This window comes from Cibotium barometz, chromosome 7, assembly GCF_041138505.1.
Source record: "Cibotium barometz isolate CiBa-2024 chromosome 7, ASM4113850v1, whole genome shotgun sequence".
NCBI classification, from domain to species: Eukaryota; Viridiplantae; Streptophyta; class Polypodiopsida; order Cyatheales; family Cibotiaceae; genus Cibotium; species Cibotium barometz.
The window spans coordinates 18,030,908-18,102,996 of record NC_141052.1 but is presented as its reverse complement, the minus strand read 5'-3'; positions in this window follow the sequence as shown (position 1 = coordinate 18,102,996).

Sequence of the window (72,089 nt, the reverse complement as noted above, 5' to 3'; positions counted from 1 at the left end):
TATTAAAGCTTGGAATAAAAGGTTTTGATTTTCACACTCATTGTCTTATGTGTATTAAACTGCCTAAGTGACATGATTCTAAATTTAGCTTCATATTGATAACCAGGATCGTCAACTTCTTGCTCCCAATGCATTATATACAGATACATAGGAGAAGAAGCTTCTCCTCAAACAAATGCAACCTCTCTCATTTAATGGGGCAGGTTCAAAGATTGAAAGGGATGCAGAAGTTTGGATAGAAGCCATGGACGATTACTTTTTAGCTGCTGGTACAGGAATTGGGAATCAATCCATGCTTGCCAGATTCCGTCTTACCGGGGACGCCAAACTTTGGTGGAAGCAATGGTGCCGAGATAAGGGCGTCACTGAAGATACCCAAACCTGGAGTGACATTAAGCAAGCTGTGAAGGGCCGTTATCTTCCCCCATCTCATGAATCTATTAAGATTAACGAGTTCTTCAGCCTCAAGTAGCTTAGCTTAACCTTGGAGGAATACTACTCAAAATTTGTCACACTTGGCAAATATGCTCCACCTATGTCGATCACTCAACAAGTGGCCCGATTTTGCCAACAAGGGCTGAATGAACCTTTGGATTCTCGCCTTGAAGCAATGAGGCCAACTACCTTGCAATATGCTCTTACCCGAGCCAAACCTCTGGCTAAAGAAGTAAAGAGTGGTCAATTGAAGGGGGCGCCTTTAGAGGAATTACCAATCGAATTTCCGCCACCACTCTATTGGTCAGTACCCCAATAATTTTATCCCTTCAGAGGAATTACCAATCGAATTTCTGCCTCAACTCTATTGGTCAGTACCCCAATAATTTTATCCCCCGCAGTTATGCTAATTCCACTTTAGAATCCTATGGGGACCAAAGGTGCTTTTATTGCAATGAAGTTGGCCACTTCCGGAATGAATGCCCCAAACTTGCAAGACCCTCTCTCAATCCTAGTGTCATTCTTGCTCCACAAGGCGGCCGGGGAGTTCAAGGTCGTGGGACTCCTAATAACCGCCAGGCTGGACGAGGTAGTGGTGGACGTGGTAGAGGTCGTGGAGTGACTGCCCGTGTCTGCTCTATGATTGGTGAACCGACTTTAGAGATGGAAGAAGAAGAGCAAGCCACCATTCATGCAGCTGTAGAACATCAAGGACCTAATCAGCAATTTTTTGTTATCCAAGCTCCGGCTACTTATCAAGGTAGATCTTTCCAGCTCTTGATTGATTGTGGTAGTATGCGTTCATTTCTTTCTCCAAAATGCTTGCGTAAGTTACGGTTAGATCAAAAACCAGCCCAAGCAATGATTGTTGAGTTAGCTAGTGGAAAAGAAGAAGTATCCCGACATTGTGTGGGAGATCTTGAATTTGAATTGGATGGTGAATCAACCCATGGGTATTTCAGAAGCTTACCATTAGGGATTTATGATGGAATCCTTGGTATGGACTGGTTAATTGCAAACAATGATGACATTCACTGTGCTGAAGGAAGCATCACCTTTAAGAATAGTCAAGGGCAGGTAGTATCAACCTAGGGAAAAACAGGTAAACCAAATTTCATTTGGTCAAAGCTAATCGCCTTCTTAAGGGAGTGCGCAAGGGCCAACAGATTTTCCTTGTCAAACTCAACAAAGTATAAGAAAGCAACCTAGATTTAAAACCCTCTTCGCTCCAGGAGTTTTCAGATATCTTTCCAGAGAAACTTACAAAACTACCCCCATCTCGAGAAGTAGATCATGGGATTGAGTTAATCCCTGGGGCTGAATCAGTTTCAAGGAGACCTTACAAAATGTCTCTTCCTGAAGCCATAGAGCTCAAGGAACAACTTAGGCAGCTCATTGAGCAAGGATTCATTCGCCCTAGTAATTCCCCATGGGGAGCGCCTGTTCTTTTCCAAAGAAAGAAGGATGGCACGCTTCGTCTTTGTATTGACTACCGAGGCCTAAACAAGGTCATTGTCAAAAACAAATACCCCATTCCTCGCATCAACGAACTTCTTGACAAACTTTATGGATCCAAAGTTTTCTCCAAGATGGATTTAAGGTCTGGCTACTATCAAATTAGGATCAAGGAATCAGATATCTCCAAAACCGCTTTCAATACCCGCTATGGCCACTATGAATTTACAGTCATGCCATTTCGGATTAACCAATGCTCCCGCCACCTTCAACCGCCTGATGCAGGATATCTTCCGACCCTACCTGGATGAATTTGTCCTTGTCTTCTTTGATGACATCTTGGTCTATTCTCAGTCAAAAGAGGAACGAGAGAGGAACATGAGGAGCATGTACGAAAAGTATTGCAAATACTGCGCGAACATAAGCTCTATGCCAAGAAAAGCAAATGTACCTTCTTCACTTTCCAAATTGAATATCTAGGGTTCATTGTCTCCTCAAAGGGCATCTCAGTAGACCCTGCGAAAGTCAAGGATATATTGGAATGGCCACCCCCTAGGACAGTCAAAGAAATCCGTGGGTTTCTAGGCATCACAGGATGGTATAGGATCTTCATCAAGGATTATGCCAAGATAGCCGCACCCTTAATTGATCTCCTCAAGAAGGAATGTAAGATAGTATGGTTACCAATCCACCAAATCAGTTTTAGCCAACTTAAGAGTATCCTCACCTCAGCACCAGTTCTGAAGCTCCCTGACTTCACCAAAGAGTTTGAGGTTGTCACACTGATGCTAGTGGCCTTGCACTTGGTGGTGTCAAGAAGGAAGGCCTGTGGCTTACACTTCTCGTAAGCTTAAATCCTATGAAGTCAATTATGCCACCCATGATTTGGAACTCCTTGCAGTTGTTCATTGTTTCAAGTTATGGAGACACTATCTCCTAGGCCGTAAGTTTCTGCTTGTAAGTGACCACCAGAGCTTAAAGTGGATCTTCACCCAGCCCAATCTCAACATGAGGCAAAGGAGGTGGATTGAGATTCTGCAAGAGTTTGATTTTGATATCAAATTTCATCCTGGAAAGGATAATGGTTGTAGCAGATGCCCTCGCAAGTCCTTGAAAAGGATAATGGTTGTAGCAGATGCCCTCAGTCTCGCAAGTCCTTCCTAAGTGCAATCTCTATGCCAAATAACCCCATCCTAGAGAAGGTAAAGGAGGTTTCACCTCATGACCCTGATCACCAAAAGCTGGTAAGCCTAGTTCACAAGGAGGCACCCACAGAAAAGGGATACACCCTCGATGATGAATGCCTCTACTTCATGCATAGGTTATGTATTCCCAAAGATCTTACACTAAAGAACATGATCTTGTATGAAGCTCATGATAGCCCCGTAGATAGCAAGACACCCAGGTTATGCAAAAACCTTGAATGCCTTAAGGAGAAGTTATTTTTGGCCTGGAATGAAGAGAGATATCCTTCAATACATCAGACAATGCCTTTCATGTCAAAGGATCAAAGCTCAAAGAATCAAAATGCCCGGGAAACTCCAACCTCTGGACATTATGAAGTGGGAATGTATCAGTATGGATTTTGTCACAAGTCTTCCCACAACACAAGGAGGATATGATTCTATTTTAGTAGTTGTGGATATGCTTACCAAAGTGACCCATATTATCCTAGTAAAGAAGACATTTAAATCTTCTGATATTGCCCACCTTTTCATCAAGGAAATCTTTAAGCTTCATGGATTGCCAAAAAGAATAGTCAGTGTGACCGGGACTCTGACTTCCCTTCAAAGTTCTGGACATCATTATTCCAGGCTATTGGAACACAACTTTGTTTCAGTACAGCTTACCACCTAGAAACAGATGGTCAACTGAGAGAGTTAATCAGGTTATAGAAGACATCCTGAAAGCCTATTGTGGGCGTGAACCAAAGAAGTGGATTCAGTATCTCCCTCTAGTGGAATTCTCTTACAATACATCCTATCACCAAAGCATAGGGGTGTCACCATTCAAAGCTCTTTATGGTCAGGAATGTTTATCCCCCTTAAATTTCTTTGACCCCACACTAAAGATTGAAGCCTCTAGGATGATGCTTGAAGAAATGGAAGAACAAACCAAAGCTATTCGTAAGGATATTAAAGCCGCCCAGGATCGACAAAAGCATTGTGCTGATACCAAAAGATCTGAAAGAATTTTCCAGCAAGGCTTCGAGTGCGGCCAAAGAGAAGTTCTTTATCTCTTGGAAAATTTAGGAAGCTGAGTCCAAGGTATTGTGGGCCTTATGAAGTCATCAAATGTTTGGAAAAACATGCCTACAAACTTCGCCTCCAAAATCCATGATGTATTCCATGTAAGCTTACTAAAGCCATATGTGCCTCATCCTGACAATGTTCTTGATGATGAACAAGTTGTAATGCCAGCTCAGGGAGTCCTTGAAATGAGACCTAATAGAATCATCGACTCTAGAGAAAGAGTGCTTCGCAATAGAATCCCTAGGGAACATTTAGTGGAATAGAAAGATTACCCTGAGGACGATGCCACTTGGGAGGAAGAGTCAACCCTCCAAAAGAATTACCCAGAGTTCGTGCCGAGATGAGGACATCTCGAGTTCTTTTAGTAGGGAAGGATGTAACATACCCATTGTAAATAACAATGTACTTCCTTCAGAGTTGAAAAATATAACTTAGTTTGTCATTTTTACGATCAAAAAACTTCTATTTTTGGAAAATGAGCCATTTTTGCTTAGAAATTTGTAATTTTGAATCCAAATTTGGAATCTACGGGTAATTTTACGCTTAAAATAGTTTTTTTCTGAACTAAAAATGGGTACCCGGAATGGGTTTAATTAAGCTTTTAAGCCTTTAAATCTGCAAACTTCCGACCTAAAATAGTAACTATCCAGGCGTCTAATCAACGAACGGAACACGCCCCCATGGTCACGGGCAAGGTCGGACATTTTTGTCAAAAAAAAAATTTTTGACCCCCCAGGACGACGGCGGGCGGCTGGCATGGGCCCCACCACGGGCGCCGCCCGTGAAAAAACCGACAATCCACCCGGGACACCCAAGCGTGTACACGACCTAGACGCACCCTCCAGCACACCCCTACACGTACCCCCTCCTCCCAGAACCCTCTATCCACAGGTGTCGCGCTCTCTCTCTCTTGGGGACACCTCCACCCCCATGTGTCACACTTTCTCTCTCCTCGAGACACCTCCACCCCCATGTGTCTCACGCCCACACTCTCTCCCGGACACCTACACCACCCAGGTGTCACCTTCCCGCACCCGGACGTCCACCCTCCAGCACCTATAAAAGGACCCTCCCAGCCCCCTTCTCCAAACAAGCCCCCAGCAAGGCCCTACGCGCAAGCCCTCCCTCAAGCTCTAGAACATGTCCTACACGCTTCTCCCCCCCGTGTGAATAGACTTAAAGTGTGCTTCTCCTCCAACCCTTGCCTTACTCTTCCCTAGGCCTCCCTAGACGTACAGTCTTCTCAAGAGCTCTCCAAGTTAAGGAAACCCTCTCAATTCCCCCCCCATATGCGGCGACTTAAACTTAGGCTAAGAGGTCGTTCCTACCCAAAATCCCAACAAGCTTTTCCTACCCCAAACGGACTCCGTTTTCGAATCCGTTTGAACCAGTAGAATTCTCTCTTTTCTCTCCAAGTTTCCAACCTCTTATATTCACCCCGTTCTCTCTCTATCCTCTTAAAACTCTAGTGCTCCTATGGCACCGAAACGCCGCCGAATTGAAGAACCACGCGCTGCCCAAGGAGGGAATGAAGCGAATCGCGTCCCTGCAATCGACTTCGCCCCTCGTGAAGCGAATATGCACGAAAACGATAACCAGGTTGGTCATTTAACAAGTTTAAGTAAAATTCTCTCTTATGAAGCTTAATGCAAAGATTCGAAATAATAGGAAAGGGACCAAGGTTAAACCCCTAGTATAGATGGCCTAAAGTACCTTATGGTTACTCTTAAGTAAAGTTATAAGAAAATAATCTTGCTTTTGAATCATTGTCTTTCCGAAACGATGATTTTTGTTAATGTGTGAATTCATTGAATAAAGGCTATGTCTCTTTTTATTGGATATACTGCTGGTTTATTGCTAACATGCAGGTACAGCTTCTCCCCCCCCTTAGCTAACTCCCTGCTTGCCTGTGTAGCCGGGCGGAGGATATAGCGAGGCCGGGAGTCGGCCCAGGGCAATCCCCTCCTATGCCACTGGGAATTGGATTTCACCACCAGGGTGATGTATATATGCTACCTAGTTCTGTGGGTCCAGGCTAGTGCGGTGACTTAACCCCCACCTCATGAGGAGACGTCCCCTCCGAAGGGCGAGAGGGTTTGGTGCAAGCAGCAGTACCTGAGGGGGTGACAAGACGGCTTGGCCCTCATCGGCTGGCTGAGGACGAGGGGAGACGGCGGTCCGTGAGGCTGGAAGATCGAATTCTAGATCATCGGTGTGGTTGTGGTTGTGGTTGTGATTGGATTGTGGTTATGGTTATGGTTAGGGTTTGGACATGAAGTTTGGATTGGAATATCGGCCCGGTTCCAGGGTCTTTGTAAATATTTTTCACTGTAAGTATGTTTGTTGATTTCAATGTTGTGCTAAGGAAGATTTCTTTTAAGGAATCAAGTGTGATTAATTAACAAAGGAATTTGTTTTTAAGTGTTTACAGTGTGGTAGGACGTAATTAGAAAATAATTGAATGGGTGAGTGTATGGAAAGTGGGAGAATGGATGCCCTGACGGTACCATTCTCAGGATGGGTGGACCCGATCAGTCGGGTAGCTTTCTACTAGTCGTAACTTACGATACTTAGGGAATAGTAGAGTCACGAACAAGACTTGTTTTAGGGGACCGAGCCAGCAGCCGTGCCTCATGAAATACGGGGGAGAAAAGGCGTTGGCTTCCTTGAACCAAGTGTGGGTCTTGTTCCATCTCCACGCACATTCCGTGCTGGGGATTAGAATTTCCTTTAGGATGACTACGCTTCCCCTGCGAGATAGAGTTAGGTCCGTCCGTTTTCTCGTAACCTCGTATTTCTACGAGATCGAGGTGTCGTCACACGGAAAATAACACGAGACTTAACCGCCTATCAAAAGGATTCCCCCGCCCCTACGGGTCGGGGTCCTTACATTATAAAAGTGTTATTTTCATTAGAATTAATTTCTATGCATAGAAAGATGGATATTGAGAATATTTTGACTATAAAAGTGTTACTTTCATCAAAATTGCATAAAAGATTTTTTTTATTATAAAAGTGTTACTTTCATTAAAATTGAATTTATGCATAAATAAATGCATAAAAGAAATTTTCTTATTATAAAAGCGTTACTTTCATCAAATTTTGATTTTATGCATAGAAAAATGCATAAAGAATTTATTTTTATTCCAAAAGTGTTATTCTCATCAATTTTGATTTTATGCATAGAAAGATACATAAAGAAATTTATTTTTATTCCAAAAGAGTTATTCTCATCAATTTTGATTTTATGCATAGAAAATGCATAAAGAATTTATTTTTATTCCAAAAGTGCTATTCTCATCAATTTTGATTTTATGCATAGAAAGATGCATAAAGAAATTTATTTTTATTACAAAAGTATTATTCTCATCAATTTTGATTTTATGCATAGAAGATTCATAAAAAATTTATTTTTATTCCAAAAGTGTTATTCTCATCAATTTTGATTTTATGCATAGAAAGATGCATAAAGAATTTTTTTTAATTCCAAAGTGTTATTCTCATCAATTTTGATTTTATGCATAGAAAGATGCATAAAGAAATTTATTTTTATTCCAAAAGAGTTATTCTCATCAATTTTGATTTTATGCAAAGAAAGATGCATAAAGAAATTTATTTTTATTCCAAAAGAGTTACTCTCATGAATTTTGTTTTTATGCATAGAAAGATGCATAAAGAAATTTATTTTTATTTCAAAAGAGTTATTCTCATTAACTTTGATTTTATACATAGAAAGATACATAAAGAAATTTATTTTTATTTCAAATGAGTTTTTCTCATTAAAAATGAATTTATGCATACAAAGATGCATAAAAGATTTATTTTTATTTCAAAAGTGTTATTCTCCTGAAAATTAAATTTATGCATAAATAGATGCATAAACGGATTTTTATAAAAGTGTTATTTCTCACTGAAGTTGTTCTTATGCATAAATAGATGTGTAAAGAATCTTTATATCAAAAATAAGAATTCTCTTACATTCTATAAATAGATGTGATGATATGTGATGCGAATCAGATAGATGGGAATGAATGGATGGATGGATGCGATGAGAATAGGAGTGACGAGAATGTGAGGTGAATAGATGTGATGAGATGTAATGCAAATGAGATAGATTGGAAAGAATGGATGGATGGATGTGATGAGAATAGAAGTGATGAGAATTAGAGGTAAATAGATGTGATGAGATGTGATGTGAATCAGATAAATGTGAATGAATGGATGGGATGAGATGTGATGTCATGTGAATCAGGAATGTGAATGAATGATATAGGATGTGAATGAATGTGATAGCATGTGAATGAATGATATAGCATGTGAATGAATGATATAGGATGTGAATGAATGTGTTAGCATGTGAATCGGGATGCAAATGAATGATATAGGATGTTAATGAATGTGTTATCATGTGAATCAGGATGTCAATGAATGTGATAGCATGTGAATCGGGATGTGAATGAATGATATAGGATGTGAATGAATGTGATAGCATGTGGATCGGGATGTGAATGAATGATATAGGATGTGAATGAATGTGTTAGCATGTGAATCGGGTTGTGAATGAATGATATAGGATGTGAATGAATGTGATAGCATGTGAATCAATCAGGATGTGAATGAATGATAAGGGATGTAAATGCATGTGAATCGGGATGTGAATGAACAATAAGGGACGTGAATGAATGTGTTAGCATGTGAATCGGGATGTGAATGAATGAGATGTGATGTGAAATGGTGGATGTGATAAGATGCAATGTAAACTGGATAGATGTTAATGTATGTGAAGTGATGAGATGTATGGGTAGATGCAAGTGGATGAGATCTGATGAGGATAAACGAGGAAATAAGTGATGAAATAGAAAAAGATGTGATTAGATGAGAATGGGAATACTTATGAAATGAGTGTGGATTGATGTGTGGGTAATGTGGATGAATAAGTGGATAATGTGGATGGATGTGGATGATGTGGATGGATGTATGGATGATGTGGATTGATGTGATGGATGTATGGATGATGTGGATTGATGTGATGGATGTATGGAAGATGTGGATGGATGTGTGGATAATGTGGATTGATGTGGATGGATGTACGGATGATGTGGATTGATGTGTGGGTCATGAATGGATGTATGGATGATGTGGGTTGATGTGTGGATAATGTGGATTGACGTGAATGGATGTATGGATGATGTGGATTGATGTGTGGATAATGTGGATTGATGTGGTTGGATGTATGGATGATGTAGATTGACGTGTGGATTGATGTGGATAGATGTATCATGTATGGAAGATGTGGATGGATGTGTGGATAATGTGGATTGCTGTGTGGGTAATGTGGATTGACATGAATGGATGTATGGATGATGTGGGTTGATGTGTGGATAATGTGGATTGATGTGGATGGATGTATGGATGATGTGGATTGATGTGTGGATGATGCGATTGGATGTGATTTGATGTGGGAGTGATGTGATGTGATAGGGATCGATGAAGAAAAAAAATTTATGGGAAGATGGAAAAAGATGGGGACTAATGTGAAAGGATGTGGAGTGATGAGAAAAGATGAAAATATTATTGGAACTGTATTTGTATGTGAAATCTATTTTTAAATGACTGCTTTATGTCAAGAATGTTGGGAAAGCATATTGACTGTCTTGCGAATGAGGCCGTGGAGACCTATCTGTTAAAGTTGCAACTGCTGACGGAGAGTCAACGGAGGACGTCTCGCGTAGCAAGGTCGGTCGAGGTCCTAACGAGCCTCGGTTTGATTGAAATCGTGAGCTTCCGGTACAGTGGATGAGGGACCAAGGAAGCGGCCTATGAGTGAAGCACGAGGTGACCTTCGAAGGATCCTAGAGGGTGCCAACCATACGGTGCTCGGGCTCTGGGTCACCGAAGATACCCGCACGTATGTCGGGGAAGATATTGGAACAAGGAGTAAGATTTGTTTTCTGAATTCGGGCATGGATCTGGTTGATTGACCTTGCTGGTCCTCAACGGATGAGTCCATGGCTCTTTTATATGGATCTATTCAGGTTGATCTTGTTGATCTTCAACAGAGACTCCATTTTTGTTAAAGTCAATACTTGTCGGTTACTATGAGCTAGGAACTATCGAAAAGGTCCCTGAGTGGATAGGGGGTGAGCGTTCTGGTTGCCAATGATGGCATAGGTACACCAATGAAGGAAAGTTTGGAATAAGGATTCAACTGGATAATTAGAGGATTATGATCAGTGACACTATGGTTTCATTAAATGATTGTTTTAAAGAGTGTTGAATCTGTGAAAAAGGAAATTTCATATTGGGTGTGTAAGTGGTGTGACTAGTTTTAAGTTTCCATGAATATCCGAATAGGGGGCCTGGGAACTCTTTTCCCTGGTATCTCGGACAACCTAACCAAATTCTTAATTGGATCCCATCACTACAGTGGTTGGGCAGTTGGCTAACCCATGGGACTAGATGGGGTTAGGCTTGACTGATAGATCCCTAAATTCAGACTCAATTCTGTTCTGGTTCGATAGATGAAGTAAATCCCGAACAAAAATTGAGACCCAATTCTGTTCTGTTCTGGTTCGATAGATGAAGTAAATCCCGAACAAAAATTGTTCTCTGGAAAAGAATCAATGCATGTGCCTCTCAATGAGGAAAAAAGCCTTGGTCTCTATGATCCAAGTACAATCTTTTCCCTCATCTGACTATGGGACTTACGGGTTCGGTCAGATCAGTTCAGTTAGTTAAGGCTTTTGACTACGTTAGAGAAAAGTTATGCTGGAGGAATCGCCCGTGCTTTTTAGGCAAGGGAAGCTTTTTCAGGTTCGGTTTTTGGAGGAACCGATGGATTAGTCTCGTGTACGGATATCCGTGGGGCTAGGCCCCAAGTGTGGGACCCTGCCTCGCGCAAGAAGTGCTACTTCCGCTGCTAGGACCCCTGAATTCATTGTGCGGTGGGGATAGAGACCTCACAACTGGTATCATAGGCGAATTGGCTTATGATGATGATCAACCGAGAAGCCAAAAATATCAAAAATTTATGAAGTAGTAAAAGGTTGTAATTGTGTGATAAAATTCATACAAATTGATATTCAAGCTGAAATTCGTAAATTGGTAATTGGGTCTTCAGATGGAAGTACCGCAATTGTATGGAATCCCTGACTTGCTTGAGGCCTAGACATGATGGTAATTCCAAGGACCGTGACTACCGGTATATACCGAGGGTATAACTGCAGCTCTTTACTGACAGTATATACGAGTAAATCTAAGACTTGAAATTATAAGCATTAATACTTTCCACATGATGAATTCGAATGTGGTTGATATGATTTTAAATTCTGGTTGAAAACTGATGAGTTGATTTGGATTCTGATTGAAAAATGAAGATTCCTGAATTTTGGTTGAAATGTAATGTTGAAATGTAATAAACTAAGCAAAACCACAATGAGGATGAATGGGATGAGTCCCTGTGATGATGTTCGTAGCTGGAATGATGTTAATGACTTCAGCAAAACACTATGAGATTAGTGGATTGTGCTGGAAGATTGCTGCTGTCAACATCACTTGACCCAGTGGATGAAGTTAAGGGATGTCAAATTAAAAATCTGTATAATTGAAAATTTCCATAAAGGATTGTTCAGATAGAAATTTTGATCTAATGGACCATTATTGTGATAAGGTTTTGAATGTTACAATCTGAGTGAATTATTATCTGATGAGATGAGATTTTATGCATAGAAAGATGCATAAAGAAATTTATTTTTATTTCAAAAGAGTTATTCTCATTAATTTTGATTTTATGCATAGTAAAATGCATAAAGAATTTTTTTATTATTTCAAGAGTTATTCTCATTAAAATTGAATTTATGCATACAAAGATGCATAAAAGATTTATTTTTATTTCGAAAGTGTTATTCTCCTAAAATTGAATTTATGCATAAATAGATACATAAACGGATTTTTATAAAAGTGTTATTTCCCACTGAAGTTGTTCTTATAGGATGTGAATGTGAATCGGGATGTGAATGAATGATAAAGGATGTGAATGGATGTCATGTGATGTGAATCGAGATGTGAATGAACGATAAGTGACGTGAATGAATGTGTTAGCATGTGAATCGGGATGTGAATGAATGAGATGTGATGTGAAATGGATGTGATAAGATGCAATGTAAACTGGATAGATGTTAATGTATGTGAAGTGATGAGATGTATGGGTAAATGCAAGTGGATGAGATCTGATGAGGATAAATAAGGAAATAAGTGATGAGATAGAAAAAGATGTGATTAGATGAGGATGGGAATACTTATGAAATGAATGTGGATTGATGTGGATTGATGTTTGGGTAATGTGGATGATGTGGATGAATGAGTGGATAACGTGGATGGATGTGGATGATGTGGATGGATGTATGGATAATGTGGATTGATGTGTGGATTGATGTAGATGGATGTGTGGATTGATGTAGATGGATGTAGATGGATGTATGGAAGATGTGGATGGATGTGTGGATAATGTGGATGGATGTGGATGGATGTATGGATGATGTGGATTGATGTGTGGGTAATGTGGATTGATGTGAATGGATTTATGGATGATGTGGGTTGATGTGTGGATAATGTGGATTGATGTGGATGGATGTATGGGATGATGTGGATTGATGTATGGGATGATGTGGATTGATGTGTGGTTGATGCGATTGGGATGCGATTGGGATGCGATTGGACGGGGATGCGGTTGGGATGCGATTGGGATGCGATTGGATGCAATTGGGATGCGATTGGGACGCGATTGGATGCAATTGGGATGCGATTGGGACGCGATTGGATGCAATTGGGATGCGATTGGGACGCGATTGGATGCGATTGGGATGCGATTGGGATGCGACGCGATTGGGACACGATTGGGATGCGAATGGGATGCGACTGGGATGCGATGGGGATGCGATTTGGATGCGATTTGGATGCGATTTGATGCGATTTGGGATGCGATTGATGCGATTTGGATGCGATTGATGCGATTTGGATGCGATTGGATGCGATTGGATGCGATTGGGATGCGATTGGATGCGATTGGATGCGATTGGATGCGATTGGATGTGATTTGGATGTGATTTGGATGCGATTGGATGTGATTTGTATGCGATTGGATGTGATTTGGATGTGAATTGGATGTGATTTGTATGCGATTGGATGTGATTTGGATGTGATTTGTATGCGATTTGTATGCGATTGGATGCAATTGGATGTGATTTGGATGTGATTTGGATGTGATTTGGATGCGATTGGTCGATGTGATTTGTATGCGATTGGATGCGATTGTATGCGATTTGTATGCGATTGTATGTGATTTGTATGCGATTGGATGCGATTGTATGTGATTGGATGCGATTGGATGCGATTGGATGCGATTTGTATGCGATTGGATGCGATTGGATGCGATTTGTATGCGATTGGATGCGATTGGATGCGATTTGTATGCGATTGGATGCGATTGGATGCGATTGGATGCGATTGGATGCGATTGGATGAGATTGGATGAGATTTGGATGAGATTGGATGAGATTGGATGCGATTGGATGCGATTGGATGCGATTGGATGCGATTGGATGAGATTGGATGAGATTGGATGTGATTGGATGAGATTTGGATGCGATTGGATGAGATTTGATGCGATTTGGATGCGATTGGATGCGATTGGATGCGATTTGTGCGATTGGATGCGATTGGATGCGATTGGATGAGATTGGATGCGATTGGATGAGATTTGATGTGATTTGATGTTGGAATGATGTGATGTGACAGGGATCGATGAAGAAAAAAAATTTGTGGGAAGATGAGAAAAGATGGGGACTGAAAGGATGTGGAGTGATAAGAAAAGATGGAAATATTGTTGGAACTGTATTTGTATGTGAAATCTATTTTTAAATGACTATTTTATGTCAAGAATGCCAGGAAAGCATTTTGACTGTCTTGTGAATGAGGTCGTGGAGACCTATCTGTTAAAGTTGCAACCGCTTCGAGCGACGGAGAGTCAACGGAGGACGTCTCGCGTAGCAAGGTCGGCCGAGGTCTTGACCAGCCTCGGTTTGATTTAAATGGTGAGCTTTTGGTACAGTGGATGAGGGACCAAGGAAGCGCCTATGAGTGAAGTGCTAGGTGACCTGGGAAGGATCCTAGAGGGTGCTGACCATATGGTGCTCGCGCTCTAGGTCACCAAAGATACCCACACGTAGGTCGGGGAAGATATTGGAACAAGGAGTAAGAGTTGTTTTCTGAATTCGGGCATGGATCTAGTTGATTGACCTTGCTGGTCCTCAAAACGGATGAGTCCATGGCTCTTTTATATGGATCTGTTGTTTGGTTGATCTTGGTGATCTTCAACGAAGACTCCATTTTTGTTAAAGTGAATACTTGCCGGTTACTATGAGCTAGGAACGGTCAAAAAGGCCCCTGTGATGAGTGGACAGGGGGTGAGCGTTTTGGTTGCCAATGATGCCATAGGTACACCGATGAAGGAAAGTTTGGAAAAAAGGATTCAACTCGATAATTAAAGGATTATGATCAGTGACACTATGGTTTCATTAAATGATTGTTTTAAAGAGTGTTGAATCTGTGAAAAAGGAAATTTCATATTGTGTGTGTAAGTGGTGTGACTAGTTTTAAGTTTGCATGAATATCCACTTAGGGGGCCTGGGAATTCTTTTCCCTGGTACTCGGGACAACCTAACCAAATTCTTAATTGGATCCCATCACTACAGTGGTTGGGCGGTTGGCTAACCCATGGGACTGTAGGCTGGACTGATGGATCCCTAAATTGAGACTCAATTCTGTTATGGTTCGATAAATGAAGTAAATCCCGGACAAAAATTGTTCTATGGAAAAGAATCAACGGTTGTGCCTCTTAATGAGGAAAAAAGCGTTGGTCTCTATGATCCAAGTACAATCTTTTCCCTGATCTGACTATGGGACTTACGGGTTCGGTCAAATCAATTCAGTTAGTTAAGGCTTTTGACTACGTTAGAGAAAAGTTATCGTGGAGGAATCGCCCGTGCTTTCCCGGCAAGGGAATTTTTTTCGGGTTTTGTTTTTGGAAGAACTGATGGATTAGTCTCTTGTCCAGATATCCGTGGGCGAGGCCCCGAGTGTGAGACCCTACCCCGCACACGAAGTGCGGGGGGAGTGTGAGACCCTCCCCCCGCACACGAAGTGCTACTTCTGCTGCTGCTAGCACCCCTGAATTCGTTGCGCGGTGGGGATAGGGACCTCACAACTGGTATGAGACCAAATTGGCTAATGAGAATCAACCGAAAAGCCAAAAGTGTCAAAAATTTATGAAGAAGCAGTAAAAGGTTGTAATTGTGTGATAAAATTCACACAAATTGATATTCAAACTGAAATTTATAAATAGGTAATTGGGTCTTCCAGATGGAACTACCGCAATTGTATGGAATCCTTGACTTGCTTGAAGCCACAATGAGTAAATCTAAGACTTGAAATTATAAGCATTAATACTATCCAGATGATGAATTCGAATGTGGTTGATATGATTTTAAATTCTGGTTGAAAACTGATATTGAAATCAGGTAAAAAGGACCTTAGCCTAAGGGTCTAGATTTTTTGAAATTTTTGAATTAAGGTTCCTATGGACCAATTAGATTAATCCAAATTTAGGGAGGAGATCAATGAAAGAATAAAAGAAAATCCCCCAAAAATGAGTAAATGCTCACATAAGATAAAGAGTTGACTAAGGACAAGGTTATTAGTTAAAAAGAAGAGATATTTAGAAGAAATGATGCATTTTTTACACCTTAGTGTGGGGAATTTTCCTCATGAATGAGGCACCTATTTCACATGTGTGGTTGAGTTTTAAACTCACAAATAATGAGATATTTTCATCTCTCCTCTCTCGTGCTTCAACTAGATCCAAAAAGTAAGCTAAACTGACCTAAAAATGGTCAAAAATTGACCAAACTGATTCCGAAAATTCTAGAATAAGTTTGCTTGGTTAGAGGCTCACTTTTTCCTATAAATGAAGCCTCCCCCTTTATAAATGGTTAATAGTGTTTTGTGCACTGTTACTCTACTCCTCCCCAGAGCCAAAAACAATGAATTTATTGATAATTCATTTGTTTTTTACCATTTCCTCTTCAAAAGAACTGGTGGCCACTCTTGTTGCAAACAAGAGTAGATCCCTCAAACCATGAAGCCAAAGGAAAGCTCACAAAACTCCTAATAAGTTAGAAATTCTACTTTTCTTATTCTATTTTATGGTATTCTGATTTTTGCTTTCTTTAAAATGAAAATGGATGTTACGCCTTACTCGAAAGGCTTTCCCCCTTCTCTTCATTATTGAATTCAGCCTTTCTTTATCCTAGATGTGTAATCAAATTGATGGAATTAAACTTTTCATATTGTTTACTCTTAATAAAGTGGGAATTGATTAGATTAGAATGATTTGAAGCATCTTGGATAATTTCTAGTAAATTTTAGAGTGAAAAATTTGAGAAATGGTAAGCCACCATAGAAAGGAGGTTATGGCAAAATTTTCTTAAATTTGGTGAAATAAGTTTTATCTTTTTATTATTCAAAAAGAGTAATCCCCACCGCTTGTGTATTCTTAAAGTGTTATGCATAGAAAAATGCATATTAGAAATATTTTTATTATAAAGGTGTTTTTTTCAGTAGAATTAATTTCTATGCATAGAAAGATGCATATTGGAAATATTTTGATTATAAAAGTGTTACTTTCATCAAAATTGATTTTTATGCATAAATAGATGCATAAAAGAGTTTTTTATTATAAAAGTGTTAGTTTCATTTAAATTGAATTTATGCATAGATAAAAGTGTTAGTTTCATTTAAATTGAATTTTTATTATAAAAGTGTTAGTTTCATTTAAATTGAATTTATGCATAGATAAATGCATAAAAGAATTTTTTTTATTATAAAAGCGTTACTTTCATTAAATTTTGATTTTATGCATAGAAAGATGCATAAAGAATTTTTTTTATTCCAAAAGTGTTATTCTCATCAATTTTGATTTTATGCATAGAAAGATGCATAAAGAAATTTATTTTTATTCCAAAAGTGTTACTCTCATCAATTTTGATTTTATGCATAGAAAGATGCATAAAGAAATTTATTTTCATTCCAAAAGAGTTACTCTCATCAATTTTGATTTTATGCATAGAAAGATGCATAAAGAAATTTATTTTGATTTCAAAAGAGTTATTCTCATAAAAAATGAATTTATGCATAGAAAGATGCATAAAAGATTTATTTTTATTTCGAAAGTGTTATTCTCCTTAAAATTGAATTTATGCATAAATAGATGCATAAACGGATTTTTATAAAAGTGTTATTTTTCACTGAAGTTGTTCTTATGCATAAATAGATGCGTAAAGAATCTTTATATCAAAAATAAGAATTCTCTTACATTCTATAAATAGATGCGTAAAGAATCTTTATATCAAAAATAAGAATTCTCTTACATTCTATAAATAGATGTGATGATATGTGATGCGAATCAGATAGATTGGAATAAATGGATGGATGCGATGAGAATAGGAGTGACGAGAATGTGAGGTGAATAGATGCGATGAGAATAGGAGTGACGAGAATGTGAGGTGAATAGATGTGATGAGATGTAATGCAAATCAGATAGATAGATGGAAAAGAATGGATGGATGGATGTGATGAGAATAGAAGTGATGAGAATGAGAGATAAATAAATGTGATGTGAATCAGATAAATGTGAATGAATAGATGAGATGTGATGTCATGTGAATCGGGATGTGAATGAATAATATAGGATGTGAATGAATGTGATAGCATGTGAATCGAGATGTGATTGAATGATATAGGATGTGAATGAATGTGTTAGCATGTGAATCGGGATGTGAATGAATGATATAGGATGTGAATGAATGTGTTAGCATGTGAATCGGGATGTGAATGAATGATATAGGATGTGAATGAATGTGATAGCATGTGAATCGGGATGTGAATGAATGATATAGGATGTGAATGAATGTGTTAGCATGTGAATCAAGATGTGAATGAATGATATATGATGTGAATGGATGTATGGATGATGTGGATTGATGCGTGGATAATGAGGATTGATGTGGATGGATGTATGGATGATGTGGATTGACATGTGGATTGATGTGGATGGATGTATGGAAGATGTGGATGGATGTGTGGATAATGTGGATTGATGTGAATGGATGTATCAATGATGTGTGGGTAATGTGGATTGACGTGAATGGATGTATGGATGATGTGGGTTGATGTGTGGATAATGTGGATTGATGTATGGATGATGTGGATTGATGTATGGATAATGTGGATTGATGTGTGGATGATGCGATTGGATGTGATTTGATGTGGGAATTATGTGATGTGATAGGGATCGATGAAGAAAAAAAAATTTGTGGGAAGATGAGAAAAGATGGAGACTAATGTGAAAGGATGTGGAGTGATGAGAAAAGATGGAAATATTGTTGGAACTATATTTGTATGTGAAATCTGTTTTTAAATGACTGTTTTATGTCAAGAATGCTGGGAAAGCATTTTGACTATCTTGTGAATGAGGTCGTGGAGACCTATCTGTTAAAGTTGCAACTGCTGACGGTGGAGAGTCAACGGAGGATGTCTCTTGTAGCAAGGTTGGCCGAGGTCTTGATTTAAATGGTGAGCTTCCGGTACAGTGGACGAGGGACCAAGGAAGCAGCCTATGAGTGAAGCGCTAGGTGACCTACGAGAAGGATCCTAGAGGGTGCTGACCATACGGTGCTCAGGGCTCTGGGTCACCGGAGATACCCACATGTACGTCGGGGAAGATATTGGAACAAGGAGTAAGAGTTGTTTTCTGAATTCCGGCATGGATCTGGTTGATTGACCTTGCTGGTCCTCAACAGATGACATGGCTCTTTTATATGGATCTGTTGGTTATTCTTGGTGATCTTTAACGGAGACTCCATTTTTGTTAAAGTGAATACGGTTACTATGAGCTAGGATGCCAATGATGCCATAAGTACACCGATGAAGAAAAGTTTGGCAATAAGGATTCAACTGGATAATTAGAGGATTATGATCAGTGACACTATGGTTTCATTAAATGATTGTTTTAAAGAGTGTTGAATCTGTGAAAAAGGAAATTTCATATTGGATGTGTAAGTGGTGTGACTAGTTTTAAGTTTGCATGAATATCCGGTTAGGAGGCCTGGGAATTCTTTTCCCTGGTACTCGGGACAACCTAACCAAATTCTTAATTGGATCCCATCACTACAGTGGTTGGGCGGTTGGCTAACCCATGGGACTGATGGATCCCTAAATTGAGACTCAATTCTGTTTTGGTTTGATAGATGAAGTAAATCCAAGACAAAAATTGTTCTATGGAAAAGAATCAACGGCTTTGCCTCTCAATGAGGAAAAAAACGTTGGTCTCTACGATCCAAGTACAATCTTTTCCCTGATCTGACTACGGGACTTACGGGTTTGGTCAAATCGGTTCAGTTGGTTAAGGCTTTTGACTACGTTAGACAGAAGTTATGCTGGAGGAATCGCCCGTGCTTTCCAGGCAAGGGAAGTTTTTCCGGGTTTGGTTTTTGGAAGAACCAATGGATTAGTCTCTTCTCTGGATATCCGTGGGGCAAGAAGTGCTACTTTCGCTGCTAGCAACCCTAAATTCGTTGCGCGGTGGGGATAGGGACCTCACAAGAAGACTGACGAGAGGTGGGGGGACTTATAGAAGCCTAAGGGGCTGAGCGCATGGGAGAAGACATCAACACCACCGCGCAAAAGATGACAGTGCCAACTACGTTGGCTGACAATGAGGAGCCAATGGGAATAAGGCAACAAGTCTACTCGAACCGTCCAACACTGTAGCTAATTAGGTTGGCTGTGAGGAGCCGGTGTGGGAAGAAGGCGACAAGTTTACTCGAATCGTCTAGCGGCAGAAAGAAAAACAAATAATATATTGAGGCCCACCCTAAAAATAGTACAATGGGGGAGAGAGAAGAAATCAATGGAAGGCAGACGAGGGGGGGCCTGCATCAAGCACCGAGGAGAGAGAAAAAAAGGAGGCGAGGTGGTTGGCACTACATTAAGCATCCAGGAGAAAACATAATGGAGGGTAGGTGGTCAGCGCTGGGTTACCACCTCTTTTTTAATATTTTTTAAAATAAAAATACCCATGTTATTTTGAGTAAAATTTTACAGTTGCAAATTTTGTCGAGAGATTTGGTACTTGCATCGATTGCAAGGGCACAAGCGTTTCTCCTCTACGTTCGGGCGTGTTTGTAGTGTTCACACCATTAATGACCATAACTGACCATAAATTCTTGTTTTTAGTGTTCACACTATCAATGACCATAAAATTTGTGCTTTTAGTGTTTGTAGTGTTCACACCATCAATGACCATAAATCTCTATTTTTTGAAAGGGGGGGAGGGATGACCCTTTATATATTAGCCCATAGTCTAGTCGGCCAAAGTTTAAATTCTAATAGGAAAGGTGTTGGGGCGGGAAATTTCAAAGGTTGCATATATTTTTTGTATATAATATTTTTCGTCTTTGAAATAATCGTTGGAAAATAGGTCAAAAAATGCATAAAAAATTGGTATTTTTTACACTTTTTTCGATGCACTTTTCGATGTTTTCTCTGACACTCTTTCTGATACTAGAAAAAAATTAAAGTGCCAAATAGTGGAATCTATTTTCCTCATTTTGAAAGCTTTTGTTTGGGGAGGAAGTAAGTTCATCTCGACTCCCCTCACATGACCTATTGGTTGTCCTCTCTCTCTCTCTCTCTCTCTCTCTCTCTCTCTCTCTCCTACATCCCTACAGTCTCCTACACCACCATCTTTCTTGCTTTCATGATTTCTTACAACTAAATAGTGTTCTAGTCTATTTTGTAAGGGTTCCCCCTTATAGCTACTCTCACCACCCTTGATCACACACTCCCTCCTTTATTAGTCCTCGCTGTTGGTGCTATATATGTCACACCCTAACTTGACCTAGATCTCACCTATATATGCAAACTCATAATCAATATTCATGAACTAGTATTTTGGGAGCATATATAATGTAAATCTCTTCCTCTTGCTCTCTCTTTGAGTCACTTAGTCCCTATCTCTTCGTGTTCGTGTATTTTCAACATGGTATCAGGGCATCATTGATCTTGCTATTGTGAAGAGAAGAGAAAGGAAGTATCAATTGTATCTCGTAATCCGAGATGGCAGCTTCTATTCTAATTAATGGTTTTCCATCTGGTCAACGATCTGTTCTTCTGTTTCAAGGCCAAGGATTTCGCGGATGGAAGGCCAAGATGATGCTCATACATCTTTCTAATATTGTTTTGGGTAACCTTGTCTGTCCGTCTCAAAATATTGATGTACAACAAGATAACACTCTTATTACTGTTGGTCCTATTTTTGAGAAATGGCAAACTCATTACTCAAATTGGATTTGTCGTGATAAAGGTGCTCGTCGATATTTCTAATATTGTTTTGGGTAACCTTGTCTGTCCGTCTCAAAATATTGATGTACAACAAGATAACACTCTTATTACTATTGGTCCTATTTTTGAGAAATGGCAAACTCATTACTCAAATTGGATTTGTCGTGATAAAGCTGCTCGTCGATATATCTTATCTGCTCTCTTCATGATTCTCTTATGCTGGATGTATTCAATTGTCCTACTTCTCATGATATATGGCAATATCTGCTTACTACTTTTGAGAAGAAATCGGTTACAGAAATTCTTTATCTTCATAATATCCTGAACAATATACAATACAATATCGATACTCATATGACTTCCCATATTGAATCCTTCAAAGACATCATCAATCAACTTGCTGCTGGTGCTCCTATTACATGAAATCAGTTGGTTACACATGTTCTTCATACGGTCAAGGATCCTTCATATGATAATATTATCACTATTCTCTCTCACAAGGATGGCATTGATTTGGACACTGCTTGTATTTATCTCGTGAATATTCTCAACAACATGAATGTCGTACAAATAATTATGACACCATTTCGAATACACAAGGAGTTGCAGATCCAATGATGGATTGTATTACTCATAAGCATTTCTTTTCGCGTTTTACTCGTGGTGGTTGCTCTTATCAAGGTGGCAATTCTTCTCAACTTTCCTATCCCAATAAAAATTGTTCCTATTGTGATAAGAATGGTCATACTATCTGTAATTGTTGGGCACGTCAATATGATGAGGAACATGGCATTACCACCAAGCAACCTCGATCGAATTCCTCCAAAAATCATACTCCGTGTGACTATTGCGGTCATATAGATCATCCATCTCATCGTTGTTTCAAAAGGTAATATGATCAAGATCGCAATCACGCATATGCTGCTCAGCATACAAGTAGTGATGAACATAATCATTAGGAGGTAAACTGTGTTCATCATGATATTTCTCTTGGAAGAGTACTTGTTTGGGATGGTTCTCTTTTTATTGTTGATTCGGGTGCTACTGGTAATATGACTTACCAATCTCAATGGCTTCATAATTATCATGCTCTTCCAATTAAGAAATCAGTGTATCTTGCTGATGACACTACATATCAAGTCATGGGTGTTGGTGATCTATATCTTGGCAACCTTTCCTCTACCAAAATATTGCGAGAAGTCTGGCATGTTTCAGATCTTCAAAGAAATCTTCTTTTTGTTGCCTGGCTTGTTAATCTTGGTCTTTTTGTTGGTTTTGATCATACAAAGTGTCAAATTGAGAAGGATAGGGAGACTATTGCAATAGCTCCTTGACGTGGTAATTTGTTTGAGCTCTTTTTGAATGATGATGTTGCAAATGTTGTTACTACTCTACGAGATCTTCATTGTTTGCAAGTTATCGCATCACTGATTTGTCCATTCCGATTTTGCAAAGCTTCTTCATATTCATCGTCTCGTGAGGGCTGAAGCACTTTATATATCACTCTTTGTTCAAAATCATCTTCCCACAATTGCACCTGCTTGGTAAGATTCCCATTACAATTTGGACAGGGAAAACTTCTTCTGTATCACATTTTTGCACCTTTGGATACATTGCTTATATTCACGTGCCAAAAGAAACGCGAAAAAGTTGGATCCTCTTGGTTTGAAAGTTATATTTACTTGATATTTTGATAATTCTAAAAGATACAAATTTTATGATCTTACTTCTCAGAAAGTCATCATCAGTTGTGAATGCTCTATTCGATGAACATTCGCGATGGGAGGTACATGGTCTAGTAAGGATTCTGATGATACACAATCCGTACTCACTTCTTTTCCTTTTCTATTTGATAATTACTGTATCTCTCAAGATGTTGTGCATCCTTCTTCTCCTATGAAGGATTCTGAAGACCCTACAAAGGATTCTAGTGATAATCTTGATATACATTGATCTTCCCATTGAAATTGAACATGGTTCAAATCATGTCTATGATGACAGTTTTGATAATGTTATGAATGTTCATGAAGATCCAGCAGCTTATACAGAAGCTATCTCTTCTCCACAAAAGGATCACTGGTAGGAGGCTATGCAAGCCGAATATCATTCTTTGATTTCCAAAGGTACATGGGTTCTTACTAATTTGCCTCCCTGATTGTGTTCCTATCAAGTGGGTATATAAAACACAGACAAAGGCTAATGGATCTTTTGATAAGTTCAAAGCTTGTTTGGTTGCAAAAGGATACTCACAAGTTGCAAGTGTTGATTATCATGATACATTTTCCCTTGTTGTCCGCATGACTAGCATACGTGTCCTTTTGGCATTTTCTACTCAGATGCATGTGAAAACTGCTTTTCTTAATGGTGATCTCAAAGAAGAGATTTATATGGAACAACCAGAAGGATTTTCAATTCCTAGTAATGAACATCTTGTGTGTCGTCTTCATCACGCTCTTTATGGTTTTAAGTAGGCATCACGTTCTTGGTATATCAAAATTTATCTCTTCCTCATGTCGAAAGGGTTTATCTCTTATTTCTCTCATCCTAATATATACATACTAAGTGCGAAGGTATTCTATTTGTTATTCTTGCTCTATACATCGATGATACCATGTCTTGTAATCTCCACCAAGTATACAGCTATGACTCATGGTGGCGAAGCATTAGCCCCACATCAACCTTATGCTAATATCATTGGTTGTTTACAATTTGTTGGCTTAAACACTAGACCAGATATTCTCTTTGCGGCTACTTTCTTGAGGCAACATCTTGCTTCTCCTTCTATTGGAGTGCAGCCAAACGTGTTCTTAAATATTTGAAAGGCAGTAAAGACTTTGGACTCATCTATCATCGCCAACAAAAATCCTCTCCCTCATATTATTTATGTCGTCTTGGTTATTCAGAATGCTGATTGGGCAAGTTCTCACTCGTCTATGTGATCTAGAAGTGGAAATTTTTTCTTTGTTAATGGTTGCTTAATTTCTTGGGCTAGCAAGAAACAACATTGTGTTGCAGTCTCTACAACCGAATGTGAGTTTGTAGCCACCTCTTAGCAGCTCGTGAATTGGGCAAGTTCTCACTCGTCTATGTGATCTAGAAGTGGAAATTTTTTCTTTGTTAATGGTTGCTTAATTTCTTGGGCTAGCAAGAAACAACATTGTGTTGCAGTCTCTACAATCGAATGTGAGTTTGTAGCCACCTCTTAGCAGCTCGTGAATTGGTATGGCTTTGTCAATTACTTGCTGATCTTGGACATCCATTATCGTCAAGTAGTCCACTTAGATGTGACAATCAAAGTGCCATTACTCTTTGCTAAGGATTATGTTCAACATAGCAAATCCAAGCATATTGCTATTCATTATCATATGTTTGACATGAAGTGAAGAAAAGATCAATAATGATTGAGCATTGCCCCACAAATCAAATGATTGCAAATATATGCACCAAAGGACTGAGTGAAGCTTGATTCACATGAAGAACTTGGAGTTGTTGCAGCTTCATGCTTTGGATATTAATACTTTTCACACACACACCCTGAATAATTAAACTTGTACAAAATGTATTTTTTGTATCCTTGTAGATACTCTTTCACATCACGCACATTGATCTTTTGTATATGATATGTATGTATAGGTGCTTGGTTTTTTCCATTGTACTCCCCAATGTTTTTTTCACTCGTAGCTAGAGACCTTTGTTTGAGTGGGGGTGTTGGAGCTATATATATCACATCCCAACTTCACCTAGATCTCACATATATATACAAACTCATAATTAATATGACTAGTCTTTTTGGGAGCGTATATGGTGTAATTCTCTTCCTCCTCTATCTTTGAGTCACTCTGTCCCTATCTCTTCATGTTTCGTGTATTTCCAATAGTCGCAGCCTCTCCCGTCCCTTTTTGGCAAACCCCTCTCTAGGATTAATTGCTCATACTTCCTCCATATCTTGGATGGTTCCAAAGTAATTGAGCATGTTTAGATCCGTATTTGAATCACTTGCACTAGTCCTCCTTTCCTGTATGAAATTTGCTTTAACACCACAATCAAATGTTGTTCTCTTCTTATCGATCCACTCCACTCGAAAGTGGCATCTATGTGACCAGAGTGCTATAAATTTTTGGTACTAAAAGAAAATAACACATTGTTAGTTAATGGAAAAGTTGTAAATAATACTTGAAGAACATGTGAACATATTGAGGCTTACAATGAATGAAATCACCTACATGGTATTCACAACGATATGCAAGCTCCTCTTCCTCATCCGTAATAACTTCATCATGAAGTTTTGCTTCTCGTAAGGTTTGTTGGAGCCATCTATTTGATGGAAAGTCTTCAATTATAGTAGCAAGTGATGAAGGGTATGGTTTGGCGAGCCCTGACTCCTTTGACAAGCTTGACGAGCTCCATTCCTTGTGTTCTTGGCCTATCCATACCGCTCTATCCACTTTTGCAAACTCTTTGAGTTTAAGATGCAAACTCTTTTCTCGTAAGGCCACATTCATACTTCCCTTAATCCCTTGTCCTTGTGGCTCTTCTCCAACTATCCCATCATTCTCTTCCGTTGACCACAGTTTAGGCATTTCAAGATCTATGGTACTAAGAAACTTTCTGATGTACACCAAGAATTCTTGCACAAGCCATCCCGTTGCCATGATTTCCTCTGGGCGAGATCTTTGACAGACAAACCCTTTCAGCATTTCATGAACCTCTCCAAAAAGAAACATTGACCCCTACCACCACAGCCACCTCATCCCACAATAGGAACTAGGATATGCATCTGTATGGTTAATATGTTTGTTGGAAGAAACTTCTCCAACAATGGAATTGCTTCTATATAATTTAAGTGGGCTACTTCCAAAGTGTCCTTTCTTTTCTCCTTGAATGAAATCCAATGGACCACGGTGCCAATCTTGTATATTGTATCCCTTATGTTGTCACAGTGACGCAACCCTTTTTGCCCACATGCAAGACAAATTGCAAGAACTTGTGTTAATCGTGTGATTTAAAGTCGGAGATCTCGTTATCCTTTGTAAGAGCCCTCTTTAGGCAGTGCACACATCCATTCGGAGAACAAAAACTCCCAAATGCACTTTCGTCAATACCCAAGGCACTTTAAGTAGTAGCAACTTACCATTAGCTTTGTTTCATAGCCATAAGTGTTGCATACGATCACTTTGGCCCTTGGCCTTTGCTCTCTATGACCCCATTAATAGTCTTCCAAAGCACTATGGCTATATTTTTAAAAATATGCATAGGGTCAAGCAAATGGTTAATTAGAAGACCTTCCCAATATGGTAGTTGGTAGAATATGAACAACTTCTTTATTCTCGAGGTGGAGACCATTTGTTGTCCTCACATTCTCTCTTCCAATTTCTTTCCTTTAGTGTATGAGGAGGCCCAACCAAATACCCCTCACGTATCTCATGGTCCTGTGGTAGATACTGCTTGTGACCCTCATACACCAACTTTCTCAAGCCTTTTGAATGAGGAGCATCTAGTCTAGGTCCACACAAAGGACATGCACTGTATCCAAAGATTGATAGCATGTATTAAAACAAATAATATTATACAACCATCCACATATATAAAAAAAAGTTTCATAATAACAAAATAGCTTATCTCACTGCATTCTTCGTAGCCTAGCCAATCATGCATAGTCCACATTAGTATTCCTCGTAATGAGAACTCCCTCCAAACGTCTTTGACATGTCATGAACATCAATTACTTCCCACAGACTTTGTAGCTCCTCTATCAATTGGGGCTAAGTACACATCCATGTTGGCTACCTTGTACTTCCTAGGGACTATCAATGAGAGAAAAAGATGTCCCTTCTTTATTGCTAACCATAGTGGAAGATTGTAGTCCATAAGACAAACTGGCCATGTACTGCTCCATGTTTAACTTTTAAGACCAAATGGGTTCACACCATCCCGAGGCGAATATTACAAGGTTCCTCTCATTAATGTATGGCCACTTCTGTTTAATGTGTCTCCATGTAGGGCAAACACGGACACATAACATCGTCTTGGATCTAGTGGTTCAATGCCAAGACATCATAGACGCCATAGATTTACACTTGAAAATGGTTTGAATCCGTGGAATGACAGGGAAGTGTTTGAGTACTTTTGCATGAACCCTTTCTCCTTGGACATTTTTCCTATATCTAGATTCTCCACTCTGGACATTGTGCGATACTCGCATGCTTGTACCAATAGAGAACACAATCATGTGGACAAGCATGGTAATAATTGTAGTCTATACCAATGGATTGTAATATGGATTTTGCACGTGTACGGTCCGCAAGAATCTTGTTGCCTTGTGGCAATATTTGATCTCTCAATGACCTATCATATGCACCATAATGATTTAGAAAAGGTAAGAGAAAGAGATAAAAATGGAAAGGGTGATAAGTACTTACGCAAAAAGTTTTGATACACTATGTAAGATTCCTCCCCAACCTTCGAGGTATACAGGAGTAAGAATCTCCCTTTCTGATCTTATAATTATTCCCTCTCTAAAATAAAAGAAAGTTTCTGTTTAATAAAAAGGAAGACCCTTTTCCTAGAATACTCTCAGGAGTCCCACCTGTTTTAAGGATTTAGAACAATAAGTTTAGAAGTGAGAATCGGTGTTTTGGATACCAAGGTTTTGGTTTTCATTCGAGTACGGCCCAAAAGAAGTTCTTTATCTCTTGGGAGTATAAGAAGTTATCCCCCAGATATTGTGACCCTTGTATCTGAATTCAATGAAAGTAGGTAACTTAGCCTACAAGCTTCTTTTATCTCCTCATCTCAAAATTCTTATGCCTTCTATAGAAAAATGTGTCAAACGCAAATCATGGAAAGACGGTAAAACTTCAGTGGCAAGTTACCGTTGGCTTCTAGGTTACGCTAGCTCCTTCCTTTATATAAGACGTAACTTTTACTTGTCGCTCACAGTAATCTTACTCCCATCAATCTCCTTTCTTTCTTAATCTCCTTCATGGCTTGGCAACAGGAATTAGTTTTATCCCTGATGATTTCTCACCTTCAAGACGCAAGAGAGTCTGTGAAGAAAGACTTTATAGAACAGTATGAGCGCTCACTTTTTCCTCACCTAGGAACTTCTGTAGCACAGACCAAATGGCGGACCTATCAAAACATAACTAGGGTAACACCCTGGGGTCAGCAGCACTTTCGTAACAATGTCCGCTTGGCCATGGTTATTGAAGCTTTGGGTTTGGGTCCCCGATACTACTGCGTCATGAGATCAAGGCATCTTGGGTTTTCTGAGCGGGTCTTCTTATTGGCGTGTTTTCTTCCTCATGAGAAGATATGCCTTTACCCCGTTTTTGGCTTGCCTCTCAGAGGTCCTTTTGTTAGATCACCTCATACCACTGAGATAGGTGCGGCAATAACCAGCAGAATCATTCCCATAGATGAGTTACCCTATACTTGTGCAGCTTGTGAGGACTGCTTTTGTGACCATATGATGGACGGGCTTATGGAAGTGTAAAGAGTTCTTCTATCTTTACTGTATAAGTCCCGTGAATGAATAAAGTTTAAATCTTGTTCTTATTTTGAATCTTGCTCTCTTTAAGACTTTTCTTGGTGGTTAATCGTGATTAAAATTTTTCCCTAAGTCTCATATTCGTGCATCTTGCGAAATTATTCCAAGTTGCGAGATGAGGACATCTCGCGTTTTTTAAGTGGGGTAGAATGTAAGATTCCTCCCCCAACCCCCTTTTTGATGTCTAGTATATTCCCCTGTAATCAATTCCCTTTTCTGAAATATAAGAGATCTTGTTTGTGGTTGTTTTAACCTAGAGAGAGAAAATATTCTAGAGAGAGAATATTCAGATTTTGAATATTTTTGGATAGAAAAATATCTCTTATAATTCAGATGAGTTCCCCTGAAACAGAAATTTAAAAAAAAAAATTTTCCAATGTGCAATTGGAATTAATTGGAAATAGGTATAAAGAACCTTAGCCTAAGGGTCTAGATTTTCATAAATCTTTAGACTATGGTCCAATTAAGGTTCCTATGGGCCAATAGCATCAATCCATGTGTAGGGAGGAGATAAATCCAAATTGTAAAAGAAGATACCCAAAAATGAGTAAATGCTCACATAAGATGAAGAGTTGAAAATGTACAAGGTTTATTAGTAAATAAACACATATGTAAGGAAGGGGAGTTCTTTAAAGGAGGTGCATATTTCACATAAGATGAAGAGTTGAAAATGTACAAGGTTTATTAGTAAATAAACACATATGTAAGGAAGGGGAGTTCTTTAAAGGAGGTGCATATTTCACATAAGATGAAGAGTTGAAAATGTACAAGGTTTATTAGTAAATAAACACATATGTAAGGAAGGGGAGTTCTTTAAAGGAGGTGCATATTTCACATAAGATGAAGAGTTGAAAATGTACAAGGCTTATTAGTAAAAAAAACTATGACACATGTGTAAGGAAGAGGAGTTCTTTAAAGGAGGTGCATATTTCACATAAGATGAAGAGTTGAAAATGTACAAGGTTTATTAGTAAAAAACTATGAGCAATACAATTTTGACACATATGTAAGGAAGGGGAATTCTTTAAAGGAGGTGCATATTTCACATGCTTGAATGAGTTTTAAACTCATAAAAATTGAGATATTTCATCTCTCCTCTCTCCTCATTCAAGTCTAGTTCCAAAAAGTTAGCTTAACTGACCTAAAAATGGTCAAAAAGTGACCAAACTGACTTGGAAAATTCTAGAATCAGTTTGTTTGGTTAGGAGCTCAAATTTTCCTATAAATAGAAGCCTCCCCTTGTTGAAAAAAACATAGTCTCTTATGCCTTGTTACTCTACTCTACCTAAGCCAAAACATATAGTCTCTTATGCTTTGTTACTCTACTCCACCTAAGCCAAAATATATAGTCTCTTATGCTTGTTACTCTACTCCACCTAAGCCAAATTAGATAGAGTCTTATGCTTTATTACTCTACTCCACCTAAGCCAAAATATAGAGTGTCTTAGGTATTGTTACTCTACTCTACCTAAGCCAAGAACTGTGAATTCTTTAATAATTCACTAGTTTTTGATACTTCTCTCTTTCTTCAATCCCCATTGGTGGCTCCATCAACACACTAAACCAATTGATTGGTTGGGGGCCTCTACCGTGAATAAAGAATCAAGCAAATCATAAGGTAAGTATATTGAATTTTGATCTTTTCTATGATTTCTCAATGATTCTCTCTTCTCAACCCCTCTCAAGCTTGAGAAGTTTAATTGGTATGGTTTTTTTAAATGCTATTGAAGTAAATTGGTGAATAGTAGTGAAGAGTTACATAATTTAATAAATGCTATAGAAGTTAATTTCCACTTATATTTAAATTCTAATGGTTTTTATAATTTCTCTCTCTCACTCAAGAAATGGTCATACTCATGACCCATTCTCAATCCAAATGAAGCTTTTCATAAAGCTTTTCCTTAATCCAAGATTAAGCTATGCTTGAGGCCAAATTAATGGCTTTTGCTATGCTTTTAGTTTATGCACATTGATGATTCAATCCATTATGGATTGATGACCTAATTAGAGACCATTCTAATTGTTTTCTTAATGATCCAGTTAGAGACCATTATGGATTGATGACCCAATTAGAGACCATTCTAATTGTTTTCTTAATGATCCAATTAGAGACCATTATGGATTGATGATCCAATTAGAGACCATTCTAATTATTTCATTAATAATGAGCTTTATCCCTTAGAAAAAAATTGAGATTTATCAGTCATAGTAGCAGAGCTATGGCAAAATTTTTATAGAAATTACACGTAAAATAAATTCATTCAAAGCATAAAAAGAGGACTTCCTACCATATCCTAGGAACTATCATCCTAGATTAATTAAAAGAATATTATTATGCATGGAGATATGGATGTTTGCATGTAGATGTAGAGGTATGGATGTGAGTGTGAATGTGGAGGTGGAGGTATGCATGTAGATGTAGATGTATAGATGTGGATGTGAATGTGGAGGTGGATGTATGCATGTAGATGTAGATGTATGGAGGTGAATGTGAATGTGGATGTGGATGTATGCATAGGGATGTAGATGTATGCATGTAGATGTGAATGTACGCATATAGTTGTGGATGTATGGATGTGAATATACGATTGTGATGTGAGGGAATCTGAAGTGATGAGATGGAAATGATGTGATGGGATGAATATACATATAAATGGAATATGGAATAAGTAATGTAGATTGAGGAGGGATAATGTGGAAAAATGAAAGTTAAAATAGAAATTGTATTGTAAACTGTTTGTAAATGCTGTTTGTAAATGCTGTTTGTAAATGATTGTTTTATGTCAAGAATGCTGGGGGGAGCATTTTGACCGTCTTGTGATTAAGGTCGTGATGAGAAAGTTGCAACTGCTGACGGGGAGTCAATGAAGGACGTCTCGCGTAGCAAGGTCGGCCGAGGTCTTGACCAGCCTCGGTGCGATTAAAATGGTGAGCTTCCGGTACGGTGGATGAGGGGCCAAGGAAGCGGCCTATGCGTGAAGCGCTAGGTTACCTGCGAAGGATCCTAGAGGGTGCTGACCATACGGTGCTCGGGCTCTGGGTCGCCTAGGATACCCACGCGTGCGTCGAGGAAGATATTGGAACAGAGTTGGAGTTGTTTTCTGAAATCGAGCATGGATCTGGTTGATTGACCTTGCTGGTCTTCAATGGATGAGTCCATGGCTCCTTATATGGATCTGTTGGTTGATCTTGCTGATCTTCAACGAGAGTCCATCTTGTTAAGTGATTATATTGCCAAGTATTATGGGCTAGGAACTATCGAAACGGCTCCTGAGCGTTCTAGTTGCCAATGATGCCATAGATACTCTGATGAAGGAATGATGGGAAATTAAGAATCAATTGGATAAATTGGAAGATGGTGATCAATGATACTATGGTTTTATTAAAGGATTGTTTTAAACTGGTTGAATCTGGTTGAAAAAGGCAATTTCATATTGGGTGTGTGAGTGGTGTGACTAGTTTTATTTTGCATGAACATCCGGCTAGGGGGCCTTGGAACTCTTTTCCTTGGTACCCGGGACAAAACCTAACCAAATTTTTAATTGGATCCCATCACTACAGTGGTTGGGCGGTTGGCTAACCCATGGGATTGGATGGGGTTAGGCTGGACTGATGGATCCGTAAATCAAGACTCAAACTTTTGTTTTTACGATAGAAAAAAATAAATAAATCCCGGACAGAAACTGTTCTATGGATAGGAATCAACGGCTGTGCCTCTTGAATGGGGAAAAAGCGTTGATCCCAATGATCCAAGTGCAAGTTTCTTCCTTGAACTGACTAAGTATCTTATAGATGTAATCGGATCATCTCGATCAGAAATGATCTTGACTACGTTAGAGTAAAAAGTTATCCTGGTGGAATCGCCCGTGCTTTCCGGTAAAGGAAGTTTTTCCGGGTTCGGTTTTGGAACAACCGACGGATTAGTCTCTTATCCAGATATCCGTGGGCGAGGCCCCGAGTGTGGGACCCCTGTCCCGCGCGAGAAGCGCTACTTCCGCTGCCAGTACCCCGAATCCGTTGCTCGGTGGGAACAGGGATCTTACAGTTGGTATCAGAGCATTTGGTTAATAAAGATCAACTGAGAAGACAAATATGTCAAAAAATTATCAAGAAACACCAAAAGGTTATAATTGTGTGATATAATTCATACAATTTGATATTCAAACTGAAATTCATAATTTGGTAATCGGTTCTTCAGATGGAAGTACCGCAATTATATAAAATCCCTGACTTGCTTGAGGCCTAGACATGATAGTATTTACCTTATAATTCTAAGGGCCGTGACTACCCGTATATACCGAGAGTATACTGCAGCTCTTTACTGACAGTATATACGAGTAAATCTAAGACTTGAAATTATAAGCATTAATGCTATCTAGATGATGATTTCGAATGTGATTGATATGATTTTTAATTCTGTTTGAGAATGAATGAATTGATTTGGATTCTGATTGAAAATGCTGATTGAAAAATGTTGATTTTTAAAAATTAGTTGAAATATAATGAAACCACAATGAGGGGGAATGGGACGAGTCCCTGTGATGATATTCATAACTAGAATGATGATAACAAATTCAGCAAATCGCTATGAGATTGGTGGGTTGTGCTGTCAGATTGCTACTGTTAATACTTGACCGGTAGATCAAGTTAAGGGATGTCAAATTGAGAACTTGCTTGACTAAAATTTCCGTGGAGGAATGTTCCGAAAGAAACTTCTCGGTCTAATGGACCATTATCGTGTTAAAGTTATGAATGATATGATTTAAATGAGTTGTTATTAGTTCTATATAAGGGATATTTATCCCAGTATTCTGTTGGGTTGACCAGAATATAAGGAATCCCAGAATAAAATTGGATCTTAAGAAAAAGAGTTGTCCTCTACCTTGCGAGATGAGGACATCTCGCACTTTTTAAGTGGGGTAGGATGTAAGATTCCTCCCCAACCTTCGAGGTATACAGGAGTAAGAATCTCCCTTTCTGATCTTATAATTATTCCCTCTCTAAAATAAAAGAAAGTTTCTGTTTAATAAAAAGGAAGACCCTTTTCCTAGAATACTCTCAGGAGTCCCACCTGTTTTAAGGATTTAGAACAATAAGTTTAGAAGTGAGAATCGGTGTTTTGGATACCAAGGTTTTGGTTTTCATTCGAGTACGGCCCAAAAGAAGTTCTTTATCTCTTGGGAGTATAAGAAGTTATCCCCCAGATATTGTGACCCTTGTATCTGAATTCAATGAAAGTAGGTAACTTAGCCTACAAGCTTCTTTTATCTCCTCATCTCAAAATTCTTATGCCTTCTATAGAAAAATGTGTCAAACGCAAATCATGGAAAGACGGTAAAACTTCAGTGGCAAGTTACCGTTGGCTTCTAGGTTACGCTAGCTCCTTCCTTTATATAAGACGTAACTTTTACTTGTCGCTCACAGTAATCTTACTCCCATCAATCTCCTTTCTTTCTTAATCTCCTTCATGGCTTGGCAACAGGAATTAGTTTTATCCCTGATGATTTCTCACCTTCAAGACGCAAGAGAGTCTGTGAAGAAAGACTTTATAGAACAGTATGAGCGCTCACTTTTTCCTCACCTAGGAACTTCTGTAGCGCAGACCAAATGGCGGACCTATCAAAACATAACTAGGGTAACACCCTGGGGTCAGCAGCACTTTCGTAACAATGTCCGCTTGGCCATGGTTATTGAAGCTTTGGGTTTGGGTCCCCGATACTACTGCGTCATGAGATCAAGGCATCTTGGGTTTTCTGAGCGGGTCTTCTTATTGGCGTGTTTTCTTCCTCATGAGAAGATATGCCTTTACCCCGTTTTTGGCTTGCCTCTCAGAGGTCCTTTTGTTAGATCACCTCATACCACTGAGATAGGTGCGGCAATAACCAGCAGAATCATTCCCATAGATGAGTTACCCTATACTTGTGCAGCTTGTGAGGACTGCTTTTGTGACCATATGATGGACGGGCTTATGGAAGTGTAAAGAGTTCTTCTATCTTTACTGTATAAGTCCCGTGAATGAATAAAGTTTAAATCTTGTTCTTATTTTGAATCTTGCTCTCTTTAAGACTTTTCTTGGTGGTTAATCGTGATTAAAATTTTTCCCTAAGTCTCATATTCGTGCATCTTGCGAAATTATTCCAAGTTGCGAGATGAGGACATCTCGCGTTTTTTAAGTGGGGTAGAATGTAAGATTCCTCCCCCAACCCCCTTTTTGATGTCTAGTATATTCCCCTGTAATCAATTCCCTTTTCTGAAATATAAGAGATCTTGTTTGTGGTTGTTTTAACCTAGAGAGAGAAAATATTCTAGAGAGAGAATATTCAGATTTTGAATATTTTTGGATAGAAAAATATCTCTTATAATTCAGATGAGTTCCCCTGAAACAGAAATTTAAAAAAAAAAATTTTCCAATGTGCAATTGGAATTAATTGGAAATAGGTATAAAGAACCTTAGCCTAAGGGTCTAGATTTTCATAAATCTTTAGACTATGGTCCAATTAAGGTTCCTATGGGCCAATAGCATCAATCCATGTGTAGGGAGGAGATAAATCCAAATTGTAAAAGAAGATACCCAAAAATGAGTAAATGCTCACATAAGATGAAGAGTTGAAAATGTACAAGGTTTATTAGTAAATAAACACATATGTAAGGAAGGGGAGTTCTTTAAAGGAGGTGCATATTTCACATAAGATGAAGAGTTGAAAATGTACAAAGTTTATTAGTAAATAAACACATATGTAAGGAAGGGGAGTTCTTTAAAGGAGGTGCATATTTCACATAAGATGAAGAGTTGAAAATGTACAAGGTTTATTAGTAAATAAACACATATGTAAGGAAGGGGAGTTCTTTAAAGGAGGTGCATATTTCACATAAGATGAAGAGTTGAAAATTTACAAGGCTTATTAGTAAAAAAAACTATGACACATGTGTAAGGAAGAGGAGTTCTTTAAAGGAGGTGCATATTTCACATAAGATGAAGAGTTGAAAATGTACAAGGTTTATTAGTAAAAAACTATGAGCAATACAATTTTGACACATATGTAAGGAAGGGGAATTCTTTAAAGGAGGTGCATATTTCACATGCTTGAATGAGTTTTAAACTCATAAAAATTGAGATATTTCATCTCTCCTCTCTCCTCATTCAAGTCTAGTTCCAAAAAGTTAGCTTAACTGACCTAAAAATGGTCAAAAAGTGACCAAACTGACTTGGAAAATTCTAGAATCAGTTTGTTTGGTTAGGAGCTCAAATTTTCCTATAAATAGAAGCCTCCCCTTGTTGAAAAAAACATAGTCTCTTATGCCTTGTTACTCTACTCTACCTAAGCCAAAACATATAGTCTCTTATGCTTTGTTACTCTACTCCACCTAAGCCAAAATATATAGTCTCTTATGCTTGTTACTCTACTCCACCTAAGCCAAATTAGATAGAGTCTTATGCTTTATTACTCTACTCCACCTAAGCCAAAATATAGAGTGTCTTAGGTATTGTTACTCTACTCTACCTAAGCCAAGAACTGTGAATTCTTTAATAATTCACTAGTTTTTGATACTTCTCTCTTTCTTCAATCCCCATTGGTGGCTCCATCAACACACTAAACCAATTGATTGGTTGGGGGCCTCTACCGTGAATAAAGAATCAAGCAAATCATAAGGTAAGTATATTGAATTTTGATCTTTTCTATGATTTCTCAATGATTCTCTCTTCTCAACCCCTCTCAAGCTTGAGAAGTTTAATTGGTATGGTTTTTTTAAATGCTATTGAAGTAAATTGGTGAATAGTAGTGAAGAGTTACATAATTTAATAAATGCTATAGAAGTTAATTTCCACTTATATTTAAATTCTAATGGTTTTTATAATTTCTCTCTCTCACTCAAGAAATGGTCATACTCATGACCCATTCTCAATCCAAATGAAGCTTTTCATAAAGCTTTTCCTTAATCCAAGATTAAGCTATGCTTGAGGCCAAATTAATGGCTTTTGCTATGCTTTTAGTTTATGCACATTGATGATTCAATCCATTATGGATTGATGACCTAATTAGAGACCATTCTAATTGTTTTCTTAATGATCCAGTTAGAGACCATTATGGATTGATGACCCAATTAGAGACCATTCTAATTGTTTTCTTAATGATCCAATTAGAGACCATTATGGATTGATGATCCAATTAGAGACCATTCTAATTATTTCATTAATAATGAGCTTTATCCCTTAGAAAAAAATTGAGATTTATCAGTCATAGTAGCAGAGCTATGGCAAAATTTTTATAGAAATTACACGTAAAATAAATTCATTCAAAGCATAAAAAGAGGACTTCCTACCATATCCTAGGAACTATCATCCTAGATTAATTAAAAGAATATTATTATGCATGGAGATATGGATGTTTGCATGTAGATGTAGAGGTATGGATGTGAGTGTGAATGTGGAGGTGGAGGTATGCATGTAGATGTAGATGTATAGATGTGGATGTGAATGTGGAGGTGGATGTATGCATGTAGATGTAGATGTATGGAGGTGAATGTGAATGTGGATGTGGATGTATGCATAGGGATGTAGATGTATGCATGTAGATGTGAATGTACGCATATAGTTGTGGATGTATGGATGTGAATATACGATTGTGATGTGAGGGAATCTGAAGTGATGAGATGGAAATGATGTGATGGGATGAATATACATATAAATGGAATATGGAATAAGTAATGTAGATTGAGGAGGGATAATGTGGAAAAATGAAAGTTAAAATAGAAATTGTATTGTAAACTGTTTGTAAATGCTGTTTGTAAATGCTGTTTGTAAATGATTGTTTTATGTCAAGAATGCTGGGGGGAGCATTTTGACCGTCTTGTGATTAAGGTCGTGATGAGAAAGTTGCAACTGCTGACGGGGAGTCAATGAAGGACGTCTCGCGTAGCAAGGTCGGCCGAGGTCTTGACCAGCCTCGGTGCGATTAAAATGGTGAGCTTCCGGTACGGTGGATGAGGGGCCAAGGAAGCGGCCTATGCGTGAAGCGCTAGGTTACCTGCGAAGGATCCTAGAGGGTGCTGACCATACGGTGCTCGGGCTCTGGGTCGCCTAGGATACCCACGCGTGCGTCGAGGAAGATATTGGAACAGAGTTGGAGTTGTTTTCTGAAATCGAGCATGGATCTGGTTGATTGACCTTGCTGGTCTTCAATGGATGAGTCCATGGCTCCTTATATGGATCTGTTGGTTGATCTTGCTGATCTTCAACGAGAGTCCATCTTGTTAAGTGATTATATTGCCAAGTATTATGGGCTAGGAACTATCGAAACGGCTCCTGAGCGTTCTAGTTGCCAATGATGCCATAGATACTCTGATGAAGGAATGATGGGAAATTAAGAATCAATTGGATAAATTGGAAGATGGTGATCAATGATACTATGGTTTTATTAAAGGATTGTTTTAAACTGGTTGAATCTGGTTGAAAAAGGCAATTTCATATTGGGTGTGTGAGTGGTGTGACTAGTTTTATTTTGCATGAACATCCGGCTAGGGGGCCTTGGAACTCTTTTCCTTGGTACCCGGGACAAAACCTAACCAAATTTTTAATTGGATCCCATCACTACAGTGGTTGGGCGGTTGGCTAACCCATGGGATTGGATGGGGTTAGGCTGGACTGATGGATCCGTAAATCAAGACTCAAACTTTTGTTTTTACGATAGAAAAAAATAAATAAATCCCGGACAGAAACTGTTCTATGGATAGGAATCAACGGCTGTGCCTCTTGAATGGGGAAAAAAGCGTTGATCCCAATGATCCAAGTGCAAGTTTCTTCCTTGAACTGACTAAGTATCTTATAGATGTAATCGGATCATCTCGATCAGAAATGATCTTGACTACGTTAGAGTAAAAAGTTATCCTGGTGGAATCGCCCGTGCTTTCCGGTAAAGGAAGTTTTTCCGGGTTCGGTTTTGGAACAACCGACGGATTAGTCTCTTATCCAGATATCCGTGGGCGAGGCCCCGAGTGTGGGACCCCTGTCCCACGCGAGAAGTGCTACTTCCGCTGCCAGTACCCCGAATCCGTTGCTCGGTGGGAACAGGGATCTTACACACTAGTATTGGACCATCCAAATATTGATTGCAAGTTTAGCATTGCAAGGCATGTACACAAAATAGATATGTGTGCACCATGATATAGAGGTGTATGAGTTAGCCTACGCAACTATTTCTCTTCTCTGGGTGGAGGCCTACTCCATGCTTTGATGGACACCACTCATCTCCTATGTTATTTCTCCCTTAATATCCCCTACCTCATGTAGGGCATCTATCATGTCATCCATGTCTTGCTCCTAATACGTCAGAGAGTCCACCATAGTTTCTTCTTCAAAATGACATTCAGTAGTACTTGTATTGTTATCCATACTCCTCTTGGGTTGAAGGTACAACCAATCTATAACACCAGGTAAGGCATCTAGATGCTCAACTAGAAATATACCAAAAAAATTTTACATGGTCGTTGCTTTAAGATACCTCCTGTATCCTTCTCTCCTACGTGGTAGGGAGGGATATAACTAGTAAGTAACACCCCAAGATTTCTTATTACGAAGATCGCCTAATCGGGAGACAATTATTGACTACCCAATATACAAAGACATTCATGGTCTTGGGAGTCTTACCTAATATTTAACTATAATTGTTTGAAAAGTACCCACCTAAATAGATCCACCCTACCACCCACTTTGGAGATTTGGGATATGATCAACTATGAGGTTTTTTTATTACTAAGCACATTTGTTGGTATAGATGCATCATTCCCTTCATGGGTTCCTTTATCCCTTAATGTCAATAGATCATTTTAAGAATAATACATATATAATCAAAAAATTATATTACAACACAATTTGAAAGAAAAACATCCCTTCGGTGCACTGAGTTATATACTCCAATCTAGGCTTTGTAACGGTCGTGGGTGGTAAGTTATCACATATTAGTAAGGTGAAATGTCCCATCGCTCACCTAAACTAACATGAAATCTATCAAGCTCGAGACTACAATCCTCGAAGGAACCCTCGCCCTTCTTTGTGGTGGGTTAACCATCATAAGCAGTTTCCCCAACTCTATAATACTCAGAGTTATTTGCCTTGGGTGGGGGAATACCCATTCACCCCAAACTGATCATTTTGTAATGGTTGTTCCCAAGAGAACATGTCCCTTGATTTAATTTTACTACAATTTTAGAATATGTTACCAGTCTTGTCAAAATTATGCATCCACATTTCATGTAGCAACCATGCAACAAAAATACTCACATGAGAGAGATAACCTTTTTCTATTTGAATAAAGAAAAATTCCCTAGTTAAATGCATTAGACAATTCTCTTTTCTTAATCAAAACCTCAAGGGTTGGTCCACTTACACGGCATGGAGATCGAATATTTGCGGTTATATTACGGGAAGGCAGACTGGTCCTCCACTTCCTTGGGGAACATTTATAGCTACCTCTATAGCTATAAATTCTCTTTTCTTAATCAAAACCTCTAGGGTTGGTCCACTTACACGGCAAGGTGGAGATCGAATATTTGCGGTTCGGGAAGGCAGACTGGTCCTCCACTTCCTTGGGGAACATTTATAGCTACCTCCATTTGAGGTTCAGTGGAATCCTAATCACAATCAATTACTCTAGGACACCCATGTCATCCACGAGCCATTATTCTTTGTTGTGGTTGAACCTTTTCTTGTTGCCAAAAAATAACTCACACGGCTTGGGAGTCCAACAAAAACCCTCTGTTAGGTAGAGTATATTGCAAACATCTTAAAGTTAGAACGTCTAGTTTCTTAGTTTATTCTCCCACCATTAGTCTTTATGCATGATATACAACTAATAGTTAATATGTAATTATTTTCTTTATCTGAATAGCGAAAAATGGAAGAAATAGGGAGGGATATTGATTGAAAGAGAGCAAGAGATATGGAAGCGGTAGAGTAAGAGAGACAGAGGGAAAGGTGAGGTTGGTTTTAAAAAGTTTCATATGTTTATCTTTGATGTTAAGTGGTTCAAGGTAGTCACAAAACAGGAGCACATGCAATCATACAAAGAGACAAATCCGGATTAGGTCAAGTGGACTCCACAAAGATATGGATAGACCAGAAAGACACATTTGTACTACCAAATCATTGTGAGAAAATAATCTTTAAGGAGGACCCAAGAGATCTACGATGGTGGTTTGTAATCCAAGTGGCACCATGTAGTAAACAAATATATGAAAACAAGGAAATAGTAGAAGATGAAGTAGAGATTGGTGTGGGCCAACCAGATCAAGTTCCACTACATGTTGAAGTACAACAAGAGCAAAGGCTAGAAGAAGGTATAGAGATCGAACAATTCGACCCAAGAGATGTCTCAACAAATAGAGTACACAGTGATATTGATAAAGAGCCAGCAACAAATGAGTAACCAGAGATAGAGCTAGAAGATTTAGAGGCCGACATAGATGCATATTCTATTCCTCGGCAATTTGAAGATGGAGGGATTTTCTTGAAATATATCTTTTTGGGGCCAATGATCTTTTTGAATATGAGAGAGTTGATAAGGATCAACTATGATTTTGTAAACATGCAAATATTCTCACATGCTATGATTTGAGGGTAATATATTTGTGTATGTGGAAAGGAGTGTGCGAGGACCATGATCTACGTGTGTGTGTGTGTGTGTGTGTGTGTGTGTGTGTGTGTGTACGTGGTGGACAGAGAGTGTGCTGCATATGTTTGCAAGAATCACCTCGACGAGATAAACTTATTTTTTTGTTGGTTTCATTTACTTTTACAAGTATTTGAATATACCAAAACTGACAAAAAAACATATATATTGGTTAAGACATAAATAAATAAGCTGAATGAAAAAATGAAAAACAAAATCCAACTTCTATTCCAACAGTAATTCCGACGCTATTACCCACGATAATATAAATGTTATTTTTGACGCCGAAAGAAATGTCAAAACTCACCGTCGAAACATAAGCATCATGTAGTAGTGTTATATGCATGTAGACATGTAAATATATACATGTATATGTATATATGTAAATATGTGTACATGTATATCTATGTATATATGTATACATGTATATATATGTACATGTATATATATGTACATGTATATATATGTATACATATATGTATATATATGTATATATATATGTATATATATACATATATATGTACATGTATATCTATTCATATATACACGTATATACTTGTGTGTGTACATATATACATATATGTATGTATGAATGTTTGTATATACATACATACATATATATAAACACACATACATATATAAATGTATGTATATAAAAAGATACATGTGTGTGTGTGTGTGTGCTTATATATATATATATATATATATATAATACATATATATAGGTGTGTGTGTCAAAATATATAAATACATACATGCATACATAAATATATACACATATACATATATGCATACATACATACATACATATGTACATACATACAAATATACATGCAATGCGCATGCGTGTACACACACACACACACACACACATGCACTACCAATGTATTTGATTCATAGTATTAGTGTAATATTGTTGCCTATAAGTATATAAACATTTGTAAATATACTCTCAATAATGTTGGTACACCCTCTCGGCATTGTGATAAGGAATCTTTTTTTAAAAGTTGAGGGGTTTGAATGTATAATAAATCATGAAGAACACATCATAAATGATATACACTAAGCAACCTTAAATAGGTTTTTTTCTTTTCTTGGAAAATGTGTAAACTTTATATCATAAGTGTGAAATTGACTTTATCTAGTTAGAAAGGTACCTCCAAATGCATTAGTATGTGGAAGTACAATTCTGTATTTACTTAAAGCTAAACTATATCATAAGTGTGAAATTGACTTACTTTATCTAGTTAGAAAGGTACCTCCAAATGCATTAGTATGTGGAAGTACAATTCTGTATTTACTTAAAGCTAAACTATATATAAATATATACATGCATACATACATATATAAATACATGCATGCATGCATATATACATACCTACATACATATAGACATACGTTCATGCATATATACATACGTACATATATACAAACATGCATGCAATGTGCATGCGTGTATATACACACTACCATCGGATTCATAGTAGCATTGTAATATTGTTACCTATAAGTATATAAACATTTGTAAATATATTCAAAATAGTGTTGGTACACCCTAACCGCATCGTGATAAGGAACCTTTTTTTAAGTTGATGTATTTGAATGTATAATAAACCACAAAGGACACATCATAAATGATATACACTAAACAACCTTAACTAGGTTTTTTTTATTTGGAAAATATGTAAACAACCTTAACTAGGTTTTTTTTATTTGGAAAATATGTAAACTTAAATATCATAAGTGTCAAATTGACTTACTTTATCTAGTTAGAAAGGTACCTCCAAATGCATAGTATGTGGAAGTAAAATTCTTGTATTTACTTGGTCAAACCTCCCTTGTATACTTATGTATAATAGCGATGATGGATAGTTTATAATAAAAAGAAAAAATTGTCATTATTCAAGCTTATATGCTATGTTCCTACAATTCAAAAAGGAAAAACTTATCATAATCAAAGTTTCTAGATTCTCCTATAGATAGTTCAATTGAAATATTTTGAGAAAAAAGACACGTGAATTTTTTAAAAAAACTCATGATGTAATAATGTGTATTCTTTTAAATTTCATCACAACTAGCACATCTATCCCTTAAACATGATTATGAAATTGAGGGATTTGTTAGAAGATTCAAGATCCTACTACATAAATGTAATATAGTTTTAAAATTCTAAATGCATATTGTTTTCAAACTCTCCAACTCACACATTTATTCCCTCTAATATTATTTAGTTAGAAAAACGCACTACTTAAATATAATAAATGTTTAAAAATACCATGAAAAATGTGACATCATCTATGTGTATTCTATATTGAGGGGAAAAGCTCAAGTGCTATGTGATATTCTCTCTCTCTCTCTCTCTCTCTCTCTCTCTCTCTCTCTCTCTCCCTATTTCTCTTTTCTTTTAGCTGTAAAACTGTATGTGCTTACATGAAACTACTCCACTATCTCAAAAGATTTATTTTTATTCAAATGGCTTTCTTCCTTTATGACCATTTCTATAATAATTTCCTTCTTGATCATCCATAGCAAACGATGCTTTTGTTTTGGCTTGCGTAAAGGCATTATTGCTAGAACCCTTTCTGTGTTTGTCAAAAGATTCAATTCTAAGATGCATCATGATGTTGGCAAGAAAAGGTCTCCAACCTACACAAAACTTTATGTTCAATGTTTGAAATTGATTTTTTTCAATCAAATATGAGTGTACAAAAGAGATGTGAATGAGAATAATCTATAATATAGATGCATTATTATGGCATAAAACCAAAATTATAATGACATTTTGAGAGATTAACCAAATAGTTTATTCAAAAAAAGGTTTAGAAGTTTTACCCAAGGTGCAAAGAAATGGCAGAATCTTTTATGCTTTGAGGTGTCTCCTTGGAAGAAGCACAAGTATTTGGAAAGGTGTCCACAAAGTTGTGCTCCATAGTTGTGTTACTCATAAAACTTGATGAGCTATTCTGCTCGGCTTCTACAATCTGATTTTGTACTTTATGAGTTAATGTTCACACGCCATGCTCTATTTTTCTAATTATTATGCTACTAATAAAACTTCATGGAATATTTGACTTGGCCTCTTTGATACATTTTTTAACTTTATCACAATTTAATGTACACACATGATGATCTACTCAAAAAATACATTATCTCTATAATAATTTTTCTTTATGTAAAAAAATTTCCTACAAGAAAATATGTAGTAAATGAGAAATTATGTGTGGAGAGACAAAGGTAGTAACACACGCACACAAATGCATCAAGAAAATAGGGTTAACTTACACACTCAATAATAAGAGTGTGTACACATGCTCTTATGAGTGAATATACTAAGATGATAAGGTCACTTACACACTCTTTCATAAGGGTGTGTTCACACACTCTTTCATAAGGGTGTGTTCACACACTCTTTCATAAGAGTGTGTTCACACACTTAAGGAAAATACCTCTTAAGGAAAGAAAACATTGCCGACCCATTATTAATCTATGTCCACACACCACTGCCATATGAATGGCTATCTTATAGTGACAGTGTGAACATGTATAGATATCATATGGCTGATCAATACCCAAATGTAAAGAAGCCGAAAGTTTTACAAAAAACTTCTAACTTCTCTTGTGAGAGATCCTTCATGAATATATATCTACCACATTCTCGTATATAGATACATAAGCTGGGCTAATCTCTCTGCCAACAATGAGCCTCTCGTATATAGAGACATAAGCCAAGCTAATATCTCTGCCCAACAATAAGCCTCTCCTTGACATAACGATAATGTGTAACGTTAATGTGCTTTGTGTGAGTCTTGGGGGGGTCACTCATAAATATGGAAGCGTAGCACGTGGGTTCAACAAAAGGGATTTTTAAAATCCCCTTTTTATTCATTTTTTACATACAGAAAGGTACCATTTAAAGGGGGTATTCACAGATTGAATAAAAAAAGGGTGTGTTTTATTCATGAAAATTTTAAAGATAAGGGATTTTAAAAGATGGCCATGAGCACACGTGATACATAGGGTTTACATATAGTGAATCCCCCGAGGTGTGAGCATGAAATGTTGGATTCTTTGTAATGAAGCCAATGAATTTTGGGAGTCAGTGAAGATGGAGCTGGGGGCTGCTGTCCACAACCAAAACTAAGATATTCTAAGCTATACACACTTCACAATTGATATAAAATATTCCAAAAGGAATGTAAGCATACACACTCCATAGTCACTATAAAAAATGCCATGTAATTAATGTGAGAGCTTGAAGTGGCCATCATCAAACTGCTTCTTCTTAAGCCATGATCTACATGAGTCATCATAATTAAAGTAAAATCTAATAGTGTATACTCGTGTGTTGTAATATCATAATCAGAGTCATTAAAAGCATGCGATTGAGCATCAACGCCTTTAGCATAGAATAGACCAAGAAACTGAGTGTCATGTCAGTATCAAAAACTCACTTGGTAACTTGTAAATGCTTACTTAGGGGACTTTGTATAAACCTCCTTGGACTATGAGACCCTAAACTAAATGTTTGCCCTTATAGCACCAAATAACTTTCTAATAAAGTAATACATCAAATTCTTCACCTACACAAGACTAAATCATGTAACAAGTCTATGTATGTACTTTGACTGCAGTGTAATGAAACCAAATCTATTGTCTCAAATCACACATGTAATTTAACCTTGAAGGATGAAATTTTATCCTCATATTAGGGCTTATGAGCAACATGTCATCAACGTATAAAATGATGAGACAAAAATGTTTTTACTCCTCTTTATAGAGGGTACTCTAAGTTCTTAGATAGATTGTTGCAAAAACCATTTTAAATTATGTATTTATCTTCTCATACCATGCTCTGATAGGAGCATTCCTAAGGCCATAAAAAGATTTTATTTTCCTATATACTACTCTCATCTCTTAGTTAGATTGTTGGAAAAATAATTTTTAATTAAGTATGCATTTATCTTCTCATACCATGCTATGAGAGTAAGCTTAAGGGTAGATAAGTCATTTCTTAACTTGCATACTTTAGATTTTTATCCCTTCTCAAGAAAACCACGAGGCCAAGATGCATAAACCTCGTGATGCAAATCACCATTCAATAAAGTATTATGGATATTTAACTAATGTGAATTCCATCAATGATGTACTAGCAATGTAATAATACACCGGATTGATACACTGGATTGTAGTCATATAAGACATGGGAGAAAAGGTCACATGATAATCTACACCCTTCTCCTAAGCATACCCTTTGAAATAATCCTTGCCTTGTAGTAGTCAATTCTACCACCAGCTTTACGCTTAGGCTTATAAACCCACTTTGTTCGAATGGACTTTTTACCATAAGGCAATTTTTCCAAATACCAACTATCATTTTTAAGGATTTAGTCATACCTACTGTATGGCATGCATCTAATTATTTTTGTGTCCTTCCAAAAAGGAAATACGCCCTCTTTATTTAATATATTGGTAATGAGAGAATGATCCAAAAAAGAATAAGATCTATGATGAGAACCTGCATGTGTCCTACTAGGTTTTGCTACCCCTCAATGTCTTATCAGCCACAACGAGCAAACACAACACAAAATGCCCCCCTCCATCGCCTCATATATGGCCATATCAACCCTTGGTAATCCCTTAATCCAGCCTACATAAAGGAGGGTGGAGGGATGAAGATAGAGGGTAAACCACTGTAGCCTATATCCACCCTAGATAGAAATACCACGGAAGCATGTGGGACAATCCCCATGCACTCTCTCACGTATCACCATAGGAGGGAAGGTCAACTTCCACCACATCGTTGATAGCATCGATTCCACATAGTACTTGCCTCAAGGTGTTGCAACTTCCACCCCCCCTTATTCGAGCCTACATAAAGGAGGGTGGAAGGATGAAGATAGAGAGGAAACCACTGTAGCCTCAATCCACCCAGAATATAACTACCACGGAATCATGTGGGACAATCCCCATGCCCTCTCTCACATGTCACCATAGGAGGGAAGGTCAACTTCCACCCCCCTTGAGAGAATTGATGCCACATAGTACTGGCCTCAGAGACCTGAGGTCAATGGGGGAACATTGTGGCTACCTCAAATTGTTTCCACCAGCTTGTCTAACACACCAGCTTGTCTAGCACACCTTATCAAAGGTAAAACAAGGAGAAAACACCACATAGTGACATAAACAAGGAGGACACTATCATCTCTGATACCATATTAGCAAGCCAAGAGCAGCACAAAATGTCCCCCTCCATTGCCTCTAATGTAGCCATATCTTAGCCATATCTCAGCCATATCCACCCTTGGTAATACAGCGTATATCCACGAGGAGAGAACTGCAATGGAAGCATGTGGGACAATCCCCAAGCACTCTGCCATGTGTCACCAAAGGAGGAAAGGTCAACTATTTACACCAGTCATTTTAACATATTCTTAGATTCCTATATGGCTACTCTTTCCTCATCCTCCACACCATCCATAATTACCTCATCGATAGGCTGGTATGTGGAGTATAACAATTTGAGTTGATTTAGATCAGTATGGGATAATTTGTAACATCTTATTGATTATTCATTTGTTCCATGTGGATTGAAGTGTATCAAAGATGTCTTGTGTTACCATACATTTTTCTATTTTAATTAATGAAAGCATAAGTTAGAACTAATTTCTCAACAAAGATAACATCTCTACTCACTAGAATTTACCTTCTGAAGTCTATGTTGTATCCCACAAAAATGCATTTAATCACCTTATCACTGAACTTATTGTGTTATTTCTCAAGCACAAGAAAATAAGTAAGATAACTAAAAACATGAAAATGAGCCACAGAGGGCTTCTTTCCATTCTAGGATTCATAAAGTGTAATTACCTATAAGGTCTTAGTGGGGCATCATTTACTCACACATAACTCTCTCCACATAAAACTTCTTTGACATATACTCATGCCCTGGATCTGTATAAAGGTTGTTGCCAACTTTACATATAGAGACATATCTTGACAGAAACAAAATGTCTAAAGCATCTAAAACCTCTAACTTTACATTTAACAAATACACCTAGGTGTTCCTCGAGCAGTCATCAATAAAAGTCTTAAAGTAGAGATATCCCCCAATCGATGCTGTCCTCATAGGACCACATCTTGACCACATACATCATTATGTATAAGTTATAATTTGTGGACAATGTTTACATAACAAAGGACGAGTGATACATCACTATGTTAAAGCTATATTTTATGGATAGCCCTTATTAATCCATCTTTCAAGAATGATACCCATTACATCTTACCCAAATGCATGCCTCACATATAATTTGATAGGGGCATCAAGATGTGGCAACTTTGACATCACATCTTGTCTTTTATGGCAAAACAAACTTCCAAAATTCAAGTGACAAAGAAGGCATAACATAGCTCTGTCACTTATAAAACATGTGATCAAGCATTGTGTGAAAATCTCTCTTACATGTCCACCACCTATAAAGCTAATGGTTTAGATTACTAAAAACCATAATGATGTATCCATAGCTCCAATCATGTACTTTTACCTGTCATTAACAAATCTAACCACTAAGGCCTTGGGCTCTAGCAATGTGACTGAGATTGACGCATGGCATAAATAATACTTTTAAGAGAGTGAATATTGTCCCACCATTTGTACTAGTATGAACACAGTCTTACCAACTCCTTTATTGGATACAAGGAGTTTTTTGCACGTGGTTGAGCATCCTTGAGGAAGGGATAAAAATAAACCAAACATAGAAGTAATGTGATAAAACCACTATCAAAATACTAGATATATTGATCTATTATTGATATGTATGCATCATTAGAAGGTTCAGAAGTGTAGTGAACCATCTACAAACTATCCTATGTATAGTTTGTAGAGTCTTTACTTTCATCACTTGGTGGTGCTGATGCATCAACCATAGCCATTGCTGCCTGACCCTTTCTTCTTCTCCTTCTCCTTCTCCAACCTTTTTCTACATTCATTGATACAATGGTGTGACTTCTGATAATAGCTAGAATTATATTTTTTCTTAGGATCATAAATATAACCACCTTTTGATAAATATATTTTTCCTTAGGCTCAGAACCACCCTTCTTTGTATCCTTGCCAAAAGATTGCGCAAATCTGCCTTTGGCTTGTACCTTTTGGACTGGCAGTGAATGCTTCACCAAATTTACGATGTTCCCTTGTAAAAAACTAAAAATTAAACATAGAAAACAAAACTTTTAGCATGCAAGTAGGCCTTAAAAGCTATAAAAATGGACCAAATAGCACACTTTAGGGCACCTTCAGAGGATATAATTCAATCTGAGACAATTAGAAGAGTATCTCTTAAACTTGAGGACAAGAGCAAATGACAAAAGTGAGAGACAAGAGAACTTGCTCTCATACAAATTTTAAAAGGTAGTAACACACACATAGATGTAACAAGTAAGTAAAGATATAAAGAAGCATAACACTCAAAGTACAGATTGATGAAAAGTACAAGTGAGGTGATATACACACTCATTCATAAGAGTGTGTAAACACACTCAAGAGAAAAAAAACTCATGAGGGAGAAAGTACCTAGGTCTATTGTTTGCGTACGTTCACACATCACTACAATATAAATGGCTATATTAGTTAATTTGTTCAAGTATTATATTAGTTTAATTGATCCTTTTATGATAAAATACACTAAATTTTTGAAAATTAATATTTTTAAGTGCTTTTCTTAACAAATATGCACTTTAGAATTTTAAAATTAATGGGATGAGAACATATAAAACATAATACACAAAATGCTTGGAAAAAAGATACTTTTGAGTGCTTTACTTGACAAATATGCACTTTGAAGTTGTAAGGTTCCCCCCTTCCACAAATGGGGGAAACGCTTAAGATAGTCCGCTAAGTCTTATCTTGGGAAAAATTTCCTATCCATCGACACCTTGACCCTGCAGAGATTCAAGGATACGATTCATAGGTATGACCTAGCTCTATCCCGCAGGGGGAGCGTGATTTCCTAAACATCAAATCACCCATAGGGCAATTGATCAAAAATTGGGTAACTACTAGTCTTGATTCCTAGAGACAACGCTTTTTTCCTCATCCATGCAAGGCACAGCCGTTGGCCTAGTCTTCTAGAATAGAATTGCTCGAGAACCTATTTATCTAACGTAGGGCTTTCACTTAGTATGTTGGAAAGCTACCCGACTAATCGGGTCCACCCGTCCGTAGGATGGTGCCGTCGGGGCATTCCATCCTCCCACTTTCCACCCTACTCACGCGTCAATTTGTTTTCTAATTAATCCTACCACACTGTTTGACATAAACAAACATGTTCCTTAATTAAGGTCCTTTCACAAGGTTTATTAAAACAGCCTTTGCCTTTTTCCACAATACAATAATGCCAAAGATAAGATTTATAAAAACAAAGTTTAAACATGAATCAATTTCATACAAGCCAAACTGGCTCTCTTATTCTTTTCCTTTATACCGCCGATGATCTAGAATTCGGCCTTCCAGCCTCCACATGCTGGGCAAAACCCTACGGGACCATACACCTCATCGTCGGCCGCTGGCGAGGACTCAAGCCGGCCTGTCGCCCTCTCAGGCTCCATCGCTCGATCCTCCCGCCCCTCAGAGGGATGTCTGCGCACTAGGGTGGGCTAATTCACCGCACTAGCCTGGGCCCTCAGAACTAGGCAGCATCATCACAATCACTTCCCTCAATCGGCAAACCTCATTCTCCCAATGGTATGAGGGATACCATGGGCCAACTCCGGGCCTTACTAACGTCTCCGCCGTCCGGCTACACAAGCACAAGAACGGGGCAGCGTCAAGGCAGGGAGAAGTTGTACCTGTACCTTAATTTAACCAAGATAACAATCCATTTACTCACTAAACCATATGACTAGGATCCATGTCACCTTTTTTAAGAAAACAATCTTTTTCACAAAGATTTTAGCATTTCAACTTGAGATTGCGATAAGACATTCTTTATTAAGGCATATGCTATTGCTTAAAACTTTAAATGGTAAATCAATCAAATAGATCACTGTAACAATCAATAGAGAAGCCGGGGCCATACCTCAACCCCTAAGAATGATATATAATTGAAAAATAAAATATGTGTATACCTTATAGAAATTTGTCGTTTATCGTTGCCTTTGCTTGTTAACAAGAGCTTTAGAACTTGACATATGAGAATAGAGTCTTCTAATACCTTGTCTTATGATTGAAATCATCCAATCATCTCCAAGCTTTATCTCCTCTTACTCATACTGTGACTCTTCTCTCTTTCTAAGATCTATGGCAAAATAGCCTTCTCTTACAGGGCTATGGCATACTATTCTTTCTCTAAAAGAAAAGCTATGGAGTTTTGGTCTCTTCCTCCAAAAGACTATAGAAATCTAAGCTTCTTTTCTGAGATATTAAATAAGAATGAAGGGATATATGCATCTCAAACTCTAGGATTACCTTGAGACTACTTGCTGTCTTCTCACAGTTTTCTCTATGTAGAGACCCTGACAGAAACAGCAAACTGTTTCGGCCATAACTCTTTGATAAAAACTCAGAATATAGTTATATAACCAGTCAAAAGAACGGGAAGGCATGTGGTCTACAAGCCAACGCGGGCAGAATAGGCAAAAACGTCTGTATATAGCCGCAAACGCACCATCTTTAGAAACGCGTTGTTTTTCCACATTTTTAGTATGCATGGACTCTAAATGTATAAAAGTACTCTAAATATGACCTCTTATCACCTAAAATCGAAATTCTATTTTTGGGGATACTTATCTCTTAATAGAACTATTCTTATGTTCTTATTTCTTTTAGGATTTTTGGAGCTAATATTTTTATTCTAACACTTTTCTAATGTTTCTAGCCTTATTGTCTCACTCTTTCTAATTACACTCTCTTTTCTTATTGAAATCTATATTAAAAGAGACACATACATACATGGCTTGGGAGGGACGTTACAATCTCCCCCACTTAAAAGATTCGAGATGTCCTCATCTCGCGAGCTGGGGTAGTATCTAAGTAAATCCTCTTGTCTCTTTCAAATTGGTGTCTCCACCACTAGGTAAAAATCTTCTTTTATCTAAACATTGTTCTTAAAGAGTCTTTTATTTCATGTGTTTGTCTTGTTTTGTTGTGCCTCCAAAATGTCTATCATTCTAAAGTTAATAGGCCTTATTATCCTAAATTCATGCATCCATATACCTCTCATATGATATGAACCTTCGAAATCCTTATTCTATACCTCCATGTAATATGGTACTTAATAAATTGTCATGGAAAAATATAAGAGAATCAATCCTTTACGTAATCTAATCTATGATAGCAATCTCATAATCTTAGTATCGTCTTGTAGAATACCTCTATTCATCATGCACATTACTTCACATGAATCTTGCACCAATCCTCTTCTATTTACTCACACAAATACTTGTTGAATTCGGTTAACTTTAACCCTACTATCCCTATTTCTTGACCTAATTTTTGCTCTAGCTCATGATTCCTTGTAGCCAAGGGTGGGCTTGACGTTCCTCTTGAATTAGGGGACCTCTTCTTTATTAACATGGAAGGACTCATGTTCTTCTCGACACTTTCTATATATATATATATATAAAACTTTATCACAGTCTCTGGCTATAATTATGGCTTCTGAAATAGAGGATGGTTTTACATTCTTGATGAGGTTATTCGAAGGTAGATTAAGCTTCCAAATGAATCAATGGAGAAGAGTTACCTCATCCATCTCTGGGGCAAATCGGAGAAGTTTAGGTGGTATTCTTTTAGGGTCTTCCTTTCTTGGGTTAGATCTAAAAATTCGTTCATTTTATCCTCTCGAAATCCTAGAGGACAAAACCTTTCACGAAGGTGTACTTTCATGGCATCTCATAACTGATTCTAGCTCTAGTGGTTAGATTGACAACAATGCTTCTAACTTTTTAGCTCCAATGGTTAGATTGACAACAATGCTTCCAACTAATTTGGCATTTCTTATGATTTTTAGACGCGAGCAAGGGTGAGCTTGCTTCTTTCATTGTATCCATTAAAAGTTCAAAACTATCAAATACTTATCATAGCATCACATTTGAAGGCAGTCAGGATTAATACATCTGAGATCTTCATTTTTTTGAGAATTACACATCTGGTTGTTACCATATTATAGTAGTGATGTGTGTGAACACACTTAGGACCGCCGGGGCACTTTTTCCCTCACTAGGAGGTTTTTTCCCCCGTGCATTGTATATACGCCCATTATCTTCTAGGGCTTGTAATCTTTCATTTTTGGCACTCATAATACACTACTGTGTTGTGCTCAAGCTTCCTCATCTTCTTGAAGTTGTGTGTGCATTCCTGCAACCCTAATTCCAACAATTGGTATCAGAGCAGGCTTCCTCCTCCCGGGCAACATCACCGGCACCTGCCGCTTCATCTCCTCCGATTGCGACGAGGTTTCACGAGCGTCTGCAGGTTAGTATATGCCGTGGGACAGCCCGTAGGGCTTGGTCATTTCAGAATTTTGATCTGAGGTCATTTCGCCCTCCGTTTTTGCATTCCAAGTACTGCACAGGCAAAATCGTCCTACTGTGCAGATTTTCTGTCAAGATTAAAATCTGCAGGACAGGTGCCCATTCGTCTGTTTTGGGCTGTGCTACATAGCACAGGTCGATTTTATACAGGTTTACCTCTTACAGACAGCATTTACATCTAGTAGTACAGTCATTGGCCATGGCTGACAACAATGATGTATTCCGCATGTTGGCTGCTGAGGATAAGTTGGATGGCACCAACTATCCATTGTGGGCATATATGATGCGACATGTATTGGTAGCAAAGGGGTTATGGAACATTGTGCAGGGTATTGATGCACGTCCTATTGTGGCTGGGAATGCTGCAAACACATCAGAAACAGGTACTGTTGATGATGGTGCAGGCACAAGTGCTGTAGCAGCTGTTCGAGAACCACCACTTTCAGCAGAGCAGATTCGTTGGGATGGTAGAGATGCGCAGGCTCATGCCTTGATTGCGCTGTCTGTCAAACGTACCATTATCCCACATATTCGCTCCTGCAGGACTTCTAAGGATGCTTGGGATGTACTTGCCACATTGTATCAGGCAAGAAATGAGGCTCGTGTTGCTTATCTCCGAAAACAGTTGGAGAGTGAGCATATGAACGAAGGTGATTCTATGGATAGCTTTTTGACAAAGATCAAGGATTTCAAAGAGCAGCTCATTTCTGCAGATGAAATCCTGTCAGACAGTTCACTTGTGCAGACTGTTTTGAATGGTCTACCAGATTCTTATCAGGGTTTTGCTTCCACTCTTCGCTTGATGATGAAAGGCAATCCCAATGCCTTATCATTTGAGGAGTTAGTTTCTGTTTTGCTGCAAGAAGACCAGTCAAGGCAAAACAGGAATATTATGCGTGTCGCAGATCAAGCTTTCGTTGCTAGTCAGAGAAGCGGGAAAGGTAAAGCAGGCTTTTCTTCTAGTAAGCAGAAATCTGCAAATGCTGCGCAACCAAAGAAGGAAGACAAAGATGAGAAGAAGGGTGACAAACAGAAGACATTTTGCAAGTACTGTAAGGGAAATGATCATGTCATCAAAGCGTGTCCTAAGCTGGCTGCGAAAGAGGCTAAGAAGAAAGAGGCTGGTATGGCTGTTGCAGATGCCTCTCCTTCTAACAATGAATCTGCTAATGTTGTGCTAGATACAGAATGGGCATTCAATGCGCAGTGCAGTTATGACCCATCTTTGCATGACACATGTATGTCTGCAGTAGATTCAGATGTATGGTACTTTGACAGTGGTGCCACTAAGCATATCACCTCGCAGCGCAGTTTATTCACTTTCCTTGAGTCTGCTCCCACAGGGAATACTGTCACTTGTGCCAATAACTCCTCTTATCCCGTTGAAGGAGTTGGACAGATTGTGCTGAATGTTGCAAATGGCAACACCTTTACACTTTTTGATGCATTGTATGTGCCAGGGATCAAAAAGAATCTGCTGTCAGTCTCCGCATTTGCCAAAACAGGTTTGGTTATAAAATTTGTGGATGACAGATGTACTGTTCATGATCTCTCTTGTGGTGACATCATTGTAGCATCTGGTTCACTATGTCGAGGGCTGTATAAGCTCAATATGGATGGCAAATGTGTAGAGGATTCAGCATGTGCTATTATGGATACGCAGGCTATTTCAAATGCAAAACTGTGGCATGCACGTTTTGGTCATCTGAATTTTGCAAGTTTGCTGCGCCTGCACAAATCTGAAATGGTGTCTTCTTTGCCTAAGCTTGAGGCACCTGTCAAGCATGTTTGTGAGGGCTGCATATTGGGTAAAATGCAGCGTGCTTCCTTTCCCAAAGATGGATCAGTGAGAGCTGAACGCAGATTGCAGCTTGTTCACAGTGATGTTTGTGGTCCCATGCAAACTCCATCATTTGGAAACTACCTTTACTTCGTGACTTTCATTGATGATTTTACCAGGCATGCATGGGTATATCCTTTGAAGGCAAAGTCCGAAGTGTTTTTGTGCTTCAAACGTTTTTTGGTTATGGCTGAAAATGTGTCAGAAAGTAAGATGGGCACCCTCCGTTCAGATCGAGGGGGGGAGTATATGTCTTCAGAATTTAATGCATTTCTGGCTGAGCGTGGGATAAAACACCAATGTACAGTGCCGTATACACCACAGCAAAATGGTGTGGCTGAGAGAAAAAACAGGTCTCTCATGGAAATGGCAAGATGTATGGTTAAGAGTCAAAGTCTACCACATGGTTTTTGGCTTGAGGCTGTCATGTGTGCCACTTATGTACTAAACAGGTGTCCCACCAAAGCATTACAGGTTGTCACTCCATATGAGGCTTGGCATGGCCGCAAGCCATCTGTTGGCCATTTACGTGTTTTTGGTTGCCTGGCATATGCATTAGTGCCTGTGCAACATCGCAGAAAATTGGATGACAAAGCTGTCAAATGTATTTTTGTTGGATATAGTGCTGAGAGCAAAGGCTATCGTTTGTATCATCCACAGACAAAGCGCATTTTGGTTAGCCGTGATGTTGTATTTGTGGAAGATGCCGTTCAGCCCTTGGTTTCATGTACTAAGGAGACAGATATCAGCTCACGTGATGTCTATGATACATTGTTGCCTCTTTTCAGTGGTGCACAGTCAAGTGCAATACCTCATGAGGCAGTTTTTCAGCCTATGCAGGTTTTAAATGATGGCACAGATCAGCCTATATCTGATGCAGATGTGCATGATGCACTTGAGGATGAGAGACAAGAGATTGAGGGCTCTAGGAATATGCCTAGATGGCTGGTGCAGACTTTGCGTGACAGCAAGTTGGATGCCCCTTTGTCTAGTCGCACTCGTTCTGGCTCTCATGGTGCCTCTTATGCGTCAGATTGTTATGCATTGGCTGTTTCTAGTATGTGCGATGAAAGTGAGCCTGTTTCATTTGATGAGGCACAAAATTCAGAAAATTGGATGGCTGCTATGCAAGCAGAATACGATGCTATTATGAAGAATGGTACATGGTCTTTATGTGACTTGCCCCCTGGCAAGAAGGCCATTGGCACTAAGTGGGTATACAAATTAAAGTGTAAGCCTGATGGCACAGTGGATCGCCATAAGGCTAGGCTTGTTGCAAAAGGTTATGCTCAAGAGAAGGGCATTGATTTTGATGAGACTTTTGCTCCCACATGTCGTATGACCACTGTTCGTAGCATCTGTGCATTAGCAGCTCATAATGGTTGGAATGTACATCAGCTGGACATAAAGACTGCGTTCTTAAATGGAGATTTGCATGAGGAGGTGTATGTATCGCAGCCTCGTGGTTTTGTTCAAAGAGGGCAGGAAAACAAAGTGTGCAGGTTAAAAAAGGCTTTATATGGTTTAAAGCAAGCTCCACGAGCTTGGTATGAAAAAATACATGCATATTTGACTGCACATGGGTTTCAGAATAGTCCAACAGAAAGCACTTTGTATGCTAAACGTGTGGATGGTGTACATCTAATCATTGCTCTCTATGTCGATGACATGCTGCTCACAGGACCAAATGAGAGTCATATTGCTGATTTTAAAGCTGATTTGAATGCCTCTTTTGAGATGTCAGATTTGGGGCATTTGCATCATTATTTGGGGATACAATTTAAGCAGTGTGATGGAGGTATTGCTTTGTGTCAGACAAAGTATATTGAAACATTGTTGCGGAGATTTGGCCTTGAAGACTGCAAGCCTATTGCTACTCCAATGGAGACAGGTTTGAAGTTGAGTCTTCATGATGCTGGAGATCACTTTGATGTCACACTCTATCAGACAGCTGTTGGTTGCCTCATTTATGTATGCATTACGAGGCCAGACATTCAGTTTGCAGTCTCACAGGTGAGCAGATTTATGCATAGCCCAGGCATTAAGCATTGGCAGGCAGTGAAGCGTATCTTTCGCTATTTGAGTGGTACTCGGCATCTTGGGTTGTTTTATCCCAAGGGGGGATCATTGCCGCCAGATTTACATGCTTTTTCAGATTCTGACTGGGCTGGTTGTTATGACACACGCGTGTCCACGAGTGGTTTTTGCTTCATGCTTGGAAGCTCATGCATATCATGGTTGAGCAAGAAGCAGCCTACTGTGGCCACTTCTAGTTGTGAAGCTGAGTACAGGGCAGCTTTCACAGCTACGGTTGAGTGTGTGTGGCTCAGACGCCTTATGGCTGATTTGGGTGTTGGGCAGCCATCTGCCACCACCATCTTCACTGACAGTCAGAGCGCATTGGCAGTTGCGCGGAACCCAGTGTTCCATGCTCGTACGAAGCACATTGAGGTGCACTACCATTATGTCAGGGAGAGACTCTCTGCAGGAGAGATCAGTTTGGCTTATGTGCCAACACAGGATAACCTTGCAGACCTTTTCACAAAGGCTCTGCCTCGTGAGAAGTTCGAAGCTTTTCGCAAAGCTTTGGGCTTACTCCCTTTTGTGGATTCGTCCACATAGCTAGACACTTCCCTATACATGAGTGCTAGCTCTTGTTCACCGCATCACTCCAGGGGGGATTTGTTACCATATTATAGTAGTGATGTGTGTGAACACACTTAGGACCGCCGGGGCACTTTTTCCCTCACTAGGAGGTTTTTTCCCCCGTGCATTGTATATACGCCCATTATCTTCTAGGGCTTGTAATCTTTCATTTTTGGCACTCATAATACACTACTGTGTTGTGCTCAAGCTTCCTCATCTTCTTGAAGTTGTGTGTGCATTCCTGCAACCCTAATTCCAACACTGGTATCTTGGGATTAACACATCTAAGAGCATGATCCTTTGGGAATTACACATTCAAGACCCATGTTTGTCTGAGATGGTTTAAAGATCTTGGATGATCGTCCTAGTGTACAGTATCGAATGGATGGCATTCACACGTCAACTATTCAAATCTTAATGGAGTTACAATCTTAATAATTTATAATATGCAAGTTAATGAGATATATCCTGAAAATTTCTCTAAACAAGTTTCGGTCTATCCTTCCAGTCTCTCACTAGTTTCTTAATTTGATCACCCTATGTTTTTCCTCACAAAAGGTTTTCTCCCCAGTCTAATTTCTCAAATTTATTGTACAAATATCTTGCGTGTGCACCCCCAAGATACAAGCACAATTTCATAAGATGATTGTCTCAACATGTGAGGATATTCAAATCACTTCTATGGCCAGTAGAGATGATTGATTCGTCCTCATATGATAATCAATCACTTGTTTTAATCCCTTGATAGTTAACCTTTGAAAAACAAATCCTAGGAACTAAGATCGGCTCTGATACCACTTGTAAGGTTCCCCCCTTCCACAAATGGGGGAAACGCTTAAGATAGTCCGCTAAGTCTTATCTTGGGAAAAATTTCCTATCCATCGACACCTTGACCCTGCAGAGATTCAAGGATACGATTCATAGGTATGACCTAGCTCTATCCCGCAGGGGGAGCGTGATTTCCTAAACATCAAATCACCCATAGGGCAATTGATCAAAAATTGGGTAACTACTAGTCTTGATTCCTAGAGACAACGCTTTTTTCCTCATCCATGCAAGGCACAGCCGTTGGCCTAGTCTTCTAGAATAGAATTGCTCGAGAACCTATTTATCTAACGTAGGGCTTTCACTTAGTATGTTGGAAAGCTACCCGACTAATCGGGTCCACCCGTCCGTAGGATGGTGCCGTCGGGGCATTCCATCCTCCCACTTTCCACCCTACTCACGCGTCAATTTGTTTTCTAATTAATCCTACCACACTGTTTGACATAAACAAACATGTTCCTTAATTAAGGCCCTTTCACAAGGTTTATTAAAACAGCCTTTGCCTTTTTCCACAATACAATAATGCCAAAGATAAGATTTATAAAAACAAAGTTTAAACATGAATCAATTTCATACAAGCCAAACTGGCTCTCTTATTCTTTTCCTTTATACCGCCGATGATCTAGAATTCGGCCTTCCAGCCTCCACATGCTGGGCAAAACCCTACGGGACCATACACCTCATCGTCGGCCGCTGGCGAGGACTCAAGCCGGCCTGTCGCCCTCTCAGGCTCCATCGCTCGATCCTCCCGCCCCTCAGAGGGATGTCTGCGCACTAGGGTGGGCTAATTCACCGCACTAGCCTGGGCCCTCAGAACTAGGCAGCATCATCACAATCACTTGCCTCAATCGGCAAACCTCATTCTCCCAATGGTATGAGGGATACCATGGGCCAACTCCGGGCCTTACTAACGTCTCCGCCGTCCGGCTACACAAGCACAAGAACGGGGCAGCGTCAAGGCAGGGAGAAGTTGTACCTGTACCTTAATTTAACCAAGATAACAATCCATTTACTCACTAAACCATATGACTAGGATCCATGTCACCTTTTTTAAGAAAACAATCTTTTTCACAAAGATTTTAGCATTTCAACTTGAGATTGCGATAAGACATTCTTTATTAAGGCATATGCTATTGCTTAAAACTTTAAATGGTAAATCAATCAAATAGATCACTGTAACAATCAATAGAGAAGCCGGGGCCATACCTCAACCCCTAAGAATGATATATAATTGAAAAATAAAATATGTGTATACCTTATAGAAATTTGTCGTTTATCGTTGCCTTTGCTTGTTAACAAGAGCTTTAGAACTTGACATATGAGAATAGAGTCTTCTAATACCTTGTCTTATGATTGAAATCATCCAATCATCTCCAAGCTTTATCTCCTCTTACTCATACTGTGACTCTTCTCTCTTTCTAAGATCTATGGCAAAATAGCCTTCTCTTACAGGGCTATGGCATACTATTCTTTCTCTAAAAGAAAAGCTATGGAGTTTTGGTCTCTTCCTCCAAAAGACTATAGAAATCTAAGCTTCTTTTCTGAGATATTAAATAAGAATGAAGGGATATATGCATCTCAAACTCTAGGATTACCTTGAGACTACTTGCTGTCTTCTCACAGTTTTCTCTATGTAGAGACCCTGACAGAAACAGCAAACTGTTTCGGCCATAACTCTTTGATAAAAACTCAGAATATAGTCATATAACCAGTCAAAAGAACGGGAAGGCATGTGGTCTACAAGCCAACGCGGGCAGAATAGGCAAAAACGTCTGTATATAGCCGCAAACGCACCATCTTTAGAAACGCGTTGTTTTTCCACATTTTTAGTATGCATGGACTCTAAATGTATAAAAGTACTCTAAATATGACCTCTTATCACCTAAAATCGAAATTCTATTTTTGGGGATACTTATCTCTTAATAGAACTATTCTTATGTTCTTATTTCTTTTAGGATTTTTGGAGCTAATATTTTTATTCTAACACTTTTCTAATGTTTCTAGCCTTATTGTCTCACTCTTTCTAATTACACTCTCTTTTCTTATTGAAATCTATATTAAAAGAGACACATACATACATGGCTTGGGAGGGACGTTACAGAAGTTTTAAAATTAACTAGATGAGGACCTATAAAACATAATATTTTAATTTTGAATTTTTTTATTGTATTGGCTTTAATATACATATTTGAATAAGTAAAACACATAGTCTTCATATCTAGGCAAGATAATTAAATAAGAGTAACAATTTTTTTTAGAAATAATCAGATGTTTCCACTTGAATAAGGTATTTATGAGTTTATAAAAAAGGGTAAAATGTACAAAATGATTATAACAAGATTTTACATTTATTTATTTGTTCTTGTTAACTTGAGTGATGAGTGATAGGAAGACAATTAATTGTGAATGTTCAAGATAAATCATTCACTAGTGGTATGAATAGGTTTCATTCATGTGTTAGATAGATTGAGTCATATGATAGATAAGGTAGGTTGAAACCTCGGACATTTCAATTGACATGTAACACAAGTCATACTTGTACATTATGTATGAATCAATATACATTCAAAAAAATGAGCAAAAATAGACACATACTTTCAACTCGTACATTCAAGTGTTCCATCAATATGTATATAAATTTGATTCATATACATCAAGTTGTTGCATCGATACGCATACATTTTTTACTCATATGTCAAACAACTAGAAGTGTGCATGGAAAACTCAATTGTATGCATATGATTGCATCTAAAGCCTAAATTTTATATCTTTTGAGATTTAGAACGCCTTCCAAGCTAGACTTACTCACGCTCTATTTTATGGAATGCTAGGTAGTGGTTATGTATCACCATTACTAACAGCTCCAGTTGCAACCCATGTAGATACATTGAGATTGGCTAAATAAATATGAAGAAGGGTTGTAAAAGAAGTGGATGAGGATCAAGAAGTCATCAATGCAAGTGAGCTCAACTGGCTAAACTAATAAGCTACATGGTGATCAAGGTCCAAGGCAATAGTGTGAAATATTTCCCCAAGTCTATGGAACATTTGGTAATTTAAAAGATTTGACTAAGGTTAGAGCATTTAGTCTCACTTCATATGGAAGAGCAAGTGAATGGTATAAATCTTTGAAAGCATTTCGTCTCCCTTCAAATGGAAGAGAAAGTGAATGGTGTAAATCATTGAAAGCTAAAGAAATAGGAAGCACAGTGGTAAGAGAAGTTGGATGAAGATCAAGAAGTCAGATCACGTGGCTAAAGTAAAGAATAAAATGCGTGGTGATCAAGATCCAAGGCACTAGTGTGAGATATCTCCCATATTCTATGGAACATTTGGTAATTTAAATGATTTGAGTAAGGTTAGAGCACTTAATCTCACCTCGGATGGAAGAGCAAGTGAATTAGATCTTTGAAAGCATTTAGTCTCGCTTCAGATGGAAAATATCCTTCAAATTAGATGAAGAAATAGGAAGGGAGGTGGTAAGAGAAGCTAGATGAGGATCAAGAAGTCATCAAATTAGGTTAGATCAAGTGTCTCAACTAAAGAGTGAGTTACTTAGTGATCAAGATCTATAAAATCGCTTCTTGCGTGGGAGCCTCCTTTATATATACTGGTATGTTTTTTTTTTAAAAGGAGGCGGCGGTCAGCAGTCCCCATGTTTCTTGCTCTCTGTGGTCTCCTTCCCCACCGCCCTCCATCTCTCGCTGGACCTCCCTCGTCTCTTCCTCCTCAATGGCGGCTATTGGGCCCTTTTCTTTGTCTTCGCTACTCTCTACTGTGAATTCCCTCCCTCTTGCATGAAGACCAACCCTTCCCCTTCTCCCTTATTTAAACGTCCCTCTCCAGCCCTCTTGGTATGTAGTCCTCAACAATGTTACTGTGAGTTTCTTGACTAGTTTCTGGACCCTCAAGGTCCTATATTCTTGGTGATCTCTATAGAGAGTCAGCATGTGGAGGGATAGGCAATGACTACTACCTAGTAGGAGGACTAATCAGAGGAGAAATAGCATTGCTTGTGCAAGTACGAGATAAGGTGATGTGAAAAGACGAAGGAAAAGGTAGACCATTCCAAGGTAACATATTAAGGAAATATAGATTGTTGGCTTTTACTGCTTGCATCTAGGTTAGCCATCTTTATTTCTACTATATGAACTTGACATTGCACGTAAGTCAAATGAATACACCGTGATGCCAATCGGATTGACTAATGTCCCAATAACTTTCAATAGGCTCATGCAAGATATATTCAAGACGAAGCTAGATAATCATGTCTTGGTGTTTTGATGATATCATGATCAACTCTAAGGATGAGAAAGAGCACAAAGCCCAAGTTAGAAATCCTAAGGGAGCGAAAAATCTTTGCTAATTTTAAGAGTAAGTGTACATACTTTGTAGAAAAAAATGAATATTTGGGATTCATTTTCTTCAAAGATGGAGTTTTAGTGGACCCTACACCAATGTTCTATTTTGTGATGCATATAAGTAGGTAGGTGCTTTCACTCGGGGGGTTCACCTAAAAAAATGTTAGTGTACCACGTGAGTTCAGCAGGAGGTGTTTTTTAATTAGATACATTGAGAAAAATTAACAGAATTACATTAACAGGAGGGGTTTTTTAATTCAACTTTAGAAAAAAATTCGTTAGCTCATAATAAGTAAAGAGGGGTTGTTTTATTGAGGGAAAGTTTTTAGTTAAGGGGTTTTTTAAATACCTCTTGAACGCATGTGATACAAAGGGTTTTCTAGTAGTGCACCCCTCGAGTGCTTTCACCATTCAAGAACATGACAAATTAACCACCCTTACTTCTTTTTTCCTATGTACATGCATTCACATTGACATCTGTACCCCCAAATTTGATTGTCCCCCACCATCACACACCATTGACTAGCCTTGCCAACAACCAATAATGTTTTGTACCTTTGCTATCAAACAACTCTCCAACCCAATTCCTTCGCAAAGCCTTTCCGAACCAAAAATAGCTCCCTAGGTTCAAGGGCAGACCTAGAATTAGGAGGGAGTAGAACCGGGAGGGGGTATACTAGGTCAAGGTTAACACGCACCGCCGACATACACACACCTACGTCTACGACAAAAATGAGTTAGCATACCCCCCAAGAGGGGGTTTTGTTAACTCTAGATTAACACATACCACCAACATGCACACACCTACATCTATGATAAGCTTAATGGAAGCGTGCATTGGGGTCACAAGTGGAGATGAGCCATCTACAATTACCCAAGAGTATGCACAAGTAGTGGAGGGTCACTAAAGGATGTACACACATAATGGGGAGACTGCCTAAAAGATCCTTATCCACCCTCACTTACGTGCTCTCCCTGCTTTAGCGGGAACTGATAACTTGTTTCAATCATTGTATTTCCTACATAATTGTACTTAATGATGTACTTAAGGGATGACCGAGCCAAGTGAAAGAGCCGACAATCAACCAATGTGTGCTTAGACTAGCCTAGAAAAGGTTATTAAAACTGTATGCTCATGTTAAGGTGTGTGTATAGCAAATGCTCTCATGTTAGAGATAAGGTGTGCGTGTAGCAAACCCTAGCGCTGTAGCAAACCCTCTCATGTTAGATATAAGGTGTGTGTGTAGCAAACCCTCTCATGTTAGAGATAAGGTGTGTTTGTAGAAAACCATAGCGCTAGTTAGGGCTGGCTCACTTGCTAATAAAAGGGTAAACTCTCTCTCAATAGGCATTGTGTAAGTCTTAATTTTATCTAAAGCATTTGATAAGAGTTTTTCTACATAGCTCTCTCTCTCTCTCCACCTTATCCTTATTCTCTTGCTTCCGTTGCACTCACTCTCATCTTCTCACATGGTATCATCACGAGTAAGCACATGTTCCTAAGGAATGTAATTGTGTTTATGAGTCTTGTTGTGTGGGCGTGAGGCTTGAATGTCCCTCGATACAAGTTCTAAAACAATAGCTCTCTATAATTCATAAGCATTCGTCAGCCCCTTCAAGGAGTCCCTTTTCTGCCAAGAGGCCCAGATCTCACATGACACTCTCTACGTGGCGGCCCAAGATTCGACTTCCAATAGCTGCTATAGAGTACTCTCGAGTTGCAAACATTGTTGTAACTTGTAAGTGACTCGAAAGCCCTCTACTCTTGGTGGTAACCTTAGCTCTCTGCAGTGTGCCACAACCTTAGTTCTTTAGTTCTGCGAGTTCCATAATTGGCTATACCCCATCCAGTTGCATTGCAATAATCCAAGTGATGGTGGCTAGCAAGTGGCAACACTATCAAGTGAAGGATGGGAGCAACCCGAGAAGGATAGGTGGCGAGTAGTCTCCATCTAGGCGGCGTGTTCTCCAAGTGGCGGCGGCCAGCAAGCTTGTCGACTGTTATGCAGCCATTTTTTTCTTCTTCTTACAAATTCCAAGGGGTAAATTCATTTTATATCTTAAGGCCTTTTCACTAGCATTAGCTCTCTCTTGTATTGAGGCATCCATTTCTTATAAAGGATCCACACAATTCTCTCTTCTCGTTTGTAAGGCAAGTAGTAAGACCTTTCCTAACTCTCACATCATTTTCATGTCGAAGGATATGCATGCCATCGACAAGTTTAATGGAGAAGTGTTTCACACGTGACAAGTCTAAGTAGTAAGACCTTTCCTAACTCTCACATCATTTTCATGTCGAAGGATACGCATGCCATCGACAAGTTTAATGGAGAAGTGTTTCACACGTGACAAGTCCAAGTACGGTATGCTCTCATGAGCAAGGGTTTGTGGCCTTTTGTGGAAAGCCAGAAGGCAATGAATTTCGATAATCTTGAAGTTGTGGAAGATGATGAAAGAGATCAATCCATCATTGCTCTAAATATGGACAAAAAGCTCATCCATCATGTGGCCATCATGTGGCCATCATGAAGATTGTGAAGGAAATGTGGGATGGGATGTCCAAAAGTTGTATGGAGAAAAGGGTAGTCACTCCCGTATCCCTCTCAAGGTGAAAATGTTTAGTCTTGAAATGAAGAGTGGAGAATCCCTTCAAGGCTTCATAAGAAACATGAAGAGCATAATGGGATAGCTTGTGAGCATTGATGCAAGAACCAAAGAGGAGGACTTTGTAGTGGTTCTTCTCAAGGCAATGCCCAATGATTTCTCCAACCTCATCACAACCCTAAAGCACCTTCCCAACCTTACCTTCGACGTTATCAAGGCAGATCTCCCCAAAGAAGATCAATGACTACGCATGGAGGATCTAGATCGGCTTCTTCTCCTATATAGGGTGAGGCTCTTGTCATGAAGAATAAAGTTAAATGCTCTTATTGTAACAAGAAAGGGCATGTTGTTGATGATAAATGCTTCAAAAGGTATCCACATAAGCTCAAATCTAGTAAGTGTGGACAGCAAGGGCACACTACTTCAAGGTGTCCACACCATGCTTCTAAAAAAGAGACAGGGAACTTTGTATCCAATACCTCTACTTTGAATGTTAGACTCCTATGATAAAGGAGTTTTGTCATAAGCACAGATTGTAACTCACAAGCCAATTATTGTACCAGCTTATGTTATAAAGGCTTTCCAATTTTTGGTATATGAGTATGTCCAATGCCTCCCCATGTTCCCATGTGGCCATGTCCCATGGTTAGCATTGAGAGGGGGTGTTAAAATTGTATGCTCATGTTAGAGATAATGTGTGTGTAGAAAACCCTCTCATGCTAGATATAAGGTGTGTGTGTGTAAAAAACCCTATCTCTAAAATTGTATTCTTAGGTTCGAGATAAGGTGTGTGTGTAGCAAACCCTCTCATGTTAGAGGAGACCAGGTGTGTGTGTGTGTGCGTGTGTGTGTGTAGCAAACCCTAGTGCTAGTTACGGCTCCCTTGCTATAAAAGGGTCAACTCTCTCTCAATATTTTGTGTGTAGCAAACCCTAGTGCTAGTTATGGCTCCCTTGCTATAAAAGGGTCAACTCTCTCTCAATATTTTGTGAGAGAGGAGAAAGGAATTTTTTAAGTCTTAATTTTACCTAAAGCATTTGATAAGCTTTTTGCTACATCTCTCTCTCTCCTCTCTCTCTCCATCTTATCCTTATGCTCCTGCTTCTGTTGCACTCACTCTCAGCATTTGATAAGATTTTTTCTACAATGTTGCTATCTCTCCACCTTATCAAAATCCTCTTGCTTCCATTGCACCCACTCTCAACGTCACAAATGTTCGATAATAAGTGGGCACAAAATAAGTTGTTGGGTGTGGACATGCCCAAACTTATAACTCCCTTGTATATAAGTGAATTTCTCTAATGAGAAAGAGGCATTCCCTTGAGTTTTACTTAAGAGTGTGCTCTTGCTCCTTGTTCTCTAGATCTCTACCCTATTGTCTACCCTTGTTCTCTAGCTCTCTACCCTATTATCTTGCCCTTTTAGTAGTGCTTATGTACTAGTGAGAGTGTGTGAGTGAGAGAGAGGGAGAGAGAGAGAGGGCTATTGTCGTTTTGTGGTGGAGCATGGTCTTGCAACACTAGTTGGGAGTTCCAAGATCTATGTGGACAAATCTTGTTTTGATGAATGGGAGGTAATTTTTCTCAAGTGCTAGCTATCATCTTTGTGGTTACCTCTCTACAAGATGGCAGGTTCCCAATAACACGAGAAAGGTAATCTCTCTTTACTTAGCTAGCCGTAAGCTAGTGTGAGTGTGGTGGGTTCAGCTTTCCATTCATATGTTGGTGTCCCTAGTAGGCTTCATTTCTCTCAAGATTGATCAACATGATCACTATCGCTAAAACCATTGGTACCTCCAAAGAGGGGTAGTAATAAGATTAGGGCTACCTGAAGATGCCTTTAAGGCTACTAGTCATTCCACGATTGGTAATTCCTAAGTCTCTCTTACTCTAAATCATTTCAAAGGAAATAGAAAAGGCATTGAGGTCTAGTGCTAAAGCACAAGAGTAAATTACTAGACTTGGGAGGAAATGAAAGAGGCAAGACTAAGTGATAGAGCTAAAATGCAAGGATGGAGTAGGTAGGACATAAGAATGCATAAATAAGGAGGCTTTATCATTCATTTCTTCCAAGTTCTCTTTTCTCTCGTTTGAAGGCGAGAGGAGGGATACTTTTGTAGATGGAGAATCACTCTCTCTCACCTTCTTATAAATTACAAAAATAGAAATATTCATCCTCTATGACATAAGGTGAGATGCCACTATGAATTGTCCTTCTTTGCTACTTTTTAGATGTGTCTCCTTGATTTTTTAAATTAAAAAAACGTTGACTTGGTGGGGGATAACATCTAGCCCACATTGATCCCACATAAAGGTCCCTTATGTAAAGATGTTAAAACTTTCCTTAGTCCACATAGTATTTTTAGAAATATTTTATTATAATACATCATTCCTCACTCCTTCACATGCTCTCGACATGCCATCCATAAGCTTGTCTTTTGTTTCCATCTTATTTTAATAGAGTTGCTAAGACATGTAGGCATAAGGCCCGCTTTTATTTCCATATCACTAGACTAAAAAACAATATCAAATTATTTATAGAGCATACTTTTGGTATTTATAATAATAATCACATCAACACATGAAATAAAACCTTTGGAAATACATATTAAAAGACATTATTGGGGTTAGCCTCCAAAACCCATTTCTCACATCATTCCATTACACACACATCGTACTCTTCTTGAACAAGCTTCCACTTTGTTTATCATTGCAAAAGCACCAAAATATACATAAAAGTTTAAAATAAAAGATATTACTTTTTCATGTCACATCTTCACCCCCCCAGATTCAAGAGTGGACATTTATGTAAACTCATCAATCTAGATTTGTTCTTGCTTCACCTTGACTCCTGAAATGTGGAAAACCCTGCTAACTACCATCATTTACATCCCTTGGATTCAACATTACACGTAGACCTTTCATAATAAATTGTGCATGCCATCCCCCACCCATTGTTACTAACACTTTAAGAGAACTAAAAAATGTAGTTCCTAGTGTGCCCATATGGCTTGTAAACAATGAGTATACTAGATCACATGAACGATATAGTGCCAAGTCCATATGAGTACATTGCATCACATCAACAATAGATAAAGCTCCAAACTAGTGCAACAACAAAATTTATATGGCTAATAAGAGCATCTTTCCCCTTAGTGTGAAGGTTTTTTGCATTCATCTATGTACTCCCACACACCTATGGTATTACCACCATACCAAGCATCACACACCTATCACTTGTTAATGCTACCTCTTTGAAAAGAGCTATAACATCTTCATCCATCTGGGCCCCATTAAGTACAACAACATGGTCTCAACAAATTCTTGTACTAATGACATCACTGACTTATGTGCATCCTCACCCAAAAAACAAAATTTGGGTAATAGAAGAAAATAATTTTTTCATTACCACACTAACATCAACATGTACTTGCTCACCAAGGTAGCTAGAGCCTTGCCAAGATTTCTCATCATCACACAAAAATATAAAATAATTTATGACCTCATCCAAGACTATATCATCAAGATCAAACTCAGCCAAAGAGTCTATAGTATCCTTTGACCGAAGAGAAAAACAAACATGCACTGCATTTTGACATTATCCATTATTCAGTACACTCTCAATGAATTTCCTTTAACAACCATGAGGTTCTCCATATCTAGGGATTTCTTGTCTAGAAGTGACTCATAAAGGACCATCTTTGCTAGCCATGCAAGAGACTCCAAAAAGCATGGTCTCATCTCCTATAATGTTATCTTCCTTGTTAAAGAAGGCTAAACTACTTAGGTCCAACATTGGAGGGAAATTTTCATTTGTTTTCTCCTCTTTTGGGTTTTCACCACGTGCATTCTTAACTGTCCACACCAATATTAAAATGTACAAGCTTTCTCATGAGCACATAAAACTTTAAAATCATTTAAGACTACATTCAAGACCACATAATCAAGATCAAACTCATCCAAAGAGATTACATTGTCCTCTCACCCACCAAGAGAAAAACAAACATGCACTCCTTCAATCATGATCCATTGTCTAGTACACTTAAGGAATTTCCTTCCACAACTTTGAGGTTCTCCATCTCTGAGTTTGTTTTCTTTGCTTCAATGGTGCCACCTCTACCTCTAGCCTTCTGATGTGTTCATCATTTGCATCCAAATGATCCTTCATGCTTGCATTGGTGTTGTCGAGATCCCTTTACAAAGCTTCCAAACTGAATGTTTAGCCTTGCCATGGTACCCTTTACAAAGGCTCATTTGCATCCAAATGAGCCTTCATGCTTGCATTGGTGTTGTCGAGATCCCTTTACAAAGTTTTCAAATTGAATGTTTAGCCTTGCCATGGCACCCTTGGCCTTGTTCGGCTCAATGTTGAGCTTTTGGTTGTTTTCCTCCGTTTTGCTTTAGGTACACATTTGCCTTGTTTAAGTGACTATAGGGTGTCAACTCTGTGTATTTCTTCAGAAAGAGTTTCATAGTCTTGGGTGTAGGAGTTCAAAAGTTGTTCATACTTTACTTCAAGAGAGTTCTTTAAGACTTGAAGCTATTGATTCTCCAATTCTACCTTATTGATTGTAGTTTGGGCTTCCTAGAGCTATACTTCATATAAGTCAATTTTGGAAGTGTGGGCAAAACTTGAGAGTGTTAAAGATGAATAAGCCTATGGGAACTTTTCGGCTCTAAAGTGGAGGGGGTTGTTGTGGATTCCTCTGCCTCCTCTGTTAAGACCTTCTTTTCCTCTTTGTAAAGCATCTTAAATTGGCCAGAACATTGAGATGAGATCATCACTCTATCTCCTTCTCTGATTTCTTCTCACTTTTTCTCCCTAGCCTTTTGGGTATTATCGATGGGCTATGGTTTAACTTCCTCTTTCTTTGTGTCCTCCCCCTTCTTATTTGTGTTGACCTCTTACGTGTGTGTGTCTGTGTCTATGTCTATATTTAAGCATGATTTTTCCAACATTTGGCCCTACTCATTGGTGGTGACCAAATTTTCTCCTCTTTGGTCACTTTGATTCTTGCTAGATATGAATTTCTCTTTTTTAGCTAGGCTTCTCCTTATCTTAGAAGGGGTACAGAGGCTTTTTCCTTCCTTTGGAGTGAAAGCTATCAGCCTTTATAATTAAGGAGTCAACCACTTTGTGGCCTTTATGGCATGATAAAGGATTCTCGTTAATAGAGGTGAAATTCCAAGGTATGTCTCCTTAGGGTACTTCAACTTGCATACCCTCACTATCTCATAATGAATGAACCCCTAAAAGTTTTATTTGCCTACTAAGGGTTCTGGCATTTCAAAGACTTGTTAAATCTAGTCAGTATGCTTACACATTCTTGCGTTGTCTTATATGGTTTGTAGAATGTCAAATATACATAATATAGTCTATAGGGGGGGGGGCTTTTTACGAGCGTAAAGTGTCGAGCGTGGCGAGCGAAGGAAAAAAAAAGGGCCATCATCATTGCAATATCCAAACTAT